Source organism: Labeo rohita, chromosome 25, assembly GCF_022985175.1.
Source record: "Labeo rohita strain BAU-BD-2019 chromosome 25, IGBB_LRoh.1.0, whole genome shotgun sequence".
NCBI classification, from domain to species: domain Eukaryota; kingdom Metazoa; phylum Chordata; class Actinopteri; order Cypriniformes; family Cyprinidae; genus Labeo; species Labeo rohita.
In genome coordinates, this window is record NC_066893.1 from 1,035,069 (window position 1) to 1,089,236 (window position 54,168).

At 36.8% G+C, this 54,168-nt stretch overlaps 4 protein-coding genes across 5 annotated transcripts; 1 reads left to right on the forward strand and 3 right to left on the reverse strand.

Moving 5' to 3' along the window:
* Window positions 1-1,892: 1,892 nt before the first annotated feature.
* On the forward strand, window positions 1,893-8,375 carry hsd17b2 (hydroxysteroid (17-beta) dehydrogenase 2). Its single transcript, XM_051099518.1, has 5 exons — window positions 1,893-2,174; window positions 3,031-3,243; window positions 3,380-3,565; window positions 3,686-3,823; window positions 7,938-8,375. Exons 1-5 carry the CDS (start codon window positions 1,910-1,912, stop codon window positions 8,276-8,278), a joined length of 1,143 nt encoding a protein of 380 aa, XP_050955475.1. The 5' UTR covers window positions 1,893-1,909; the 3' UTR covers window positions 8,279-8,375.
* Window positions 8,376-8,623: 248 nt separating this feature from the next.
* On the reverse strand, window positions 8,624-11,715 carry mphosph6 (M-phase phosphoprotein 6). Its single transcript, XM_051099535.1, has 5 exons — window positions 11,512-11,715; window positions 11,161-11,273; window positions 9,414-9,504; window positions 9,081-9,184; window positions 8,624-9,003 (listed from the first exon to the last, which is right to left on the reverse strand). Exons 1-5 carry the CDS (start codon window positions 11,560-11,562, stop codon window positions 8,862-8,864), a joined length of 501 nt encoding a protein of 166 aa, XP_050955492.1. The 5' UTR covers window positions 11,563-11,715; the 3' UTR covers window positions 8,624-8,861.
* Window positions 11,716-12,837: 1,122 nt separating this feature from the next.
* Window positions 12,838-20,816, reverse strand: snx20 (sorting nexin 20). Its single transcript, XM_051099523.1, has 4 exons — window positions 20,716-20,816; window positions 18,350-18,479; window positions 18,084-18,238; window positions 12,838-15,408 (listed from the first exon to the last, which is right to left on the reverse strand). Exons 2-4 carry the CDS (start codon window positions 18,453-18,455, stop codon window positions 14,740-14,742), a joined length of 930 nt encoding a protein of 309 aa, XP_050955480.1. The 5' UTR covers window positions 18,456-18,479; window positions 20,716-20,816; the 3' UTR covers window positions 12,838-14,739.
* Window positions 20,817-42,791: 21,975 nt separating this feature from the next.
* Window positions 42,792-49,724, reverse strand: sall1b (spalt-like transcription factor 1b). 2 transcript variants are annotated; one of them, XM_051099476.1, is made up of 3 exons: window positions 49,347-49,724; window positions 44,681-47,970; window positions 42,792-44,183 (listed from the first exon to the last, which is right to left on the reverse strand). In XM_051099476.1, the coding sequence occupies exons 1-3, from the start codon at window positions 49,387-49,389 to the stop codon at window positions 43,794-43,796; spliced, it is 3,723 nt and encodes a 1,240-aa protein (XP_050955433.1). In that variant the 5' UTR covers window positions 49,390-49,724; the 3' UTR covers window positions 42,792-43,793. The 2 variants fall into 2 exon arrangements, with proteins under 2 accessions (XP_050955433.1, XP_050955434.1); XM_051099477.1 differs by having other exon boundaries at window positions 44,003-44,183; window positions 44,743-47,970.
* Between the last annotated feature and the right edge of the window lie 4,444 nt (window positions 49,725-54,168).

Here is a 54,168-nt window from a genome sequence, read left to right on the forward strand (position 1 = left end):
TTTAGCTGTTTTCCAGTCAGACAGGGGCATTGTCTTGGATGAAAAGTACAGGCTGATTGGGAGATCCTTGCAGAGAAGGGACTGCATATTGTTGGAGTTTCTGATAAACATTTGCATTCACCCTATCTAGCTTTATAAGAGGCCCAAGTCTGCTACTGAAATCATCCCCCAAAACAAGACACATCCTTCTCCACCTTTCACTGACTTCTTTACACACTTGAGCTTCAGCCTTTCCCAAGTTTGATACTGAACAAAATGTTTCCCATTAGAACCAAATAAATCAAATTCGCTCTCATCACTAAATGGAACTTTGGACCAGTTCTCCTCTGTCCATACAACATGCTCCTCAGCGAAGGTGAGCTTGGCCTTATGATTCTTTCTTTCGTCCACATGGAAGTGCGTTTAGCTATATATGTAAACAATTTGTATCGTATTGCCGTTTCGTTTAGCCAGAAACCGTTATTTTTTGAAATGCTGAGACAGATCCTTACCCTATTCAGCACTAAAGTAGCAATTCCAGCTGCAGTGTTGAACCGTTTCCCCACTGAGCGTCTCCACGTTATCCTGTGTTCTTGTGCATTTGTCTTACATGTTCGACCAAGGTTTTTGGGGGAATTGTATGAATTAGTGTCATTGTAAAGCTGCAATATTAAAGAAATCACAGATTTGGAATGACTTTTTTTGCTATGGTTGAAAAGGTCATCCCTTTAACTTTCAACTAGACAATGTCCTGTCACAGGGTTTCAGTCATCATAGAGCGACCCGCCATCTTACAATCTAAGAGAAAATTGGAGGAATGCTGCCAGTTAAATAGGGTTCGTCATATAATTAAAAAAATGAGCACCAGGTGCCAGATTAACACCAACAGCTTGGAAGTATTTGTAAGTGTTCTCAAATTTGAGTTCTTTTTCAAATATCTCATTTAGGTTTTTTATACTATGCTTCAGAATACAGATAATTTATGAAATATGCTTAAAAATCTGCCCTTCTACTCTTGTTAGGTTAACTTCAAGTAGAACTAAGCAGTGATCTTGAAATTTAGGAAATTTATTCTCTAATCTTGAACTTCGCTGTATATCAAACCTGTTACTTAGACTCAGTATTTTGAGTTGAAGAAAGAAATTTCTCCCTGGGTACAGCTACTTTATACCAAATGAATATATACCATGTGTTGTCAAGCAGGACATTTTCCTTGTTCAACGACATTTTTGGTCCTGGAATGACTAAGATGTGTGATGTTGGTATTGTATTGACAATTTTATTTGAAGTTATTGATTAGGCTATCAATAAGCATTAAGTATTTCAGATATAGTTAGGACTATATTGGTTTGACAGGAATGTTCCAGACAAAAAATACTGAGCTAGAAACAGTCGGTTTGCTCACCTGGAAACTTTTTAAACGTGTGTGTTCTGTGCAAACTCATCTAGAATATCATTAAACCTGATGCTAAAGCTTGATGGTTATGGAAGTAGACACAAATGTTTCTTTAAATGCCGTCAGGCCAGAAGACCTTTGAGCCAAGTGCAATTTCACAATTCATCAGATTAATGCATCCAATTATGTTGTTAAAAGCACATTAAATTTGATCATCCATATCCTTTTATTTTATAGTTTCCGTTTGTGTCCTTGTAACTCTTTGTTTCTTAAAATGAAACATAGACTAGAGTTTTATAAAATAAAATGATATAGTTCACCTTCTTTACACATGCCTATATATACAACATATGATATGCACTGGTTGAGGGCGGGATTCATTTCTGTGTGCAGTATGAAGCATAAAACCTGAAAGATTTACAAGATACACACACTCATCAAACCAGCTGAGCACAATAGACAGGTTGTAATCACACAGGCGCCTTTCTAGATCTCCTGATAGCATTGGCTGCTTCATTCCTGTGTCATGTAGAAATGGAGGAGATTGTAGAAGACTGTCTGGGTTTCCTGTATAATCTGCTCGTGGTAATATGTGTTGGGCTGATGCTACTGCGGGTTGCTGAGGGCCGTCCGGTGAAGTGGTTGGTACTGCTCGTGGTTTCTGGAGTGACATTGAGCTGTTTGGTCAATTCAAGTGCTCTTAAAGTGGGGCTTGTGATTGTGCTGTGTAGTGTCATTCACTATGTAAGGAAAGAAGAGGTAATGTTGTCAACCCAAAACAAGGCGGTACTGATCACAGGTAAGACACTATCCTGTTTGCTCTTGCCAGATTGTGCATAATTGTCTAAATTCTTACTTTGTGCATTTGTATATATTAGAATCTCAGCATATATTAATTGGCTTTCAATAACTTTATTCACAGCATAGTGTAGTAGGTTGAATCTCATGAATAAATCAGCAGTTAGAAATAAGAAATTACAACTTGTAATAAGAAATGAAGCCTCTTTTTAGGACCTTTTTTTAATGACAGACAAGAGCATGTGATTTATTTTTTTCTTTTAAGATTTAGTTTTGGCCTGTATTATGATAGGACAGATCATAGCTGACAGAAAGGGAAGTGGGAGAGAGAAAAAGTGGCGGGATTAGGAAAGGTCCTGCAGCAGGGATTCGAACTCGGGACACCCTTAGCACAACGGCACTGTATGTTGGCGCGCTGCCCACAAGGCTTTCGGCACTGGCAGAAAGTGTGATTTTTGCAATATATTAATTAGAATTTGGGGGTAAATGTTTTTAATATATGTGAAAGTAATGTCACTGTGCATTTAGTATTAATAGTCCTAAAATAGTTTTTATGCAATGAAATGAAATATGCGGAATGAGGAAAGATGTTTCACCCAGTAAATCAATATTTCTCTGCCAACCTAGTGAATTTTGCACTTTGAACTTCTTTCAGTAAGGTTAACAGCACTTCTTCCTGTAAGACCGTAAATCCCTGCTGCATTCTTGTGATGTCACTTCTGGCTTCTGTCCAGATTAAGATGATATAGATGCTTTCAATAACTCCAGGCTGCAACTTCAGGTTGAAATCAATAATGCACTGTAATTGTGGAATATGTAGCAGTGTGTAAGGAACTGAGCTTGTGTTTGTCACACAGGTTGTGATTCAGGTTTTGGTCATGATCTGGCCAGGTTTTTAGACAGCGCAGGGATGAGGGTGTTTGCAGGGGTTCTGGATGAACACAGTCCTGGAGCTCTGGAGCTGAAGAAAGCTGCATCTCCAAACCTCACCGTCCTACAGTTAGACATCACCAACAGCAGCCAGATCACACAGGCACATCAGTACATCCAGAGCCAAACAGGCAAAACAGGTGAGGAAAACTCATTGACTTACACTAAAGGAGACATCAGGCATTCGCTCATAAATAAGTGCTACAGTTCAAAGTTTAGTAGTATGCATACAGACCAGTCCACTGATGTTATTTTGTATGACTTGTCTCTGGACAGGACTCTGGGCAGTAGTGAACAATGCCGGAGTGCTGGGATACGTGTGTGATGGAGAAATTCTGCCAATTAAAATGTATAAAAAATGCTTAGATGTGAATTTCATTGGTAGTGTGGAGATTACACAAGTCTTTCTGCCTCTGATACGACAATCCAAAGGACGACTCGTCAGTATATCGAGTCTGGCAGGTAAACAGTTCTGCAGAATTCAAGTTACTCAACAAAGCATTATGATAAAACACAGCCTAAACTGATTAAAGGAGTATTAAATCCCAATAAACACTAACAGCTTTGAAATCTTTCTTTCAGGAGAAGTTCAACTTCCTGGATTCGCAGGATATGGAGCATCTAAAGCAGCGCTGATCTCGTTCATGGGAGCGATTAGAAAGGAACTCTCACGCTGGGGAGTCAAAGTCATCATCATTCAACCTGGAGGTTTCAAAACAAGTGAGAATAAAAACCCTTTTTAACACCAAGAAGGATAACTACAGTTGCATGCGAATGTTTGAGAACCCCTTGCAGAATCTGTGAAAATGTGAATAATTTTAACAAAATAAGAGAGATAAAAAATGCATGTTATTTTTTATTTAGTACTGTCCTGAGTAGGATATTTTACATAAAAGATGTTTACATGTAGTCCACAAGACCAACAATTAGCTGTAATTATTCAAATAACCCTCTTCAAAAGTTTGGGAACCCATGGTTCTTTATACTGTGTGTTGTTACCTGAACGATCTATGACTGTTTTTTTGTTTTGTTTTGTTTTGTTTTGTGATAGTTGTTCATGAATCCCTTGTTTGTTCTGAACAGTTAAACTGAGTACTGTTCTTCAGAAAAGTCCTCCAGGTCCTGCATATTCTTCAGTTTTCCAACATCTTTTGGATATCTGAACCCTTTCCAGCAATGACTGTATGATTTTGAGATCCATCTTTTCACAGGGCAACTAAGGGACTCAAACACAACTATTAAAAAAGGTTCAAATATTCACTGATGCTCCAGAAGAAAACACAACATATTAAATGAGAAATTCATTTCCAGAACAAAAATTTACAAATAATTTACTCACCCCCTTGTCATCCAAGATGTTTGTGTCTTTCTTTCTTCAGTCGATAAGAAATTATATTTCTTGAGGAAAAAAATTCAGGAATGATCTCCATATAGTGGACTTCGATGGTGCCCCCAAGTTTGAACTTCTATAATGTAGTTTAAATGCAGCTTTAAATGGCTCTAAGGGTATGACAGGGTATGTCAAAAAACTCCCATCTCGTTTTCTTCCCCAACTTCAAAATCATCCTACATTACTGCAGAAGTACCGACCCAGTGTTTACAAAAAAAAAATGGTAAAACAGCGATGTAGGATGATTTTGACGTTGAAGAAAACGAGACAAGAGTTTTTCGACATACCCTAATTGTATTGACCCGGATTACACAGACTACACATGCGCATCGCAGAGATGAGATAAGACAAGCGTTTGATGTTAAAAAGTATATAAGTTGTCAATTTGTTTCTAAAATGACTGATCGTTTCGCTAGATAAGACCCTTCTTTCTAGGCTGGGACTTTTGAGCAAGATAAAGATGTCCACATTTTTTCTTATTTTGTTAAAATACATATATTTTTTCCATTTTGTACTGCCCTTCAGAAGCAACAGAAGATACTTGCATGTTTCTCGGAAGACAAATTAACTACAATTTACCTTGATCTTCTTAATGCATTGTGTTTCCTTCTAGAGCATCAGTGAGTGTTTGAACCTTCCGTAATAGTTGTGTTTGAGTCTCTCAGTTGTCCTCACTGTGAAAAGATGGATCTCAAAATCATACAGTCACTGCTGGAAAGGGTTGAATTATGCAAAAGATGTTGGAAAACTGAAGAATATGCAGGACCTGGAGGATTTTTCTGAAGAACAGTGCTCAGTTTAACTGTTCAGAACAAACTCATTAACAACTCTAACAAAACAAAACAAAAAACAGCTGTAGATCATCCAGGTAACCACACACAGTGTTAAGAACCAAGGGTTCCCAAACTTTTGACCCTTTTTTTTTTTTTTTTTTTTTTTTTTTTTTTTTTGTTCTTGTGGAATATGTAAACACATTTTATGTAAAATATCTTACTCAGGACAGTACTAAAATAAAAAATAACATGCATTTTGTATGATCCCTATTATTTTGTTAAAATTATTCACGTTTACTTTTGCATGCAACTGTATATTAGCGTCCACACCAACATACATTATTTTGTTTATTCTAAGCATGCTGCAGTTATTAAATACTCAAGTTCTCAAAATTAAAAAAAAAAAGTTAATGGTTTTATCATTCATCTGCTGTAAAAAAGTTACTTTTTTCCATTTATAGATTATTTATTGATTTATTTACTGATTTATTATTTTACTCATTTATTGTACCCATGTTGAGAGAATTTGGGAGTAAGACTTTACCTTAGTTCTATAATAAATGTAAATGTGCATTAATTCATCTCACTCAAAAAAAAAAAAAAATAATTAATTAAAATAAATAAATAAATAAATAAATAAAAATCAGTATTCTTCAAAATGAATAAGAACAGTGTAATGCAACTCAGAATATGATGCAAACCTGCAATAATTAAATATGTTAAATAATACAAATATCTCTTATGTATTTAATCAAATTTTATTAACCAGTGTCTTTGCTGCTGAACTTGGATGATCCAATTCAACCATGCTAATAAGCAAAAATTACTCAAAATAAACTAACCTTTTTTCCCAGTGAATTTCCTTCAGCCTGAGGCTTTTAGATTGAAAGGGCGTTTACATTTGCCAAAAAATAGAACGTTTTATATTAAAAACAAACCAGATTTAAAAAGTTATGCAAAAGTAACTTAATGCATTACTTTCCATAAAAAGTAATGTGATTAGTTACTTTTTTAGGGAGTAACACAATATTGTAATGCATTACTTTTAAAAGTAACTTTCTCCAACACTGCTTTGTACAGCAAAAGTCAAATAAATAAGCCTCAGGCTGAAGGAAATGTAAACTCACATCTGTACAAAAGAAGGCGCAGCTCAAACAAACCAAAAACAAATATGTTTATATAAAGTCATTTTTGCTTAGTAAGTCCAGTTGGATCATCGAAGGTCTGCAGCAGAGGTGCTGGTTATAAAACTGGCTTTAATACATGAAAGATATTGGTGTTATTATATTTAATTATTGTAGGTTGGTGTAATATTCTGAGTTTCCATTGCTATTTCTGCTGTCAGTCAATAAATGGGAAAACGAAGTAACTGCCATTATGTATCTGAAAAAAAAACAAAAACAAAAAAAAAAAACAGATATTTTGTTGTAAATTAAAAAGTAATGCATTACATCACTAGTTACTTGAAAAAAACGTAATCCATTACCCTCAACACTGGGGTTACTTTTACCACACACAATTAAAACACGTTTTTCTAATAGAAAACCATGAGTACGGTCTTAATCACTGGACAATTAAGATGACAAAAAACACACCTACTGCACTTTTAAAGGAACAGTATACCCATAAAGTATTTATGTTCAATGCTACTTTTTTTTTTTTTCTGTGGAACGAATAATTCTAAAGAATATTGAAGAAGTCCACTTCCAGAACAACAATTTACAGATGATGTACTCACCCCACTGTCATCCAAGATGTTCATGTCTTTCTTTCTTCAGTCGTAAAGAAATTATTTTGAGGAAAACATTTTGGCATTTTTCTCCATATGGACTGATATGGTGCCCTGAGTTTGAACTTCCAAAATGCAGTTTAAGTGCGCCTTCAAACGATCCCAGCTTTCATAAAAATAATACAATTTATATACTTTTTAATGTCAAACGCTCATCTTGTCTTACTCTCCCTGAACTCTGTGTATTCTAGTTCATGACAGTTAGGGTATGTCGAAAAACTCCCATCTCATGTTCTCCCTCAACTTCAAAATGGTCCTATATCGCTGTTTTACCTTTTTTGTTAAGGGTGTTTGATCTTCTTTGCATGTTCACTTTGCAAAGACTGTGTCGGTACTTCTGCAGCGATGTAGGATGATTTTGAAATGATTTTTGAAGTTGAGGGAGAAAATACAATCAGAGTTTTTCAACACACCCTAACTGTCTTGAGCCAGAATACACAGAGTTCAGGGAGAGAAAGACAAGACGAGCATTTGAGATTAAGAAGTATTTAAATTGTATTTTTATAATGAAAATAACCGATCGTTTCGCTAGATAAGACCTTCTTCCTCGGCTGGCATCGTTCACAACCACATTTGGGATCGTTTGAAGCCGCATTTAAACTGCATTTCGGAAGTTCAAAATTGGCGCACCATATCAGTCCATTATATGGAGAAAATGCAGAAATGTTTTGCTTTCCTCAAAAAACATTTTCTTTACAACTGAAGAAAGAAAGACGTGAACATCTTGAATGACAAGGGGGTGAGAACATTATCTGTAAATTGTTGTTCTGGAAGTGGACTTCTCCTTTAACAACATATTTCTATTTTTGAAGTAATAAATATGATCCAAATAGTGTGCACTTTTATTAACTGTCATTTTGTCAATAAAAATCCATTCTGCAGATATTCTGGGCAGCAGAGAGCAGTGGAATAGCGCTCAGGAGGACGTCCTCAGCGGTTTGTCTCAGGAAGTGATGGCATCTTATGGAGAAGAATACATCCACTCAATGCAGCAGCGGCTGGTTGACATGTACTCAGTATCAAGCTCAGACACAGGGCCGTTTTTGAAGGCTTTAAAGCATGCAATACTGTCCCCGAAACCAAAACCCTATTATTACCCAGGGGCCTCAGCGTGGGCTCTTCCACTACTCTACAGACACTGTCCCACCTCACTGTCAGACAGAATCTTCACACAAATCTTTATGAACAGTAATGCCCAACCAGCAGAACTAATGAATTCTTGATCTGTGCCTCCATTTGATGATCCTAGTGGTGCAGGAATTGCATGCTTCACATGTACATACCTCATCTGACTTACTGTGAACAATTTAGGTGAGCAAATACCATACCATCAGTGGTCATTTTACACTCCAGCATGAAAAATACACTCACATTTAACACGGTTCTGATTTTTCTACGCAGATTTCGCAACAGAAAGCTGCTAGGTTTGAAAGAGACCGCACTGCTGTATTACTGATGAGACCTTTTTTGCCTGCAAAATATCACAGGAATTTCTCTAATAAGGCTGCATGTAAATTGTTACAAAGCCATCACTGAAATTTGTTAAAGCATTGATCATCACATCCAGGTCAAGTTTTTCCTTTTTTAGGATGGTACATTTAATTGTGGAAAAAGTACACATGAAGTCTTAGGATGTTCAAACAAATCCATACACTTGTACCTTTTCCATAAAACGTTGGTCTTTTAACAATCCATGTTATTGTTATTAAACACTAAATAAAAGTCTAAAATAAAATAATAAAAATAAATGTCCATTGCAAGAAAAACAAACGTCTATATATAGCACAGATGTGCAATTAAAATTTGTCAGTCTCGAGGTTTCAGAAAGGCCTTTTTGGGTTGACTTTCAACAACGTTGCAGTTGACGTCCTCTTCACTCTTAGCAACTGCGGAGCGATCTCGTTTCTTGGCAAACTTGTTTCTCATGCTCTCAACCAAACTTTCATATCTGTAGGAAAAAAGCAAATAATCAATATCATTTTCTCCCGTACCATGACATCACTTTGAGATCATTTCCTCTCTCACCTTCTGGCCATCTCTTCATCTGTAATATCGGTTTCCATTTTGCTAATGTCCTCCTCATCTTCATCCTCTTCCTCTTTGTTTGTGTTCATCAGTAACATTAATTTCTGCAAGAGATTCATTTTGGTGAGAAATAAAAATCAATCAAATTCAATGCTTAAGGTTACAGAAATCATGACTAATTTAATAAGACAATTTTGACATTATCACATAAAATAAGCACATACTTCAGATTCCACGTCACAAATCAAACATACACAAATCTTTGATACTGATGAGTTCAAAAGGAAGCAAACCTGTGGTCTGATATTTCATAAAAGTTTATGAAAGCTGTACCTCAACTTCAGGATTGAAGCCTCTGAATGACATTCTGCCATAAACCAAATCCTCACAGGGAACGTAACTTCTTTCCTCAATGATATGGTTTCTAGTAAAATAAAAAGGTCCTAGTTATTTTTTAATAAATAATGCACAGACAAGATGGCATTAAAACATCAAATATGCATTTTTGTGTTAATGTCATAGCATTACAACAAATAAAAGCATCTTCTACAAACATTATTTTAGAATAGGTTTTTCTTCAAGCTGGGGTTGAGCTTGGGATCAGAAAGATTTTTGTCTCATGCTCAAAGTTCCACTTGTTTGATCAAAAATACAGGAGGAAGAAAAAAAACAAAAAAAACAAACAGTAATATTGTGAAATATTATTGCAATTTAAACTAATGGTTAACTATTTAATATACTTAATTATACTTAATACTTAATTATACTTAGTATAATTTACTATACTAAAACATAATTTATTCCTGTGATGCAAAGCTGAATTTTCAGCATCATTATTACTCCAGTCTTAAGTGTCACATGATCCTTCAGAAATCATTCTAATATACTGATTCATTATCAATGTTGGGAACAGTTTTTGCTGCTTAATATTTTTTGAACCTGTGATACTTTTTTTTTTTTTTTTCAGGATTCTTTGATGAATGGTAAAAATAAAACAGCATTTATTTAAATAAATTAAATTAAATTAAAAATATAATAATAATAATAATAATAATAATAATAATAATAATAATAATATATATATATATATATATATATATATATATATATATATTTTTGTGTTAAATTAATAAACAGTGATAAAGACTTATATTGTTAAAATAGTAAATATATATAGTGATTAAACGCTGTTTTTTTTTTTCTTTTTATTCAAACAATTCTGGAAAAAAAAAAAAAAAAAAAAAAATCCCCAAAAAAATATTAAGCGCCACACGTTTCCAACATTGATAATAAATCAGCATATTGTTAATAAACCCAAATAATTTCTGATTGGTGATCATGTGATGATAATGAAGACTGGAGTAATGGATGATGAAAATTCAGGTTTGCATCACATTAATAAATTATATTTTACAGTATATTAAAATACAAAACTGTTATTTTAAATTGTAATAATATTTCACAAGATTTTTCCTGTATTTTTGATCAGAAAAATGCAGCCTTGACGAGCATAAAAAACACCTTTAAAAAAAAAAAAAAATAATAATAAAATAAAATAAATTAAATTAAAATCTTACTGATCCCAAATTTTAAACATGAAACCAGTTCTCCCCAATTTCACAAATTTCCTAGCAGAGCAATCACGGGCACTTCATCATGTTTACTATCAATATATTCCACTAACATTCACAATGAAATACCATGACTTCTTCCATCAACTATAACTTTCTAACAACTTTTAACAACTTTCTAAGTCACAAAAAAACAACTTACTATTTTATAATTTCAATATTTATTCTCATGTCATAATTTTGACTTTGTCAATTTCTACTTGCATCATAATTACATTTGTTTATCACAGTGTCAACCTTATTTTCATAGAAATAACCAATGTCACAATAACAACCATTTTTATAACCATAATTTACCAAATAAATTTTTTTTTTTTGTCTCTTTTGTGGCAGAAATAGGCTTACATAGATATTTGTTAAGCCATACGCAAATGCCATTTAGACATCATGTGTCCATATGTAAGGTTACTTTTCTAAGGACTATCAGTGATGTGTCAGTCAGGTCTCACTCTTTGGCCTTGAGTTCAGGCAGATCCAGGAACCAGTGCTCATCACTGATGATCCTCTTCTCCTCCTCATCCAGCTGCTTCTTCACATCTGCATCCAACCCTCTCTGCATGAACTAGCGTGCAGATACACAGACACACAACTGTCATCAAACACACACTCACTGTTCACTGCAGCACATGATCGACTGATCCATAACACACTGCATTCAACAACAACACGACACTCAAAACAAAACAACAGAGCGCAACTCAAACATCAACACACTTTAATGAAAAGTTCACCACTGAATGATTCCCTGTTCGGAATGTTGATGTCTAATTCTGATGTCTGCAAGAGTCACAGTTTCTTACCTTCATCCGCAGGAGATTTTTGGACAGTTTCGCTGCACCATCCTTAGCCATTTTAGACGACAGACAAACTACGCGTTTTAATGTGAATGAACTGATATAAAAAGCTTTTCTTTCAGTTATATGTTCCACATGGGCAGCATGACTACAGCTAGCACAAGAAGCTAAAATAAATACTTGTCCACATGAAGTCTGCGCACGCGCTGTCGCAACATGTGCAAGGCTCGATTAGTCGCACAACACAGATCGACCAAATAATTTCACAGGCAGTTTCATCATTTTTATTACAAATGTAGTAGTAGAATACTGTATTTAATACAATAAATGTGTCATTTAATTTAACATTGTTATTATTTAACATTATTATTTAACATTTACTACCAAGTTTGTTTGTTTTTCATGTATTGATTACTCATGTCTGATGAGCTACATTAACTCTCTATTGTCCAGTGATGCCATATGGCAACACGATTGTATTCGTTTATACAAAACATATTCCTGTATATTTCACAACAGTAAGGATTTATTGCTGTGGTTTTGGTGAGTTTTTGTGTACAAATCGCCTCCGTTGTAAAGTCTGACATATCGCAGCTTGAAAACAGTGCAAGTGTGTGGTATTTTTTTTTATTGGGGATTTTCATATTTATTTAACTAACAAAAGTACTATGGTGTTATCAAGCATTTGGTACCATCAATTACTGCAATTTCATTCCCTTGAAAAAGTAAAGTAAGGGATTACTCTTATTTTATTTATTTATTTATTTGCAGTTTAATTACAGCTACTTATGATGAAATTGCATTAAACACTGTATAGATTATAGAACTATTCTGTACTAAATAATATTGGATTTAACATCAAAAATTTAACATCTAAGGTATAAATAAATGTTTTTAATGTAAGCTTCGCACAAGAATAATTTATGTAATTATATATAAAAAGCAGTTTCATCTTTGTACTGTTCAACTGGTTGAGGTTGTTATGGGATTTAGAAAATAATTAGTAATAAGCATTGCATTTTCAGAGAGAGTAATTAGTACAGTAATCTGATTACACTGTAGAATATGTAATTAGTAAAGTGATTCATTACATTTTTAGAGTAACTTACCCAAAACTGAATGTAAATACCTTGGTACATTAATGTGGTTATTATATTGCATATATCCAAGCCCCATATATATTCTGTTTTAAAGGAGCCCTCAATTACAAAGTGACAGCAGCCCTGGAGGAGACGAGGAAAATGGGGCCAGCGGGCCTCTGTGTACCTGATGAGGTGCGCTTGGACAGAACGGACCACTGGCCTGTCATGGAGAGGAAAGGGAGGTGCAAGTATCCCGGCTGTAAAGGGATCGTCCGAATCAAGTGCAGCAAGTGTGACGCACACCTGTGCATCACATCAGAAAGAAACTGCTTCCTGGAGTTTCATAAGATGACGTGAGTGGGACGGACACACATGCATAATGTTTGTTGTTCTGGGACAGTGTGAAGTACTTCATATAAGTGATTAAATTGTACTTCTAATTTTGTGACTAAATGAAGAAAAAAAAAAAAAAAAGTTTGCACACCTGTATTTTTGTTGAAATTTAGTTTGAACTCGTTTCACAGTTGTTTGACAATTACGTATGTACAATAATAGACAAGGCAGTTATTGTGCCTAAGCATAGTATGCCACGATTTACATTTAGACATTTAGCAGACGCTTTAATCCAAAGTGACTTACAAAAGAGGACAATAGAAGCAATCAAATTTTTACATTATATAATAAATAAAAAGAAAACAAAAAAAGCAAGCTAGTGTTAGAGGCCTTACAAAAAGAACAGAGAGCTAGTGTTCATTTTTTATTTTTTTATTTTAAGAAAACAAGCAAGTAAATAAATAGATTATAAGTCTAAAAGGGCAAGTTTTTTTGTTGTTGTTTTTTTTTTTTTTTTGTTTTTTTTTAAGAATAGAATTAGAATAGAGAGTGCTAGAGTTAGAGGATCAAATAATGATGGAATAGATGATTTAATGAAAGACTGTTTTGGATATGCAAAACAAAGAAACCTGTTCAAAATAAATAACATATTGGCACAAAAACATGTTCATCTATTGATATGGAAAGTCAAATCATTATTTGGGAGCTCGTCCAGGATTTGAACCCCAGGATTTCTTGTTCCCAAAGCAAGATTTATATCCCTAATAATTCACTCAGTGTGAGTTTGTAGGATGCTGTGTTTTTAAAAAGTACAAATTGTACAAACAAATAAATTTATTTAGAAGAGTGCTTTAAACAGTGCTATTTTATTTATGTAATATAATAATATTTAATATAATTTTTTTTTTTAAGTATATTTTTAGTTTTCATTTTAAGTTTAGTCTTAAGTTTAAGTTTGAGTAATTTTGTGTGCTTCCGTCATTTTCATTAGTTTTTAATATTATATATAAGCTTTAATTTATCTTCATTTCAATTTATTTTTAGTAATTGTACTTCAAATTTGTCTTATTTTCAGTTTGTTTCTATTTTTCATTTTATAAGTTTAAGTGTTTCATATAATATTTATATTTTCTTTTACTTCAGCTTTGAAAATATTTAAAAATTAAAATGTTTCAGTGAACAAAAACTAATTTGAATGGTTTTAGCTAACAATAACACTCACTGGCTTGAAAGTGCTCACAATTGGACAAAAAGCAATCCAGAATAACTTGCAAGATATGAACAGAAATATCAGATGAAAGAAGTATGGCTCATGAAAACATAAATACAGTTGAACAAGTCAACACACTCGCTCAAGTCAAAGAAGGCTATCCTCATGTCTATATATATGTGGATGTTGCTATGTGGTTGTTCTGGGTGGTTAGGTGGCTTTTTTCTGGTCCTAGAGGCAAAAAGGGCCCACACCAAGTCTCTATGAAATTCTGAACTCTACAATGTAAATCTGTGTGAATTTTCATTTGTTTGTATTTTCTGTTGGGTTATAATCTTAGATCAGGGGTGCCCAAACTCAGTCCTGGAGAGCCGGTGTCCTGCAGAGTTTAGCTCCAACCCCAATTAGACACAACTGAACCAGCTAATAAAGCTCTTACTAGGCATACTAGAAACTTCCCGGCAGGTGTGTTGAGGCAAGTTGAAGCTAAACTCTGCAGGCCACCAGTCCTCCAGGACAGAGTTTGGGCACCCCTGATTAAAACACCTCTCTGGAATTTGGATTAAGGCTTCAATCAAATAGACACAGCTAAATAGCAGTTGTTACTGATTATACAAACTCTTGCACCACCAGTTCTTTAAGGGACATCTCTGACACCTGCCCGTTTGGAGAGTCTTGCACTCTGGTCAGCTCATCCTGTAACTGGGCCACAGGCAGCCCAAGACTGTATCCCAAATCAACAAGAGCCTCCAGCAGGGGCCCTCGATACTGCCAGAGCTCGTAGCGTCTCACTGTGGGCAGAGCTCTTCTGCCAGTTTGAAATGCTGCGTCAAAGTCGTCTAGATCTCTTTGGCACACCAGTATGGCACACAGGGTTGGTACCACCAAAGTAGGGTTGTGAGAAGAAAGTTTTTCCTGAAGTACCAACACCTTCTGGAAGCCCTCAAGGGCCCGGGAAAAGCGCCCCCCGCGTAGGAGGTCATATGCAGTTTTTAATTCCTTATGAGTGAAGAATGCTTGGAATGCCTGTGATTTTCGGACACACCGAAGGGAGTAGAGCTGAGTAAGATAATCTCTGAGGGCTACGCGCCGCTCTGCGATGTTCTCCTCTGAGAAGTTGCCCGTCATTTTCTTCCTGGGCATCACAATGTCCTCCATTTCCTCAGTGAAGTCCTGCAGGAGCTCCTGATGAAGGTGCAGGAAGTCAGAGTAGCGTCGCTCGATAGCTACACGCTCAAAGTCGTAACTACCTGAGCGGATCACCACAATCTGGTACACCTGAAGAACAAGAATAAGCTGTGAACTTAGGCCTAATGTGAAGGAGACAAAAAGCATTGCAGGTTCTGTCATGTCTGGGGTAAAGACATGTACAGCTAACAGTTTTTGATTCCCAGAACATTGCCAGAATGGACATCCTAAAACAGGGGTGCCCAGTCAAGCTTCAACCTTGATTAAACACACCTGAACCAGCTAATTAAGATCTTCAGAAGCACTTGTTAATCACAGACAGGCTTGTTGGATCATGGTTGAAATTGAACTCTGCAGGTAGGTAGATGTCAAGGAACAGGAGTGCAATGTTGCACCCAAACCAATGTTGTGATACCTGAAATCAGACTTGAGTCTGAGTCCAGAACCAGGATTTTCATGGTATAGGTCACATGGATTCATGTGGTACTAAAGCAAAACCAAAGCTTGTTCAGGTGTGTTTGATTAGGGTGGGAGCTAAACTCTGCAGGACAGTGGCTTCCAGGACCAAAGTTGACCAACTCTGGTTTAGACCCGCTTCTGGTCTCAGTGGCCCCTTTTCCACCAGCAGGAACCGGGTGCTAGTTCAGAGCTAGTGCTATTGCTGGTTCTGAGGTGGTTTGACTGGCAAACTTTCTAAGAACCGGTTTGCTTTTCCATTGGTTAGAGAGCCACCACAGAGCCAGGTCTTATGTCATGGAATACGTCTCATCTTTCCCAGCAACATTAACGTGGCAGTGCCAAACACGAACACACCAGGCTTGCTCGAGATGCATCGGTGCCATGCAGACTGACAGGCGCATGACCCCAAAGCACAGAGAGAACGATTGGAGAGCAGACCACTCTTTAAGCTTTTGAATTGCTCTTGCGGTATTTCGACACCACACGCCGACCGGTCCGTGCAACAACAACACATCGCGAACAAGCCTAATATCAACGGCTTTGGGAACCTACATCGGCATCCACACATGGAAAATCTTATGTGTTCATGTTTGGCTGTTATTTCAAAAAAGCCTGGTCAAAAGTTTCTATTCATCTTTTGTTGGTCACAGTAACCCTGCCCCCAGCTTCTGACACAAGCGGTTCTTATTTCGAGAACAGCAATGCTTTGGTGCTACTTACGTACCGCTTTTCCTGGTTCTGAGCTGGTGCTTTGGGTGTCGAAAGACAAATAACTGATTTGAAACTAGGCACTGGCTAGCACTCGAACTGCCTTGGTGGAAAAGGGGTAAGTCTTGACTCTGACTTAACCTACTTGGCCTGGACTTTGTATAAAACGCCTAGATTAGTCTTGCTAGTTTCTTATCTAATTTCTTTTCTTTAAGCCTGATCACAACATATAAAATGTAGATTTGTCTATTTCAGGGTGCCCAATCCCGCTCCTGGAGGGCCAACGTTCAGCTCCAATCCCAATTAAACACCTTAACTAGCTGATCAAGGTCTTACTAGAGATACTAGAAACTTCCAGGCAGATGTGTTGAGGCAAGTTGGAGCCAGGACTGAGTTTGGACACCCCTGGTCTATTTTGAAACCGAAAAATAAAACTGATTACCCCTTGGCTAACTGCTAGTAGGTCAGACTAGTTCACAGTCTTAACATAAAGGCTGAGGTTAGGCAACTGGTCTCTGGTCTCAACTACAACACTACCCTAAGCCAGTAAAGTTTTCAGTAACAGAAACTGAGCCTCCCCTTTGGAGAACAGTCTGGGAATGTTAATTTAACACCTTATTCTTCAACAAGGAAGTAAGCCTATGGGTTCTGGTTCATTATCTGCTGTAGGGAAATAACGAGAAAAATAAACTGTAAAACTGTTCGCACTACAAACCAGTGCATTCATAAATAAATTTTGCAGAACAAAAATTGACAGATAATGTACTCACCCCTTGTCATCTATGGTGTTTGAACTCCCAAAATGCAGTTTAAATGTGGCTTTAAATGATCCCAAATGCAGTTGTAAATGATCCCAGCTGAGGAAGAAGGGTCTTATCTAGCGAAACTATCGGTTATTTTCATAAAAATAATACAATTTATATAGTTTTTATGTCAAGGGCTGCCTGAACTGTTTTTGTTCCGATTCATGACAGTTAGTGTATGTCGAAAAACTCCAACTGTATTTTCTCCCTCAACTTCAAAATCATCCTATATGGCTGTTTTACCTTCTTTGCTACGGGTGTTTGATCTTCTTTGCATTTTTACTTTGCATAGACTGGGTCGGTACTTCTGCAGCGATGTAGGATGATTTTGAAATGATTTTTGAAGTTGAGGGAGAAAATACGGTTGGAGTTTTTCGACATACACTAACTGTCTTGAGTCAGAATACACAGAGTTCAGGGAGAGAAAGACAAGACGAGTATTTGACATTAAAAAGTATTTAAATTGTATTTTTTTAATGAAAATAACCGATCGTTGCGCTTCCTCGTCTGGGTTCGTTTACAACCACATTTGTGATTGTTTGAAGCTGCATTTAAACTGCATTTTGGAAGTTCAAAATTGGGGCACAATAACAGTCCATTATATGGAGAGACATCCTGAAATGTGTCCCTCAAAAAAACATAATTTCTTTATGACTGAAAAAAGAAAGACATGAACATCTTGGATGACAAGGGGTGAGTACATTATCTGTACATTTTTGTTCTGGAAGTGGATTTCCTCCTTTAACCTCCTTCAAAATAATGCATTTAAAAGTAACTTTCCCCAACACTGCTTACCACATATTTGGAGATTTTTTGATCAATGATTCGTGTGGTGGGAATGTCAAACAGCAGTTTAACGCTTCTAAACTCCTGTTTAACGGCTCTCCAGTGCTGCTGCAGTTCTCCGGTGGTCAGACAGGAGGCGCTGAAACCCACATCAGCCTCTTCAGCTGTGACAATACATGAAATGAACACAACGGCCACACAATTCTTGTGCCACAAACACACAACCATCAGATCTTGCTCTCATAATGTCAATTGCAATTTAAGGACTGACTTACCATTATTGAATGATGTCTCCTGCTGTGGTGATGAGTGCTCAGGAGCTGAAGAAACTTCTTTAGCCTCCACCGTCTTGGTGCCATGTGGTTCTAGTTCTTCCTCCATAACAAAGCACTCTAATTTAGCCTTCTGCAAAATAGTTTTACCACAATTCGCCTAAAGTCAATATTTCAGATAATGTTTTGGCACAAGACAGTTGTACAAAAACACAAAAAAAGATTCATTTCTGACCTCAGTATATTTTTGAGATTTTTATGAATCATTGTCCTGAAAATGCACTAAACCATGGGTTCTACAAAATATTCCTCTGAAGATACACATTTAACCCAGTTTAATGGCATTTCTTGTATTTGCAAAGTTCATTCAATCAGAATCACATTTTACTTATCTAGCAGTGGCGGCTACTGGTCTGTCAAATAGGGGAAGCTCATTTTCGGCCTACATTATAAAATTGTCTATTTATTTATTCACAAGAATGTGCCTTATTGTCATAAGTAAGTCACAATGCAAACAATCGTAAAAAAAAAGCTTTAGTTTTATTATGCAAAATATGATGTATTTTTTCTTTTAGTCAGATGCTACTATATAGCATAAATATTTTGCAATTTAAATAAGGTTATTATGGAGATTTATTTATTTATTTATTTATTTATAAAGTATTTTAATAGAAATATAAGGTTTCATTATGTTATGTTAAAATTTTTCAAGATTACTATTTATATATATATATATATATATTTATATTTATATTAATTTATAGTCATCCTCCATGTTAATATTTAATGTAGTAATCTATATATATATATTGATTACTACATTAAATATTAACATGAATGAATGAATGAACGATCTAAAAAAATATTAAACTCTGTAAAAGTGAAACAAGGAATGTGGTGTATAATTGTGTGAAATGTATGATGAAAATCAAGCAATTTCGCCAAGCAAATATAAAGAAATAGGTTGCAGCAGTTTTTATTTCGACTGAACTTGAGAAATCCGCGATGGGACTGAGCGCGAATAGCTTCAGCGATTCCTTATAGTACAAAATCGCTGTCAGTCAAAAGGAGATGCAATCTTTCGACAGACCCTCCAATCATCACGCAGAAGCTCGGAGTCCAGGCCAGCCCACTCCTCATTTGCTCCTCATTCACCCCCAGAGACGCTGAGCGTCCGTGGGCGGGACATAATCGCAGCGTTTATCCAATGACCGTCTAGTTTCAAAGCACTGAAAAAAAACGTTCAAAGCAGCCGCATTGAAGTCAATGGACGCTGGGCTTCAACGGGGAAATGCACTGTGACGCTACGGCAATGTATGAGAAGAAAATCAAGTCAGCCGACCTGCTATATCTAACTGATTCTGAACGAACTCGTCTTTGAGATGAACGTTTTCTAACGCATTTTAGTCAATAAAATGTTAGTACAATAGTACATAATTTGACCATTAATTTTGTGACATTATAGGGGAAGCTGAGCTTCCCTTGCAGTCTTAAAGAAATCGCCACTGTTATCTAGTAAATTTTATCTATCTATCTATCTATCTATCTATCTATCTATCTATCTATCTATCTATCTATCTATATCTGTGTGTGTGTGTGTGTATATATATATATATACAGTAGTCAACATTTGAAGTGGATCAAAACCTTTCATTAAATTTGTTCTAAAACCAAAAAGAATACCTGTTCTTGTCTTAGGACGACTTTGATGAACCTTTTTTTGATCCACTTCAAATGTTGACTACTGTATATATATATATATATATATATAATTGTTTTTTTTTTTTTATTTATTTTTTTTATGGCCCCCACAATCACAGTCAGTCGTGGCTGTACATGGCCGTTAATATACCTGTAATTATTATACTCTTAATGTACATAACTAAACTTATGCATATTTCTGTGGATAGAGGGGTGGCTCAACTTACCCCACTGACTTATCTTAGCATCCTGTCAAGCTATTTTTGATGTACAAAATGAAAACAATGCTCATTATGGAACTGAGTGTTTCCTTTAAATGTTACTTCTCCTTCAGCGCTGACAGACAACACTGAGTAGAGGAAGATAACACATGCTGGAAGTTTTAATCTCAGTTATTTCCAATGAAAACACACAAAAAGTAATGAAAACTTAGCAGTTTCAAAAATTACACACCAGTCATATCCCATTCACTGAAAGCTAAAAGGACACACTTCCGCAGGAAGTACAGCTATAATTAAACATACAAGGGAAATGACTCACAAAGTGGCAAGAAGTATCTGATGTTGTTCAGGTAACAAAAGATATAACAAATTAAATTTGGACCTTGCACAAGTCATATGTTAATTAGAGCACAGTGGACTGAAAATATCAAGAAAATATTGACCCACCTGTGCAAATAGAAATCCAATAATCAGCTTAAACTAAATATGATGTTAGGAAAAAAATAGCTTTGTTGGACCTCTAGAAGCGAACATGTTTTCTGTTTCTGTTTTTCATGTAGACTGAACTGAACTTTGTTAATGAGGAAGTGAAACTTGAAAGAGGGAGTGTCGTTATTCCTCACATTACATATTCTGCCCATTATCATTGGTTTGCATGCAGTTCATCTACACTCCTACTCAAATTTCTGACCCCAGAACAAGCTGAGGTCTTTAAATTCTTTGTGACAGAAAACCTTTCAGAGATGCTGGTCCTTGATAGCAGATAGCAAGCTCTAATATGCAAATAAGGGGCCTAATGTGTGTCAATAAATATTCCCCACACCGCTACACCACCAACACCTACAGTATAAGCAGATGCTCAGTGTATATTTAATGGTAAGCGTTTGTATTATGTGTTTGTCCGGTAGATGGTGCTGTACAGTTAAATTACAGTCAAGTAAAATGGCAGAATGTTTTGACTTTGATGATCTATATTTTATTCATAGAATGCATATAATGAGATCATATTAGGAATTAGATTTTTGTTTATTTATGTGTTTATTTATTTTTCGTTAACTGAAATAATTATGAAATAAAATGCAATGTAAAATGAATTGAAGAATGAAAGTAGAAATGCTGCTTTGGCAGCTAAATAAAATAAAATAAGTTGAAGTACTATATTAATACTAAAATTAAAACAAAACAAATGTAAATTTAAACAAAATATAAAAAGCAAACTGACAAAACACATAAAAACACTAAAGCTTAAGTTAAAATAAAAACTTCTAAATATTAACAATTACTACAATACTATAAATAGTACTAAAATTAACAAAAGTATTCAAATAAAATGTATTTGTATCTGTATTACTTTGGGGTCAAAGTTTTATTTATTTTTAATTTTATTTATGTTTATTTATTTATTTATTTATTTTTTTTGAGATTTCCCCTATAGAGACCGCTATGCATTAAGTGGGTTTGACTCAGTTGACACAATTAAGTTTATTCTACTAATCTAGTAAACAAGTTTTGGTTATATCCATTTTGTGCAGTTTTTAAGTAGCAGGTTTAAAATGCCATGTGTTCAAAAATATTTTAATCAAATAAGTGTTCCCGTGAGTCCTGTGAATTCCACAAAAAACACCAAAAATGGAACATTATCCAGGAGTCTTGGTATCCCACTTTTGCAAATGACTGTTTTATGAGTGTGCACTTTTATACCATTTTTCTGTACGATGTAATTCCTATGAAAAAATTGTATGGAAAAAGTAAGTGGGTTTAGAGCAGATCATACAAATGTATATACATTTTCAACAAATCAAAATACTTTTGAATTGTTGTGAGACTGTTTCTCTTGCCACATTAATCACTGTATGCAGAGTGGTTACTGTAAAAAAACAAGCACATTTTACCTTATAAAACATAAATATACAACGCTATGCAACGCGCTACTAACACAGACAGTAAACCGATGCCCGGTTCTATTTCTGATGTACACCAAGTATTTGCGCTACTTCCGACAACAGGACAAACGGATTTGAAGTTCAGTGTAGACAGACTTGCACTGATTCAGAGCGACACAACAACAGTTTAGACTAGTATAGACACAATGTTATAACTATTGCTCTAGGTTTGTATAGAAGTGAAGCTACAGTAGTCAACATTTGAAGTGGATCAAACAAAATCATCAAAGTTATTCTAAGATAGGAATGGGTTAGGACAAGTTTGATGAAAGGTTTTGATCCACTTCAAATGTTGACTACTATACATCACAAAAATGTCTCCAAAAAATGAAGCTAGTACTAAAACACGCCCTAGTGGGATTTAAGCACAAATGACACCAAGTTGCATAGACTTCATTCACACCTGTAGATCGATTGCTTTGTTCCAAGACAAGGATTAAAATTATTACAATGTTGCTTTTTATTCTTGGTGCAGTTTGCTTTCACACAGCAAAGTTTCTAAACGGACCAAATGTGTTAATACAAGTCACACACGAGTAAACTGCAACATTATAATAATTTTAACCCCTGTTTCGGAGCAAAACAATCGATCTACAGCTGTGAAAGCACCCTTAGCCTCTATGTTAAGTCATAAGTCATAAGTATTAGTCTGACCAACTAGCAAATAGCATTTAAACAAACAAGCATTTAATAAAAGCATAATCCATCTTATTTTATGGATTCAGTTTAGACTAATCTACATTTTTCTGTAACTGAATAAAAAAAATGTGAGCAGTCTTAAAGAAAAAAAATAGCTGTCTAACTTTTTAAGACTAGTCTAAACCACATTCAGATATTTTTAAGTGTCCAAATACATTTTGGGAGTCACCGTACTGCATTTTTGGTTTGCTTGATGGATGTTTTCTTATAGCTATCAGATCAGTGGGGTATCTCGATGAGGGTAGGCGATACAGGGCAGATTGTGAGGCTGAATGAGCGTCTGAAAGGCTCATCACTGTATCGGACAAGGACAGCTCTGTGATCTCCGGCCCGTCTCATTCATACAGACATAAACACATAAACCCCACACTGCTCAGAGAACAATGACATCAAGCCAGTTATTTTAATACACCCCATTGTGTCTGACGTGCCAGGCTGAGCCTTGGTATCTATTTATTAGTTTTGATACATACATATTCTATTGTTCGCCACATAAGTCCTGTTTTGTTCGTCCGGGGTGGTCTGGGGTCAGTGCGATCTGTGCAGACCAGCTGCGAGATCTTAGACTGCCTCATTGTGGTGCTCAGAGGTTCACTGGAGATGTTAACAAGATGTGTCATCTGAAATGTACATTATTCATGCTCAAGAATTGAGACTTTTATTTATTTATTTGACAGGTCTACTAATTTTTGTTAATGATCATAACCCTGGTGTTATTAAAACATTATTAGACATGTAGCCTGTGTTCAGTGACACAAAAAAAGCCTCTTCAAGGTTAAATGACTGTGAGACAACAGCTAATTTATGATCTCCTGAGCTGATATACATGACTGTATGCCAATGTGTCGTGGTGATAAGATTTCCTTCACGGCATAATGAATTTTGATGCTTTGTTGCATTAACATGTGTTGTCTGCTCCTGGCATGGACATATGTGTCCCTGAAAACAAATGGCTGTATGTGTACATCGCTCCGACTTGCGCAGGTCACAGAAAATATCATAGCTGGACCGTTTTGGGTCACATGGTTCACTGATTAATATTTGGCTTCAAAAAATGACAAGAGGATGATGTATAGCTTTATCTACCCATCAAAACACTATGAAGAGATGAATAGCCTTGAGACCAAATTGTAACGGTAAAGGGAAATAAATTAACATATCTATATAACCAGCAGACACTGATGGGAAGTGTCTCAGCTGTAGATGTATGCTAAAGCATTTGTCATGCTGAGACTTTATGACTCTACAGCCTGATCATAAAGTACGTGTCATAACATTCCATGGCTGCTCAGCCATTTAAACATTCAACTAACACTAAAAATAGATTTTTACTCTCTCTCACTCTTATACATTTTAACAGCTTTCTTTTGGTACTGTACCTTTAAGATTTATATAGTTAAATGTGTTCTGCTGTGAGTGGCTAATCTCTTTATGCAGGTGTTGTGTCAAACATGATCCCTCCTAATTGTTCTCTTGTTCTTTCTCCATAAAGATATGTTTCTGGCTTGTTCCCAGCCCCATGTTTCCAACATCTCCTTGCTGGAATAGCAAATATGCACATTTTGAAATAGCTGAGCTACTTTTGCCACTGAAAAAAAGTGTCTAAGTTAGTAGCAAAACTATTTTTGTACACAGACTCATCTGAAAAATTTGCCACTACCTACATTTTTTAGGACAACTCCAAATTCAAATAGAGTTCACTGCTGTTTCCAGCTGAAATGAACACTAGAGGCAGTAAAACACCAACAAATGCAATTTGTTTTCAAACTAAGTATGATAACAGGGGCATTTTATTGACCTATTTTCATGCAGTTACTATGTCATGATACCATAATGCATGGTTTGTAAACTAATGAGCTTTTACGATTTCATTTATGTATGTATGACTTTTCTGATGTAGTAAACTTGCTCGGTAGCGCACCTGGTACAGTGTTGTACTTGAGATACAGGGTGCTGGGATAGGAGTCCTGTGAAACACAGGTCACGACACATCACAAAAGAGTTTAAAGCCTCATAGAACCAAGCTAAAGTGGTATGGTTTCTTTAGCAAATGCATTTTTATCTCATGTAAGACGTTGCTAGATTAATGTTTGTCCATTTTGGATAAAACTGAATGTGCTGTTATGAATGTCCAGTGAACATTATCTTTGAAAGTGTCACAAAATGTGCAAGGAACAACATAATATTTTGCAGAAATGTTACTACAGGCTCTTTTTTTTTGGGAGCGGTTGTTTACACAAAGTGCAAATAGCAATAGATGCTACTTACACTAAGACTCATTTGAAAAATGTGCCTCTAAACCTACATTTTAGGAAAACTCCACATTCGAATACAGCTCACTGCAGTTTCCAGCTGAAATGAAGACTAGAGGCAGTAAAATATCAACAAATTGAATTCCTTTTCCTACATCACAACCTCAAAGCACTAAACTAATGATCTTTGACAATTGCATTTTCGTATGTATGACTTTTCTGATGTAGTAAACTTGCTCGGTAGCGCACCTGGTACAGTGTTGTACTTGGGATACAGCGCGCTGGGGTACGAATCCTGTGAAACATCACAAAAGAGTTCAAAGCCATATAGAACCAAGCTAAAGTGGTATGGTTTCTTGAGCAAATGCATTTTTATCTCATGTAAAACATTGCTAGATTAATGTTTATCCATTTTGGATAAAACTGAATGTGTTGTTAGCAGCACTCACTGAACATTATCTTTGAAAGTGTCACGAAATGTTCAAGAAGCAACATAATATTTTTCAGAAATGTTGCCACAGGCATTTTATTTTTGGCAGCGTCTATTTGCACTAAGTATAAATAGCAATAGAGGCTCTTTATACTTAAGTGCAAATAGCATATTTTCTTAATGATTGATGCTAAGTACAAATGCTATTTACAAATGCTAAGTAGCAATGGATTGTATTTACACTAAGTGAAAATAGCAGTATTTTTAGCAATATGCTATTTACATTAGTGCAAATAGCTATAGATTCTATATACACTTTGTTAAAATAGCAGGGTTTTCTGCTATTATTACTATGCATTGCAAATAGTGGCAGATATCTGTACCTCCGTATTGTAGTACATTATAAAACAGTATGCAACAATAACGTATTGAGTGTAAATTATAATTTTAATTCAAACTAATTTTGGGACAATAAAGCCCTCCCTACACCTACCCTAAACCCTCCTTGATACTTTACTCTCAACGTTTTGATTATTTACTTTATTTTTATTGAAAATAAATCCCTTCTGATGTGATATGAGATTTGAAAAGGGATGAAAAAAAAATTAAAATACGAAAGGCAAAAGGTGGATTCGAACTCTGGTCGATCGTGTCAAAAAGACTACAGCGCACGCTTTACCATCTACACAACTGGAGCTGATGCTTGATAATTGTCTTTTATAGTGTTGACTAGCCCAATCACACAGTGGTGGGCGGAGTTAGTGTAAATAGCCTCTGCCAACAAGGCAGGCTATTTGCACCTAGTGTAAATAGATACTCTCCTTTTTTTTTTTTCTTTTTCTCAATGAGCCTGGGTTATTACCTTTAGTTAATCTGCAACACTCTTCACTGTGACGGTTCAGTGGAGCTGTAGCATTTATGTTCAGACAGATGATGTAACTACAATCAAGAGTGGGCTGGTTGACCATTTGCCAAGCATTCACAACCCATTCACATTCTTTACTGCACTTTACCTCAAAAGACAGGAACTAATTAGCGTACACTGTATGATCTGCTTAGTACAGTAGTTCATTGTGAGAAGCGTCCTGCTCTAGTGCACTGTGCCGTCACGTTTCCTTCCAGAGCATTATTAGTTGTTTGGGTTTTCTGGGATAAAACAGACAGCAGTGTGGGATGTCGGAAACCTACCGCTCATGTTCAAGGCCTCCCTTCTCTCAGAGGAACGCCAACAGCTGGGTCACCATAGAGAAGAACCACAATCGGAGCTTAATCTGTGTTGTGTATATCTAGTAGATGAGACTAGTATAGCAGATAAAGGAGTGTGTGTGGTCTGTATGTGTGTGTGTTTGTTTGCACATTTGTTTTAGGGATTTGAAGTCTCATGACAGTTTGTAACTATATTTTATATTTGTATGTTTTGGCATATTGGTGAAAAATACTATGGAAGCCTGTTTCCGCCACTGAATAAAAAGGTAATTGTGACTTTTTATCTCACAATTCTGACTTTTTTCTCACAATTGTCAGTTTACATCTCACAGTTCTGACTTCTAAGATAAACTTGCAATTGTAGTTATAAAGTCAGAATTGTGGGATGAAAACTAGCAATTCTGACTTTTTCCCCCTCATGATTGTGAGTTTACATATCTCACATTTCTGGCTTTTTTTCTTGCAATTCTGACTTCTTTTCTCAGAATTGTGAAATAAAAAACTCGCAATTGTGAGTTACAAAGTCCAGCTCTAAGAATAAAAAAAGACTTTCTACGCAATTGCGAGTTTATATTTCAAAATTCTGACTTTATAACTTGCAATTGTGTGTTAAATAGTCAGAATTGCGAGAATTTGTAAACACAATTCTGAGAAAAAAAGTCACAATCGTGAGTTTCTGTATCACAATTTATTTCACAGAATTGCAACTTGTCAGAATTCTTACAAAAAAAGTCAGAATTTCGAGAAGAAAGTCTTTGTAAAATATTGTCAGTGTCAGGCGTCGTGTGCGGGAAGGAGGAGTAGGGACGAGGAAATCAGGAACATGCACTTTAATAATATAATCCATACGAAGGAACAGGAACAGCAGGGAATCCACACGCAAACACAACGAAAACAACACTAAAAGACATTAGGTGACTTCAACGACATTAAGTGACTTCAAGAACCAACAACCAAACGAGGAACTGAACCAAACTTAAATAACCAGGATAAACAGACAAGGACAGGTGTGAATGATTAAACAACGATGTCATAATCAGAAACGGAAGAGGAAAGACCAAATAAGGACACATAAGGGAAAAAACAACGAAACAGTCCACAGGGGTGTGACAGTCAGTGAGGTCAGATTATCATTCTGGTTTATTTACTCACCAAAACCATTTAGTTAATTTCTGATGCTGTACAAAAATAGTTCCAAAGTTTTTACTTAAAAGCATAAGAATTGTAATTATGACCGCTTCTGCGATTTTAGTCAGAATAAATTAAACTAGTTTTAGTCATTTTAGCATTTCAGCTCCACTTTCTTTCTTTTTTTTCTTTTTTTTAAACTTACTATCTAAAACATGATTTCAGTGTTAATGCATTAAAATGATAAATAAATAAATACAAATAATGGTGATTAGCTGTGTAATTGTTTTTTCTGTGTATCTCAGAAAATCATGGGAAGTTTGTCAAACATATCACCTCAAAAAGCTGATTGAAAGGCATTTTCTGGCAAGTTTTATCGTAACAATAAATAAATCAATAATATTTTTTATTATATTATTATTATTATTATTTTCTTAGACAGTCAGTCAAGACATGTTGCTGTTGCATGCACATATCCATCTTTTTTCAAAACAGAGGTAAGCCGTTTTCTGTGAATGTGCAAGACTCATTAGCTGCTGAGGGAAATAACAAGAAAGTGCAGTAAAAGGTAAAACTGTTTGCACTACAAACCAGTGTGTTCATAATTAAGATAATACATTAAATACATTTAATACAGTTAAAAATAGCTGGGAACGAATGACACCGAAAGCCAGACACATTTAATTTACAAATGGCTGTGCCCACTCGTATAGGAAAACTAAGGAGGATAGACCAAAACAAGTATTGATGTGGACAACTTGTGTGAATGCTAGCAGTACTAAGCTCACTGGCAAATGCAAATGCAGTACTTGCAATCGTCTCATCCATTTTTATTTCATTTATTGCAAATCAATGAAAAACTGTTGTTTGTTGACTTCCTGTCAGGAGTTTCAACATGTATTGATGAATAATTTACAATAAGAATAGAAATGTCTATTAGAAAAGCATAGGGAGATTTAAAATAGAAAATATGGAAATTTTGATTTCATGTTGACTTGAAATACCCATGATCATAATAACTTTTTTGGGGGGAAATTCAAGATTCATACGTTAGCTAAGTGAAACTGAAAGGCAGTCACACCAGTTTAGTGTGAACCAGTATAAAAACGTAAGGATTTCTCAAACACTGACTCGTCGCACACATGCCGGGGCAGCGGTAGCCACTGGCACCTTAAAATGCTTTATTAACATGTATAGAGGCAAATATCGTCCCTGTGAAGTAGAGGAGATCAGGTGTGCTGCGTATGATATGAGCCCGCAATGACAAGGCTTGATATTTATTCAGACAGGCAGGAGTCCCATCAGCCCCTGCAGCCAGGATCATTCACACATATATTACTGTCAATGCCAGGTACACCCTGAAAACTACAAGCACCTTTTGTCATAGGGACTTGAAAACCTGGACTGTCCCTCCTGGGCATGTTGATATGAAGATCAGTTCTCATTGATAAAACATGCAGAATATTTGGAGGTTTTCTTAAACTCCAGAAGACATATCTGGTAAAAATGGTTGTGTTTTTTTGTATTGTAGAATGCAGCTGGTGGCCTAAAACAATGGATGCTGTTGACTAAGGCAACACAAAATATGCATTTTCACGAGTTGGGATGTCATGTTAAAATTGCCTGCCAAATTTTATTATCAAGAGATATGTGGTCATAATTCTGAGATATGTCTGGAGGAAGCATAGAGATGCATTGTCTTTGTCCTTGACCCCAGACTTGAGCAAAAATGTAACAATAGACCGTAGGCAACATATTTAATTTGACGTGAATGAAACTGAGTCTGTGAGTGATAGACGTACAGTCCGTTCAGTATGTTATGCTGTTATGCTGTTTTGCTGTTGTGAGGCGTTCATCTGACAAAACATTGGTTATGAAAATGACATGAAACTTAAAATAAAAGGATAATATAATATAAAAGTAATATAAAAGGAGTCACTCATCCTGCAAATGATATACAGTTGAAGTCAAAAGTTTACATATACCTTGCAGAATCTGCAAAATGTTGTTTTACCAAAATAAAAGGGATCATACAAAATGCATGTTATTTTTTATTTAGTACTGACATGAATAAGTTATTTCAGACAAAAGATGTTTACATACAGTCCACAAGAGAAAATGATAGTTGATTTTTTAAAAATGACAACTGCATTGTCATATGCAACTATTACCAAAGGGTCAAACACTCACTGATGTTTCAGAAGGAAAAACGATGCATTAAGAGCCGAGGGGTGAAAACGTCTGAACAGAATGAAGATGTGTATTTTTCTTATTTTGCCTAAATATCATATTTTCATTTAGTACTGGCCTTCAGAAGCTACAGAAGATGCTTACATGTTTCCCCAAAAGACAAAATAAGTTAAATTTACCCTGATCTTAAAATTCCAAAAGTTTTCACCCCCCAGCTCTTAATGCATTGTGTTTCCTTCTGGAGCATCAGTGAGCATTTGAACCTCCTGTAATAGTTGCATATGAGTCTCTGAGTTGTCCTCGGTGTGAAAAGATGGATCTTTAAATCATACAGTCATTGTTGGAAAGGGTTTAAAAACACAAAAATGAATTTGTGGGACCTGAAGGATTTTTCTGAAGAACAGCAGGCAGTTTAAATGTTCAGAACAAACAAGGGACTCATGAACAACTATCACTAAACAAAATAAAACAAACAAACAAACAAAAAAAAAAAAACACAGTGGATCATTCAGGTACCAACACAGTATTAAGAATTAAGCATGTGTAAATTTTTGAACAGGGTCATTTTTATAAATTCAACTATTATATGTCTTTGATGTGAAATATCTTATTCAGGTCAATACTAAATAAAAAATAACATGCATTTTGTATGATCCTTCCAATTTTGGTAAAATAATTAACATTTTGCATTTTGACCTCAGCTGTACATTTACATCTTACATTTATTCATTTAGCAGATGCTTTTATCCAAAGTGACTAACAATTGAGAAATACAACAAGTGATTCATCATAAATAAACACAGGCAAATAAACACAGGAAGTGCTCGTAATACAAAGTTACAGACATTGTTCAGATTAGTAGAAGCTAGAACAAGGAAGGATTATAGAGTAGCAGTATAAGTGAAAACGAAAGGTTTTTTTTTATTTTATTAGTATGCAGTTAAATGTTTAAGGAACAGTGAATGTAAATGTTCTCAAAAGTGATTTTGTGCCTTTCTGCAATGAGACCATGAGGCGTCACTCACTTATAGATCTCAGGCTTCTGGAGGGGATGTAGATTCGTAAGAGTGAGTGGAAGTAGGAGGGTGCTGAGCCCGTGACTGTTCTATACACAAGCAGCAAAGTCTTGAACTTGATGTGAGCGAGAACTGGAAGTCAGTTTAGGAAGATAAAGAGAGGTGTTATATGGGTCATTTTTGGGCTTGTTGAAGACCAGTCATGCATTTGTATCTGAATCATTTGTAGAGCACATCAACTGGTCACAGGGGTTCCTCAGGGATCAGTTCTTGGACCTCTCCTCTTCTCCATATACACGAGATCTCTAGGACCCATCATACAGGCACATGGTTTCTCCTACCTTTCTCCTACCTGATGACACACAGCTTGGTTTATCATTTCAGCCAGAGGATCCAACGGTAGCTGCAGGGATCTCAGGCTGCCTGGTGGACATATTGGCATGTAACATCACCTGCAGCTCAACCTAGCAAAGACTGAGCTTCTCGTTTTCCCTGCCACTTTGACTTCACAACAGGGGTGCCCAAACTTGGTCCTGGAGTGCCAGTGTCCTACAGGATTTAGCTCCAACTTGTCTCAACACAACTGCCAGGAAGTTTCTAGTGTGCCTAGTAAGAGCTTGATTAGCTGGTTCAGGTGTGTCTAAGGCCCTGTTTACACCTGGAATGCATTTTTGTCGATCTGATCACAAGTGGACAACGCTAAGTACTAGAGTAAATGGGGTGTAAAACATTTTGAGGTTGTCCACTCGAAAATGCATTCGTTTAGATTGCTGTTGTAGTGTAGACGAGCATGTGGTTGAATGTGTTGGAACAGCTGCTAAAGACTGCCCACTCTCCCCTACTGACCTAATATGTATTCATTGTGAGACGTACAAAGACAAGCGCTTATCAGATGGGATTTAAACTTTGACGGGCCAAAACGAAATGAAACTAAAGTGGCTGTAACCATTGCTCTGAAATTTCTGAAAAAGCCTATACATATACATGAACAAAACTTTGTGCAGCATGTTTGCTAATAACACTAGCAGCAGCAAGTATAAGTGCATGATAACTTTAGCCCTCCCGCTCCTGTTTTGATACCGACAGAGGGATGCAACCAATTACCCTCAGAAGTGGCCGAAAGTGGACAGAAGTGGGCGCCGATAGCCTTGTGAGCAGTGCGCCGACATATAACGCCATTGCGCTACAGGCGTCCCGAGTTCGAATCCCGGCTTCAAGGCTTGAGGACCTTTCCCGATCCCGCCCCCTTCTCTCTCTCCCACTTCGCTTCCTGTCAGCTATGATCTATCCCAGGCGTGGTGAACTCCGGTCCTGGAGAGCCGCAGCCCTGCAGAGTTCAGCTCCAACCCTAATTAAAACTCACCTGCCTGTTGCTTTCTAGTAACACTTCAGACCTTGATTAGCTTATTCAGGTGCGTTTGATTAGGGTTGAAGCAAAACTATGCAGGACTGCGGCTCTCCAGGACCGATGTTCGCCACCCCTAATCTATCCTATCAAAATGAAGGTGAAAAAAAAAGTGGACAGGAGAGACAGATCCAAACTGCCAGGTGTAAACAGCTATGTGTCTCCATTGTCCACTTGTGATCCGATCGACCAAAACGCCTCTTAATACCAAGTGTAAACAGGGCCTGATTGAGGTTGGACCTGAACTCTGCGGGACACCGGATCTCCAGGACCGAATTCGAGCACCCCTGTTGTGAAGTCAAACTGGCAGGGAAGACGAGAAGCTCAGTCTTTGCTAGGTTGAGCTGCAGGTGATGTTCCATGCCAATATGTCCACCAGGCAACCTGAGATCCGTGCAGCTAGCGTTGGATCCTCTGGCTGAAATGATAAACAAAGCTGTGTGTCATCAGCATAGCAAAGGTAGGAGAAACCATGTGCCTGTATGATGGGTCGCAGAGATCTAGTGTATATGGAAAAGAGGTCCAAAAACTGATCCCTGAGGAACCCCAGTGACCAGTTGATGTGCTCTAGATTCATTTCCTCCCCAAGCAACCTTGAAGAACTTACCTGTGAGATAGGATTCAAACCAGCGAGATGGAGCTCCTGGGTGGACAGAAGAATCTGATGATTCACAGTTTCAAAGTTAAAGTGTTTTTGCTGTAAATGGAAAGAAGGAGACAGGTCTGTAACTGTAAGTGAATTGTTTAATTGTTTTTGACAGTGGAGTTACCCGATCCTGCTTGAATGCAGCTGGGAAAATCTGTATGGGTCATTCTATAATTGTGGGTACATAATTGTGTCCGTGAAGTATATTTTTAATATATTTTCATTAATACAAAGCTCCAATGCTTAATTTTCTAGTACACAATTATATTTTTTTAAATAATGATGTTTTTTTTTCAAAAATGATGTTCATGTCACATACAACACTGGTATTCAGTTGTCCGATTTTGTAAATTTGCTCATTCTACTCTGCATTTAAGCATGAAAATGACCTCAAATATAAATTAATTTCATAGTTTTGCCTCAAATTAGATGAGGTTTTCAAGACATTTGGGTGTGCGCTTCAAAAATAAGTCTTTTTTGTGATATAACTTGTTTTATTTGTGTCCGAAAAACCATTGCCAACTAAGTTACCCACTAGAAAACCCCCCCTTCAGAAAGGAATGGTTTATCCCATTCTCACATAATTTGCACAGTATGATATTTTCTCTAGATGCACATGGATGAAACACTAGAAGTTATGTTCTCTCTGTTTCCACTAATATTGATTAAACTAGCAAACCTGTGTCAAGAGTGGATTGATCGACTGTCAACAGTGTTACACAAGTATTATTGCTGCAGATTTTAACAAGACAATTTAACTAAACGTATGTTTTGTTTATGAAAATATATTTCTAAATATACCATATGCTCAGTTGTTCTAGGCTTCCATGTTGAGTATAGGCCCAAAACACAAAAAATGTCAACTAAGTTACCTGTCAACTGTGTTACCCAGTAAATATAACATGGTGGACAGTAGCAAACATAGATGGTATTTTATGTACATCTATCTATCTATCACATAGATGCCATCAAATGGGCAATAGAGTACGTGTAACAACATCTCACTCCTTAAATCCTTTCCTCCTCCATGTCATGGCTGTCAAGAAGCGCTCAAACATCATCATTTCATTGACAGATCTGCCCCGGCGCAGTTTGCCCCCTCCCAGGCTTCATGTCACCTTCTGTGCTGCGACTGTTTGGTGTTTTGTGATGCTAATGTGGCCTGTGCTGGAGAGGCGCTGACCTGAGGTGATTATGACGCTGATGTGTGTGGATATAGATGCAGACGTGGAGAGAAGAGTTCTGACAGATTCATGTCCATTTCAGCTGTCCACACGCTCACATATGAATGCATACAAAAACTCTTAAGGCCTCTTTACATGATTCACGAGGCACCTCTCAACGCAAATGTCGTGCTTTGACCTCCTTGATGTGAATCGTTGCAGAAAGTATTGCAGACTGGTAAATTTCCACTACAAAATTTTTTTTGTAAAACCCTTTAAACCACTTTAAACACACTTTAAATGCTTAAGCTCAGTAAATTCAGTCCTGACAATGTTTTTGTCATTCATCAGCCTGAAAAACAATCTCAAGGTAATTAACCATAACCTTATTTCTTGTAAAATCAGAATGTGTTGTTAGGTAGCTCCGCCCACAGCGATATCTCATTGGCCCAAAGTTTCATTTGGCATATTAAACATCAAACAGTTTTTGATAGCAATTTTTTTTAATGCAATTCTGTCATTTTTGCTTTCAAATGTTCACAAATGTTCTGAAAACATTTGCATTATGCCTGGATATACATGGTAATGAAAACAGTGCCACTTTCTTTAGCAGTGTAAATGAAGTGTTAATAGCATATTCAAATGTAAACAAGCATGATTTGTTTTACCTTGACAGACAAATAGCATAGCTATGCTAAACCAGACAGCTCTGAAAGTACCTAAATGACCTCATAGCAATGACACTTGGATGAGGGCAGCTAATTACAGGAACACAGCCACAAAGAGCCATGAGGCCATTCATCACCACAATACATCCACTCTCTCTGCATCACAACACCGCTCATATCACACTTTATTAGTCCACGGATGCACTGGCATTTACAAATGACTGCTGCCTATGGAAAACAGCGCATTTGCCTTTATTTCTGCATACATTTCTGGGGTTTGATTCAGTGTCAAGGAGAGCTGCTCTCCATAGCTGTCGTACTTGCAGAGATTAGTCGGATAAGCACTATTTTATTCAGTTCACTGCTCTTTGACACGTAGCTATAAACAGAGATCATAGATCTTGGAGGAAGCCAGAGTATGAAAACATATTTTGACCATGTTTGACATATCTTTAACAAATCGTTTATAGTTAATGGGGCAAATGCCTTTTATGTCTAAAATTGTTTTGGATGCCATTGAAACTCATTTTTGGGTGTCATATTTTGAATTTAGTCTACATTTTACTGTTAAAATGAATGGCAAAAGTGTCCCAATTTATTTGATTTATCAATTAATAAATTCCATTTCCTCCAATAAAATCATATTTTGTGGTTCTTCGAAGCTTCTCATACGTTTCATATTTTCTGGACTAAACATTTGTGATAAAAATGTAAATAAGAACTAATAATAGAGAGATTTAGGGGGAAATTATTTTAAAGGATTAGTTCATTTCCAGAATAAAAATTTCCCTATAATCTACTCACCCCATGTCATCCAAGATGTTCATGTCTTTTTTTCCTCAGTTGAAAAGAAAAGGTTTTTGAGGAAAACATTTTTCTCCATATAGTGGTCTTCAATGGTGGCCAATGGGTTGAAGATCCAAATTGCAGTTTCAGTGTAGCTTCAAAGGGCTCTATACATGATCCCAGCTGAGGAATAAGGGTCTTAGGATCTAGTAAATCGATCAATCATTTTCTAAAAAAAAAAATAAAATAATACAGTCATGGCCAAAAATATCAGCACCCTTGCAATTCTGTCAGAAAATGCAACCCTTCTCTTAGAAACCTTTTGCAGTTGCATGTCACACCCTTCGGACTGTTTTGTGTGTTTTTCCCGCTTGTATGCCCTTATTTGGTCTTCCTGTTCCGTTTTCAATCATGATGTCACTGTTTGATTGTTCACAACTGTCTCCCCCTTGATTAGTCTATGTATTTAAATTTGGTTGTGTTCCACATCTGATCGTTGGTTCTTAATTGTCATTCAGTATTGTCATTCAGTTTATGACTCATACGTTGTGTTTGCATCTGGTTCCCTGCTGTTTCCTGTCCGTTCCTGTTCCTTGTGGATTATTTAATAAATTTACATGTTTTGGATCTCCTCGCTCCTCCTCATCGTTCCCCGCACACGACGCTGTGACAGAAGAACCGACCGTCAACATGAGGGCTGAGGAAGCGTTATGGCGTTTGCGGCAAGGTGGTCGGAAGTTGGAGCGGTAGGTGGAGGAATTCCTCGAGCTCGCTAACCAGCTGAGCTGGCATGACGCTGCCTTGGGTGCGTGTTTTCAGCTGGGGTTGGACGAAGAGACAATCCGTTGCGATCTTCCCATTTGTGAGTATCCCCTGATCAAGCTGTTTAATGTAGTCCTTTATTTAAATGGATCTGATTTTGAAGTAGAAGAGGATTACATGTCTCGTCGTCCAACCCCCTCTGAAGCATGCCGTGTCGTGTCAGCTCACACCACGCCGGGAGCCCCCACATACCGCGCCAACGGTTCGGACCGCCTGCCCTGCCCCAAACGAACTCCCCTGGTCCAAGGCTCCATCTGCTTCCTTAGCCCGGAAGTGCTGGCCGCGGCTCGCTCCAAACGCCCAGAACCCGCCGCCAGCTCTCGGACTCCGCCCGCGGCCAGCTCTCAGACTCCGGCGTCGGCTCGCTCTCGGACTCCACCCGCGGCTCACTCTTGGACTCCAGCCACACCCCGTGCTCTGGATTAGCTACTGGCAATATGGTATGCCCTATATATATTAAGGATTATTTGGACTATGAATTATTATCTCCTGTGTCTCCGCTGGTTCTGTCCAGCTCTCCTTCTCCGCTGGATCCAGCTCTCCCAAGCCTCCACTGGCTACTCCCTTGATTTACCATGGCCACCGGGACTCTGTGCTTGGCCGTGACTTCCCGAGCTCCCTGACCCGCCATGGACGTATGGACTCTGTGCTCGGCCGTGGCTTCCTGAACTCCCTGACCCTCCATGGCCTTATGGACTCTGTGCTCCACCGTTCTTTTGCAAACTGCTCCAGGTCATTTAGATTTGAAGGATGTCTTCTCCCAACTGTTTTGAGATCTCTCCACAGGTGCTCTATGGGATTCAGATCTGGACTCATTGCTGGCCATTTCACACCTTTCCAGCACTTTGTTTGTAACCATTTCTGAGTGCTTTTTGAAGTGTGTTTGGGGTCATTGTCCTGCTGGAAGACCCATGACCTCTGGTGGAGACGCAGCTTTCTGACACTAGCCAGTACGTTGTGCCCCAAAATTCATTGGTAATCATCAGATTTCATGATACCGTTCACACAGTAAAGGCATCCAGTGCCAGAAGCAGCAAAGCAACCCCAAAACATCTTTGAACCTCCACCATGTTTGACTGTAGGGACTGTGTTCTTTTCTTTGAAGGCCCCATTTCTTTTTCTGTAAACAGTGCCATGATGTCCTTTACCAAAAAACTCAGTATGTTCTCCCAGAAGGATTGAGGTTTTGTCACATAAGTTTTGGCAAACTCCAGTCTTGCTTTTTTATGCCTTTGTGTCAGCAGTGGTGTCCTCCTGGGTCTCCTACCATAGCATCCCTTTTCATTCAGATGGTGACTGATAGAGTGAGCTGACACTGTTGTACCCTGTGTCTGCAGATCAGCTTGAATTTGTTTGGAAGTTAATCAGGGTTCTTTATCCACCATTCGAACAATCCTTTATTGTAATTTTCCATTAATTTTGCTCTTCTGTCCACATCCAGGGAGGTCAGCTACAATGCCATGGGCTGTAAACCTCTTGATGATATTGCACACAGTGGACACAGGAACATTAAGATCTCTGGAGATGGACTTGTAGCCTTGAGATTGTCCATGTTTTTCAAATTTTTTTTCTCTCAAATCCACAGACAACTCTTTATACTTCTTTCTTTTCTCCATGCTCAGTGTGACACACAACACAAAGGTTAAGTCAGCTTTTCTCCATTTTAACTGGTTGCAAGTGTGATTACTATATTGCTCACATCTGTTACTTGCCCCAGGTGTGTCTAAATACAAATTACAGGAGCGTCACATGCTTGAAAAACAATTATTTCTTACAGTTTCAACAAGGTGCCAATCATTTTGTCCAGTTCACTTTTTGAGTTCTGTGTGGAGTTTATCAAGTTTGACTCTCTGTTTTTTTGTGTGTGTGTGTGTTTTGTGTGTTATTTTTTTGCAAACAAAAAAAAAAAGCACATGAATACCAAAACAATTTTCTGAGAGAAGTGTTGCCTTTTCTGACAGAATTGCATGCAGAATGGCCATGACTGTATATACATTTTAACCACAAATGCTAATCTTGCATTAGCTCTGCAATGCACATGTGTGTCTTCACACACTGCGTAATCACATTGGAAAGATAATGCATGGTTAGTTCTCTGTCTGTGCACTTTGGTTCAAAAAGGTAGGGTAGGGTGAAAAAATCCAAGTCATTTTCTCCTCCAACTTCAAAACAATCTGGCGTCATTGTTTTACCATTTTTATGTGAAGAGCGTTTGACTTTTTTTGCACATTCACTTTGTAAAAATTGGGTCGGTAATTCTTACATCACGTGTGACCTTTCCAACATGATTATGAAATGTGTGAGGTTGGGGTGGTGCAAGACGAGCATTTATAGTTTTTTTTTTTTTTTTTTTTTAAAGAAAATTATCGATTGTTTCGCTAGACAAGACCTTTATTCCTAGGGTGGAATTGTGTAGAGCCCTTTGAAGCTGCATTGAAACTGCACTTTGGACCTTTAAACCAATGGCCACCACTGAACAACCCTATATGGAGAAAAATCCTAAAATGCTTTTTGACTGAAGAAAGAAAGACATGAACATCTTGGATGACATGGAGGTGAGTAAATTATGAGGAAATTTTTATTCTGAAAGTGACCTAATCCTTTAAGTAATAACCTACAAAACTAGCCAGACTCTAGCAACCTTAACCGATTTGAAAACCAGACATGAAGACAGTTTCAACCTCCGAATGCGCAGAATAGATGACTCAACCAAACCGTGAGACCACACACATGTTGATCGTTGGAATGATTTCACAGTGAAACAAGCAAAATAATCTGCCAATGGTATAAGCAAAATAATCTAGTTTTCTGCTTACTCACTGGCAGATTATTTTGCTTGTTCTAAGGAAAAACTCACTTGATTTTGAATTCTTTTATCTGAAAACAAGACAATAATTTTTTGTCTAGAAAATCCTTCTTGTTGTAACCATTTTTAGATATTTTGACTGGAAACAAGACAAAAAACTTCTTATAAAAAGTAAGAAAAGCATTTTTTGTAGTGCAGAATGAAAGTCCAAACAGCTGATAAAAACATCACAATAATCCACAAGTAAGCAATGATGGATTTGTTTCTTATGAATATGCAGTTTTTGGCTTCACAAGACATTAATTGATTTACTGGAGTGGTCTGGATTACTTGTGGATTATTGTGATGTTTTATCAGCTGTTTAGACTCTCATTCTGATGGCACCCATTCACTGCAGTGGATTCATTGGTGAGCAAGTGATGTAATGCTTACTTTCTCAGAATCTGATATGTGTTCCTGGACCACAAAACCGTAAGTGGCACGGGTATATGTGTAGCAATAGCCAACAATACATTGTATGGGTAAAAATGATCAATTTTTCTTTTATGCCAAAAATCATTAGGAGTAAAAATCATGTTCCATAAACATATTTTGTAAATGCTGTATACATCTCAATTTAAAAAAAAAAAAAAAAAGACCCTTATTTTTTGTGGTCCGGGGTCACATATATCCAAGTATGATGCCTAGTTTTTACTCTGTAATGATTTACAAGGTCAGCAAATTTATAATGTGTTTTCAAGTGTTTTAAAAGTTGTGTAGTGTATTGCAGCCTTTGGAGACATTCAGCATGATCAACCAAAATTTAATTTAGTTAAATTTGACATTTGACCCTAAAAGTGCACAAAGTAAAAGTGACTAGTTAACTGAAAAATTTATTCCAACTAAATGTCATTAAAATAAAATTATTTAATGAAAATAAAATAGCTATAGTTTTTTAAAAGAGCTGAATGATAATTAAAACTGATCAAAGGGTCAGCAAAGCTGTTCTACCATAGTACCACCATATTTGGGATGCAGTCCCCTCTGTGTGTGTCACAATCAAAAATGGCAAACTCAGCTGTCCGGTGCGTGTTATTCTGTTATATAGCAGCGCTGACTGATCCCATGGTCATTAAAGAGTCCACACAGCGTTTATGATCAGATATGATCTGAGCCATAGGGATGCCTCACACAATGCCATAATCACGGTGTTATCAATAGTCGGGTTTGAGCTGGATAGGTTTAAGCCCTGCTGGAGATTTGGCCGTTGCTCTGTTATTGAATATTTCCATTGTCAGGCCAACAAAAGTGTGATGATCGCAGTCAAAATGCTTACACAGGGAATTCTTTCTTTGCATTGTAAACAGTGGTTGATGTCAGCAGTTTTGAACAGAAATATGTGATGATTGGAAAAGCACTGTTTTGTTCCTCTGTGATGAGTTCTTAGAAAAAGCTGTCCGGCCTGTGGACAGTTCGACGACTCTTGTGTCATTCTCTGTTTTTCATGTCACTGTCCTTCCTTTAAAACATGAGAAAGGGTTACACGTATTTTGCAACCTAATTCAGCAAAATAAGTTCTAACACAGGAGGATTCAATTACATGAGAATGAGACGGTTCGATAGGAACTAGCCTTTTTTATTTCCTTATTTAATATCTGTCTGAAACTCTTGTGATATTGCTGTCACAACACAATACAGTCCCTTTGACATGTTGCTTGAGTAAAAATGTAAATATAAAATAAATGTGTGGTGCTATCTCTTACATGCTACACTTCTTTTAAAATTATATATATATATATATATATATATAGCATAATGTAAACATAATTTTAGAATCATCAATATATATATATTTTTTCTCATATCACATTTAACCCATAATTGTCTCTACTACACTATATTTGACCCTGGACCACAGTACTTAAGTTAAAAAAAAAAAAAAAAAAAAAAACTTAAGTCTGAAGTAGCACTGGTATATTTGTAGTAATAGCCAAATATACATTGTATGGTTCAAAATGATCAATTTTTCCTTTATGCTAAAAATCATTAGGATATGAAGTAAAGATCATGTCCCATGAATATATTTTGTAAATTTCCTACTGTAAATATATCAAAACTTAATTTGTGATTAGTAATATGCATTGCTAAACACTTAATTTAGACAACTTTAAAGGTGATTTTCTCAATATTTAGATTTTTTTGCACCCCCAGATTTCAGATTTTCAAATATCTTGTATCTCGGCCAAATATTGTCCTATCCTAACAAACCATACATGAGCTTATTTATTGAGCTTTGAGATGATGTATAAATCTCAATTTCGAAAAACCGACCCATATGACTGGTTTTGTGGTCCAGAGTCACGTATTGTTCATTTTTAATAAATATATATATATATATATATATATAATTCTTATTGATCTCAGTTGATTTCTTTCATTTGATTTTCATTATTTTCATAGATTTTTTTTTGTATCAATTTTGTAACAACAAATACTACTGTGATGTATAAATACATATTGAATAGCTGTAGTAATATGTATATTTTTTTTATTTCCACAGAAGAGAATTTGGTCTGGACATGTTCTTGACAGGTTTTGTGAGTATTACCCTAATGGTCATTAATAATGAAGTGAACAGTTTAGCCAAGAAATGGTTCATACTTAATGTGAAATAATTTCATATTGTCATTTTCTTTTTAGGAAGAAGTCAAGCCACCATTTTGGCAGCATCCGTGTATCTGTGACATCTGGGGATGTAAAGCATCAGCCGAACCCTATATCTTCACCCAGTTCACCCGTCAGGTCTTTATCCGCCTGCTTACACCTCCAGCGCTTCCCATCTGTTTGAATCAGATATGTATCTGGAGAGCTCTGGACTCCCTTGAGCTTCATTCTAGCTGATTGCTCATTTTATAATGCTAATGGTGGCAGGCGGGATGGTGTTGGGTTCCCGTCAGCTGGTCTCTGCGATGGGAAGAGTGTTTAATGGACTTTGACAGTTAAGAGGGCAGATCTTATTCACTGAGGGATTTGGCATGTTGTATTATTGTGGACACTCAATGGACATATTACTCAACGGACCTCAATGAGTCAGATGTTTTTAGTTATACTAAAGCAACTCTGCAGGAAGATACAGAACTTGCTGGGAAACTCCAGTCACGCAGTTTTGCACACCCATTAATATGTCCTATTTTGTTTCTTGTTACAAGTGTTGGATAAAATGAGGAACAAAGACTCAGTAGGGATCAGCTACCTCTGATCAAATACAATTATAAAAGATGCCATATTATAGCTCGTTAGCCATATGACAGTGATCACAGTAATAATAACCACAACGTTCACAATTTGCTAACAGCACATTTTATCAAACAGACATAGCGGGAGTCCAGACAACAAATGCTAAAACCATTGCTGACCATCTGTCCGTGTGGTTTACAGACATGAGGTAAAGCTGATGAGTCGTACCTGCTCGATGAATGGCCTCTATTATTCTTTTTGGTTGTAGAAGTATCATCTTCCGTTGGCAAAGATCATTGCGTATTAACACAATGTGTTATTATTGGTAAGTTTATTGAAATGTAAATGCGGAGGACAAGGTGACCTAGATTTTTATCAGGAGAGAAAGGGCATGAATTCTGCTTGTGTGGAAGTAGGGAAAGAATCATTGCTTTGTTAAAGGTAAATCACTGAAAGAGGAGACCGGTGCTCATTTGGTACAACTTTAAGTAAAATTACAAAAGCACATGTCTTTTAATCAAATGGCAAGTGGAATTTGCACTTTGTATAAGCCAAACGCAATGACAGTTAAAATGGAAAAATGGCTTTGAGAACTTATGCAGTTGCCATAATATACAAGACATGATGCCACAACATGAAATATGGTCATACATAACAGTTCCTCCAATGTAACAATGTACAGAGTGTTTTAAAATAGTAAAAAATTAAATAAATAGTTTTAGTATAGTTTAGTGTTTACAATCTAAATACTGTACGTATAAAAGAACACATAATTCAAGCACAAATTAATAATAAATATGGATTCATTTCTCCATTAAATAATACAAATGCACATCCATCATTAAACCTATTACAGCCAAGAGTTTAGCAAATGCGCTGGATGAATACCTTCAATTACTAAAAAAAAAAAAAAAAAAAAAAACTTAACTGTGAAATAAAAGATTATAGCTGCTTATTAACAATACTTATAATGTTCCTCAGCAAAACAACAAAAAACATCAAATACATACAATACAATCAACACTACTTCAGTTGTGAAGATCTTCAGCAGAATTTGTATTAATGTCACTACCAAGGGAACACTTGTACAAAAATTTTAATAGTTGCATCACATCTGAATGTATGGGTTTGCATCCTAAAAGACGGAATTCAATTCGTCACTGTTGTTTTACTGTCTTCAACCAGTTGGCGGAAATGAAAAGTTGCAGCATTTTCGCTCAATCTCTCGAGCCAAGGTAAAGCTCTGTTGAGTTGCAATTTTTCTATGTTTTCCAGTTGCCCAGCAGAAATCGAGAGGTGAGGTATGGCACCATTTTGAATTACAGGTATTTCATTCGTTCTCACACCCAAGCCACTTGTCAAAGAGGTATACTGGCTCCAGAGGCCTAAGGAGTTTCTGTTACGCACTTTACCCACAACATCTTTGGGGGAAGTGTCTTGAAATCGCTCAGAATTGGATCTAAGGAATGGACCATCAACAGAAAGTCGTCGACCTCGTCTGGCTGGAGAACTGCTCCACATGTGAGTTCCCATATGAACCTAGATGGAAAACAGGATGAGGTAAGAGTAGGTAAGAAAGCTGGTCATATCTGGGATGATACAAATGATTCTATACCAGGAGTGCCCAAACTTGGTCCTCGAGGTCTGGTGACCTGCAGACTTTAGCCCCAACCCCAATTAGACAAACCTGAACCAGCTAATAAGCTCTTAAAGGCATACTAGAACAGGGATCTCCAACCCTGCTCCTGGAGAGCTACCGTCCTGCAGACTTCAGTTCCAACACTGCTCCAACACACCTGTCTGTAATTATCAAGTGGCCCTGAACACTTTGATTAGCTGGTTTAGGTGTGTTTGATTGGGGTTGGAGCTGAAAGGACAGGGTTGGAGACCCTTGTACTAGAAAGTTCCCAGCAGGTGTGCTGAGGCAAGTTGGAGCTAAACTCTGCAGGACACAGGCCCTCCAGGACCGAGTTTTGGCACCCCTGTTCTATTCTAAGTATTGGCAATCGGTGATGGAACACCTTCAACTGGTGTACCTTCAAGTTTCCTTTAGTGGTAAATGCACGTCCACATATGTTGCAGGCGAAGGGTTTCTCACCAGTGTGGGTTCTTTCATGAATTTGCAGTGCACTTGAAGAAGAGAAGGTCTTCCCACAAGTGTGACAGAAGTGTTGTTTAGCTGTTCGCCGAAGTGGTGTTGCCGTTAATGTCGGTGTAGAGAGTACAGGTAATGTGGAAGCTGTTGAGCTAACTATGCCTATGGGTGAATCTTTAGGATCTTTTTTGATGAGCCCATTGTGTTTGGATGGAATGACTGGTTCCATGGAGGGCAGATACTGGTTTGTTGGAAAAATCAGGATCTGATTTGTTGGCTCGAACAACTGTGAAGGTAAGTCTCTCATCTGGTGGGTGAGCATGTGCTGTTTGAGGTTACCTTTGGTTGAGAACCCTCTGTTGCATGCAGTGCAGATGAACGGGCGCTCTTTGGTGTGACTTCGATAATGAATATCCAAAGCACTTTGACAGGCAAATGTCTTGTTGCAGATATCACAAACATTGCTTTTTAGGGATCCCCGCTCATTAATGGGGAAAATCATGGTCAGGCTATCTTTTGGTATATCTTCATCTAGTGTCTTAGACACTGTAAGATTGGGCTGTAGGCTTGAGCTATTTGATTCTGCAGATTTCAGGTTTCTGTCAGTGGTTGTGTATCCTTGCCTTTCATAAGCACAGCCATTGGGGGAGGATGGATTCCAGGAGAGTGTCGTGTCATTGTTGATCGAAATCCTTCTCCTTATACTCTCATGATCACTATCTAGTGAAGATGATCTCTGGGATAAGCATTCTTCATCCACTGATCGATTCCCCATGGTCAGATTATTAATGTCTGACAAATTCCCCACATTTGAAACTGCAATCTGACTCTCTGACCCAGTTGCTTTGGCGAACTCAGAAGAAGCAGGTGAGGAACATAGACTGTCTGGTAAAGAGGCTGGGTATTTTGAATCAGATGCGGCGTCCATGTTCTCACTGGGCAAGGCATCCTCTTCCAAGGTCCTACCTTCTACAGAGTCAGCATCCTGATCCATTGGTTCTGCACAGCTATCATGTAATGGGACATTAGGAATGTGACCACCCATATGCATGTGGATATGCTGCTGTAGAACCATTGCATTTGTAAACTTTTCTTGACATATGGGGCAAGAATGCTGTATTCTAAGAGGTGGCATGGAACGATGAATGCTGTAGTGTGTCTTGAGATTGCCCTTGGTTGTAAACGCCCGTCCACACACTCTGCATTTGAATGGTCTTTCTCCGGTATGGGTGCGGTAGTGCATTTTAAGGGCACTTTGACAGCTAAGAACCCGGTGGCAGATTGCACACTCATTGGGGTCAGTGGACTTCTTGTCAATGTTTTCCACTAACTGCTCCAGCTTTGAAGTCTCAGATGCTCCAGGAGGATTTGGAAGACTTCCAAAAAGAAATCTGGTTTCGAGCTGCTCTGATTTTAGCTTAGTTATTAGGCTTGTATTGGCCGAGGTATTAATAGCAATGTCATCTCTTGAACCTTCCCCTGAGGAGCTTAGTAAGGTTGCAATGCTCAAGGGTTGTGTAACCTCTTGCAATTTCTCATTCGTAATTAGAGGAGGGCTACGACCAAATCCCTCTTGATGCCCATTACTTCTCTCACACACCTCACTGACAACAGGACTGTGAGGTTTGGTTATTGATACCCCTTCCTCCTCTTTTTTAATGATGGGTGGAAGGCTTGCCAAAGATGATGGAAGCCTAAAGGCAAGCGAGTTAACCACTAAAGGTTTACTATCCAACCAGTTAAGAGCAGGCTTCTCAGGAGGCAGAGACATGCCATATGGAATACCTGTGCTGGTTGGGACATTATCTAAATGCTCTGGAACCGGATAAGGATTCATTAGTATGTTAGGATACTTTTCCTTATGACGTTGGAAATGGACCTTGAGATTTCCACGGGTGGAAAATCGATTTCCGCATATGTTACATTTGTAGGGTCGCTCTCCAGTGTGAGAACGCAGGTGTATTTGCAAAGCACTATCACTTCCAAATACTTTGGCACAGAACCTGCATTTGTGCTTGAATATACAATCTTCAGATGGTCTCTTGTGTTCACATAAACTCACATTGAGGGGTTTGGCTTTCCGATGCTGGGCTAGGGCAGTCAAAGCATTTAGGTCCTCCACAATTGCCCCAATACTAGGCAAGGAGTTTGCAGACATATTAAAGCTGTTTGGCTTATGGGGCAGTTCGAGTTTGTTTAGAATCACATTTGTAATTGAAGCAGGAGATTGTGAAGGCGTTTTTAAATTAGCTTTGCCATCGACTGCATCACTGACTTTGTTACCATGCAAAGACTGATTACTACACAGATCACTACCAATCTTTGATGGCAAAGTGTTGCCTCTGTTTTCATCAGTCATTTGGGAGTTTCCTTTATTACCCCTTAGGTCATCTTGGGTGTTTTGTGGAATAACCTGTTTAGACTGTTTAGCATTAGCAGCTAGGTTTTCTACTAGCCCAGCAGCTGCTGTGAGTTGCTCAGAGAGGTGTGAGTTAAATTTTATCAGTGAACTGGTTTGAGACAGGCCATTGTAGGAGTTTGTGGCCACGGGTGTATCAGAATTTTGGGCTGGTAGTAGCATTATCTGGCGTTGAATTTCTTCAATTAGTTTTAGCTGCTCCACCTGCTGTTCCTGCAGGGTGAACAGCTGCTCAATCAAACCAGAGGCGGCAATTTTGCTGTCGCTACCATTTCTTGTCTTTGGATTTAAACTAGTTTCATGTGAGAACTGAGCAACAGCGACTTTGGTGTTTTCTAGGTTCTGAATGAAGACATTGCTATTAATGGCTGATAATTTACATAGCTCAAGTAAGGTATTCTTTTGAGGTAGTACAGCTGAGTATGCTGAGTTTAAGCCATCAGAATAATCACCGCTCTCATTATCAAGATGTAAATGAGACTTTTTGGCAATATCATGACTGCTGTTTTCAAATGCGTGTAACGATTCGTCAACTGATATTTCATCATTGGAAAAGTCACAAAGGTCTTCTGTATTGTCATTACTTGTCACTCCATCCAAATTCTCCTCAGTGTTGAAGAATGGGGAATTAATTGTGAGGCCAGAAGGTGGAGAATCTAGGCTTTCATTTTCACTTACTATTAGAACTAACTGATCTTTTGAACAGTCTTTCTGATGTTGGTATAGGTCTGTTATACTGGAAAATTCAGCACAGCATTGTTCACAGATATGGACATCGCAGGTTGGAGTGGGGTCACTCTCCATTGTATGATCTGAATTTCAAGAAGAAAAACAGATAAATTATTTATATTAGATCATATTAGATACCAACTCAATGTAAACTTAAAGCTTAGCAAAAGACAACACAGTAGATGTAACACAATTAATGACATGGTGGGAAAATAAAATTCTTATTATAGAATTACTTCCTAGTTACCAAGTACAATATCATATGCATGATTATGTAGCAAAATCTTTTTACATTTTACAAGAACTCTATGGCATTTTTATAGTGATCTCAAATTATGTAAGCAAATTATTTAATTTGTTTTGAGTGCATGTTTAGGATAGCCTTAACATTGTAAAACAGAAGTGATTTCCTTAACAGGTTTTATTTTAGATGTGAAGTATACAACTTATTATTTTTTTATTAAATGAAAAACAGGCAGGGTACAGCAAACACTTGATTTAATAAAAGAAGGTTTGATTTGTTATTTCATCAACTATGTCACTGTACTGCAGATAATATAAAATTTAAAAGCAGGATCTATTAATAGGGTAAAATAATAAGGTCTGTTTTTCTATACACTTTACAACAGTGGATTTTATTATCAAAAACAATAGGTAACAGCAACAGAGTTGCAGATTAAACTACCATCAGTAGGGACTAGCTAGTTTGTGACAAAATGTTAGTGTATAGATGCTATTATATGCTATAAAATATTATTTGACCATGTCTAAAAACGTTGGTAATAGAGTTAAATGGTTGAGTTTGACAAAGTCAGTCAAGCAACAATTTGTGTAAAAATGTAGAAACTTCAAAATGAGAACTTTGAGAACTTGTTTTCCCACCATGCAGGTAAAATTCCAAATTATGTTACTTCCTGGGTGTTACATTTTTTATGGAATGTTACATTTTTGCAGTAACAAGAATGTGTTTAAAATGTGGCACACAACTAAATATCGACTAGTATGATTTTAAAAACTTAACATGTTGATTTAATATGTTTTTAGGTTAGAAAATGTGTGAAGAGAGCCACCAGCAGTTTTTATATATAGCAATATATATAACATAATTTTACTCTTTTTCTCATATTGTTACAACTTTTCCTAAGTAGTGTCTTAACTTCCCCTGCTATTAGGGATTAACTTGTAATGATGCTCTGAGTTCAACACCAGTTTATGAAGTGACATATGTGTATATATATAATATTTTATTACATATTATATTATATTATATTACAGACCACATCCTACAAATCTCAAATGACTAGCAGTTGCCGTAGACAAATGTAGTTGCTTTGTATTACAATCCTTGGTAAAAAAAAAAAAAAAAAATCCAAAATTTTTTTTTTTTTTAAACTTAAATTTGCGGATTTTGAACAAACGCCCTCAGCAATGCTAGTTCAGAAAGTGGTACAAAACTTACCGATGAGAACATACTGTGGCTTAGCCTGTTTCCTCCGGGACATGCTGGAATAAAACCTGTTTTTTTTTTCTTTCTCCCTGAAGAATCCACAAGTGTCCTTTCATCAAAATTAATCAGCGTCCAACCAAAAGCATCCTTATCATGAGCCCCAGTCAGAATAAATCTACCGCGGAACTGTTTACATATTCATCATAACTGAGAAATAAGAAGTTATCAGAAATGAAGTTGCGATGATCATCCAGGAATGTCCTAATCGCAGTGATGTCAGCAAGGAAGAGTTAAATAAGTTAAAAGCAAAAGTCGTATATACATCACCGCACTGCCGATCACAATATCCAAATTAAACACATTCCCACAACTCAAAACATGACAACTCCAAGACCGCAAATCCATGAGGAAATTCTTTGACAGCGTTGAGAGCGCTCAGCCCCGCCCTTCCTTATTCCTATTGGCCAACACGTTTCACAGCCACGCCTATCAGCGATCCTATTGGTCAGTGTGTTTCAGATAGGAGTAGATTGTGCTCATTAAAGCGTGTATGGGAGCATGAATCAGTGGCTGGTAATGTACAGGATTAATGTTTCACCACCAGTAACACAAAACCACAGTGATGTAACTTAGTAACTCTTTATAATATATATTTTATTAATAAGTCATTTGCAAACATTATCATGCTAAACTAATAAATAGTTAATGAACCTTTTCATATATAGCGTCAAACTTTAATGCCATTAATGCACACGAACTAATCATCTGTTAAGTGTTACAGTATAGTTGTAGTGTAAAGGGTGTTTATATAGAGTGGGTGCGTGGTTAGTCTATGCATTTCCAGTAATATCTGACTCTACTTCGAAGTATTAAATTCACTGTAAACTTTTTTGTCTAAGTTTTTAATGGGCTATAATTACAGCATGTAACAAAGGGTCTAACCATAGTCATCATTTACTCACCCTCATGTCATCCAAACCCCTATGACTTTCTTCCTGAAGATCTGAAACTGTTTTCCACGCAATTACAATGAACAGGGGAACTTTCAAGACTCACAAATCCACAATAAACGTGTCGTTAACATTGCCAGCAAGACTAATGTACTGTATGATACGTCTAATAAAGACGTTTGACAACTTTCTGTGAGAAGCAGACCGAACTTTAGGTCGTTATTATTTCTGATAGTGGCCTGGCCCAATTTTCCGCCTCAGTGAACCGAACCGTCAGGGAGTCGAACTCGAGAATCGGATCAGTTCGGTTCATGAACTAATTATTTTAAACTCGTCGTGTTAACCGAATCAACTAACTTTGGGTCTTTCCCTCACACTAAGCTCCCTGTTTATTATAAATGCAAAGCAGGCTTTAACGGAACAGTTGAAGAAGATTTAACGGAAGTCATATGGTTTGAACAACACATAAGTGAGTAAACAATGACATCTTACATTTTTGGGTGAACTAGTCCAGCAAGACTGAAACTGAAATAGAACAAGCACATGTATTTTTAAAATTTAATTATGCTCAGTGCTTTTTTTAAATTCACTTCAGGTTTCTGTTCTGTTTACAAATAAATGGTGTTCGATGGAAATAGCCATTTCTGTTAAAAATAAATAAATAAGAATAAAATGGAAGCAAAATAAGAAAAGAGAAAGGGAAATTCTATCATTCATAATTCAGTGCTGCTCAGCCAGTCTGCATTACATACTAAAATTATTTTTAGCATGTTGTGACTTTAGTTGGCAGCACAAACACACATTCATTATTTCCAGCCCACTTTTGATTAACTCATTCACCTCTAAAACCACACACACACTCTCAAACCCTTAAAAGTTGACTGTGTGTTTGCACGGCGTCCTCTGCCAACAATACAAGTCATTATAATCAAATGCATTAATAGACGATGAGCCACGCTGCCTCAGAGAGCCTAATGATATATTTTGCATGGTTGTCTCTTTTCAAAAAACATGATTTTATTAAATGCCACTGTGATGTAAACAAGTTATTTTTACCTGTCGCTTCTTCTGCGCAGCTTGTGTTGCCGTGAACAATGAAGTGTTGACCTAAGCCGGTTACCTTATACATGAGGAATTTTCCTCTGCTCTTTGATGGTGCGTGAACATGACTATTACTGTCCACCTGATCTTTTGATTCATGGTTCTTCCGTGTGGCGCGCAAATACATAAATACATATGTCATTTTGGTTTTGTGTGAACAGGAGCACACCAGGTGCTCTGTACTGCACTCATATGAGTCATGTTTTACAGTCATTAGATATGAAGGGCTGTGCGGGAGCGCTATTATCTGTGGCCTAGGGTCCTTAGCAACAGACTTGATATGGACAAATGACACCTTCACTTCCTAAAAAAACAAACACAGCGTGCCAGCACTGTCTCACACCAATATTTTCACACTATACGTGCATAATTATCCGCCTGGACTTCCCTGCTCGGGAATATTTTGTTTTCCTCAAAGCCACGGCCTCTTTTACACATAATTGTCTGTTTTCTGCTTGAACTTTTATTGTGAAAACAACCTGTATGCTTCACAGCTGCTACAGTTTTGCTGAACATGTTCACTCTTGCATTTCTATTTATTTTTAGACATTCTACACTCTAACTCAATCAGCTCATGTCCGTTTTCATCCTAATTCTTATTCGTTTTGCAATTCAGCTCATTTTCTGCTGTTAAGAGCTAAATTGCAAAATGTAGGTCAGGAGACTCGTATAATGCATTTGCTAATTTATGTTCATATCTAACAGGACACAATCTCCTTCTCAGCCTAAACTCTATTGTTTGGAAATGCGCTGATACACTTGAACAATATTCTGAATGAGGTGTTTATATGCAACTAATTTTGAGTAATACAGGCACACACTACTGTTTAAAATTTGGGCTCAGTGCGATTTTGAATGTTTTTGAAAGACGTCTCTTCTGCTCACCAAGGCTGCATTTATTTAATCAAAAATACAGTAAAAACTGTAAAAACTATGTCATATAATTACAATTTAAAGTAGCTGTTTTCAATGTGAATATATTGTAAAATGTAATTTATTCCTGTGATTCAGTGCTGAATTTTCAGCTTAATTACTTCAGTCTTAAGTGTCATGAAATCATTGAAATCATTAGAAATCATTAGAAATCATTCTAATATTCTGATTTGCTGATCAATGTTAAAAAACAGTTGTGCTGCTTCATATTTTTGTAGAAACCATGTTCCTTTTTTTCAGGATTTTTTTTTATTTGATTTTTTTTTATGAATGTGAAGTTCAAAAGCGCAGAATTTATTTGAAATAGAAATAATTTGTATAATTTGTAGTCAATAACAACATTTACTGACCACAAACCTTTGAATGGTAGTGTAAAGCAAATGTCTTTTTAATTTTTTTTTTTTTTTAATGGAATATTGCCTCAGCTGTGTTTGGCAGTCAGATTAATGCAATTTTAAATTTGTTTCTCATTTTAAACTGTGATTTATCTCAAGAAACTGGTATTATTTTGTATTATTTTTATTTAGCAGTATGTATCATTATATCCACCGGCATTTATTTGTGGATTTAAGAGTTCTTTTAATTTTTCATTTTACACACTTCTCTCTTCCCGGTTTTCTGCATGAGTTTGTATGTGTGGATTGACGCCTGTCGCTGCTGTTTTATCTGCGGTTTTTGTTCTGCCTTTTAAAACTTTTTTCTCTCTTCCTCAATATCCTGTGAAGATTGAGCTACTTAGACAGTCCACAAAAGCGTCAGATGAAAGATGGAATAATATGTTCATTTTCATAGTGTTAACAGACAAGAGAGAAATACATTCATTCCCTGACACACTTTTTATGACAAAGAATATAAGAATTTGCAAAATTATACTTTAAAGTGATATTTCTAGCTGATTTAACCCATATAAGGTAGTTTTGGTGCTATGCATGAATGTATTTAGGATAATTCAGCAATATTAAACAATATTTTGGACTTAATCAGAAGCAGTTAATTTAGATTTGACCATTTTAGGTTACAGTGCATATAATACTTTGTGGTAACACTTTAGTTTAGTGAACAAGTTGTTTATTAGCACGCATATAGCATATTGGCTGTTTATTAGTACTTATAAAGTACATGTTAATGCCTTAATCTGCATGAGCATATTTTAGATCACCTAATCCACCCCATACCTAAACTAACAACTAACAACTTAATAACTATTAATAAGCAGCAAATTTGATCCTGGACAACAAAACCAGTCGTAAGGGTAATTTTATTATTATTTTTTTTAATAAATAAGCTTTTCATTGATGTGGTTTATTAGGATAGAACATTATTTGGCCGAGATACAACTATTTGAAAATCTGGAATCTGAGGGTTAAAAAAACTGAAAATACTGAGAAAATCGCCTTTAAAGTTGTCCAAATGAAGTTCTTAGCAATGCACATTACTAGTTAAGTGTTGATATATTTACGGAAGGAAATTTACAAAATATCTTCATGGAACATGATTTTTGCTTAATATCATAATGATTTTTGGCATAAAAGAAAAAAATTTAACACATACAATGTATTGTTGGCTATTGCTACAAATATACCGGTGTTACTTATGACTGGTTTCGTGGTCCAGGGTGACAAATTATGAGTTTATTGAGGCAAAAGTCATAGTTAAGAGTGAATATGTGTTCACTAATCTAAAGTGTTACCATTTTTGCCTGTCTTGTTTTAGGATTTTCTTGATGTTACTTGCACTCTCAAGAGAAAATCACAAATAAAAACTCATTTTTTCCCTCTTTTAAGATTACATTGAGACCAAATGGAGACTTTTGCTTCAGTTTTTTGCTCCTCAGATCCATATTCACACAT

Bases quoted from the DNA above. Each gene is read 5' to 3' on its own strand.
- hsd17b2 (XM_051099518.1), top strand. From the start codon at position 1,910: ATGGAGGAGATTGTAGAAGACTGTCTGGGTTTCCTGTATAATCTGCTC. The intron at 3,244-3,379 runs GTGAGGAAAACT...GTCTCTGGACAG, and splicing joins GAGCCAAACAGGCAAAACAG to GACTCTGGGCAGTAGTGAAC. The intron at 3,566-3,685 runs GTAAACAGTTCT...TCTTTCTTTCAG, and splicing joins CAGTATATCGAGTCTGGCAG to GAGAAGTTCAACTTCCTGGA.
- mphosph6 (XM_051099535.1), bottom strand. From the start codon at position 11,562: ATGGCTAAGGATGGTGCAGCGAAACTGTCCAAAAATCTCCTGCGGATG. The intron at 11,274-11,511 runs GTAAGAAACTGT...TCTGCACGCTAG, and splicing joins AAAATCTCCTGCGGATGAAG to TTCATGCAGAGAGGGTTGGA. The intron at 9,505-11,160 runs GTGAGACCTGAC...TTATTTTACTAG, and splicing joins CCTGAACTCAAGGCCAAAGA to AAACCATATCATTGAGGAAA.
- sall1b (XM_051099476.1), bottom strand. From the start codon at position 49,389: ATGTCCCGGAGGAAACAGGCTAAGCCACAGTATGTTCTCATCG. The intron at 47,971-49,346 runs GTAAGTTTTGTA...CTTGAAATTCAG, and splicing joins GCCACAGTATGTTCTCATCG to ATCATACAATGGAGAGTGAC. The intron at 44,184-44,680 runs GTACACCAGTTG...TTTTCCATCTAG, and splicing joins CCACTAAAGGAAACTTGAAG to GTTCATATGGGAACTCACAT.
- snx20 (XM_051099523.1), bottom strand. From the start codon at position 18,455: ATGGAGGAAGAACTAGAACCACATGGCACCAAGACGGTGGAGGCTAAA. The intron at 18,239-18,349 runs GTAAGTCAGTCC...GTATTGTCACAG, and splicing joins GGAGACATCATTCAATAATG to CTGAAGAGGCTGATGTGGGT. The intron at 15,409-18,083 runs GTAAGCAGTGTT...CTTGTTCTTCAG, and splicing joins AAAAAATCTCCAAATATGTG to GTGTACCAGATTGTGGTGAT.